The sequence below is a fragment of the Nycticebus coucang genome, chromosome 12, assembly GCF_027406575.1.
Source record: "Nycticebus coucang isolate mNycCou1 chromosome 12, mNycCou1.pri, whole genome shotgun sequence".
Classification (NCBI taxonomy): Eukaryota; Metazoa; Chordata; class Mammalia; order Primates; family Lorisidae; genus Nycticebus; species Nycticebus coucang.
This window is the reverse complement of record NC_069791.1, coordinates 2,672,169-2,733,116: the sequence shown is the minus strand read 5'-3', so window position 1 is coordinate 2,733,116 and position 60,948 is coordinate 2,672,169. Positions and strand designations below refer to the sequence as shown.

At 43.0% G+C, this 60,948-nt stretch overlaps 1 protein-coding gene across 4 annotated transcripts; it reads left to right on the top strand.

The window, feature by feature from the left end:
- Positions 1 to 1,729: 1,729 nt before the first annotated feature.
- Positions 1,730 to 55,249, top strand: TBK1 (TANK binding kinase 1). Of its 4 annotated transcripts, none has more exons than XM_053556460.1 (21): positions 1,730 to 1,850; positions 4,950 to 5,066; positions 9,653 to 9,793; positions 11,358 to 11,487; positions 13,885 to 14,066; positions 20,501 to 20,661; positions 25,069 to 25,179; positions 29,017 to 29,196; positions 34,000 to 34,196; positions 35,385 to 35,443; positions 35,817 to 35,908; positions 39,352 to 39,453; positions 40,528 to 40,606; positions 45,622 to 45,743; positions 45,841 to 45,917; positions 46,770 to 46,809; positions 47,743 to 47,844; positions 47,961 to 48,057; positions 48,962 to 49,068; positions 49,280 to 49,351; positions 52,464 to 55,248. In XM_053556460.1, exons 2-21 carry the CDS (start codon positions 4,980 to 4,982, stop codon positions 52,513 to 52,515), a joined length of 2,190 nt encoding a protein of 729 aa, XP_053412435.1. In that variant the 5' UTR covers positions 1,730 to 1,850; positions 4,950 to 4,979; the 3' UTR covers positions 52,516 to 55,248. The 4 variants fall into 4 exon arrangements, 3 of the variants coding, with proteins under 3 accessions (XP_053412435.1, XP_053412436.1, XP_053412434.1); XM_053556459.1 differs by lacking the exon at positions 1,730 to 1,850 and adding an exon at positions 2,205 to 2,749; XM_053556461.1 differs by lacking the exons at positions 1,730 to 1,850; positions 39,352 to 39,453 and adding an exon at positions 2,204 to 2,749 and having other exon boundaries at positions 52,464 to 55,249.
- Positions 55,250 to 60,948: the final 5,699 nt, after the last annotated feature.

Genomic DNA, 60,948 nt, shown 5'->3' with positions numbered 1-60,948 from the left:
TTTATAAGTACTTAAGTGAAAGCTGGGTGTTTCTTTGATGGGTTCCCCTGCATCTATTGCAGTAGCAGTAACTGCTCATAGGATAGTGAGCAGCGTAACTGTGGTGAGTTTACTGTGGCCGGCTCTCCAGACGTGGATTCACTAGCTCCAAATACCAGTTCTCACAGGAACTGGTTTTGCAACCTTAGGAAAGTTATCATCAAACCTTTCCTGTCTGTAAAATGGGAGAACTAATGGTAGTGACTCATGTGACTAAGAACCTGATGAGTTAAACAGGAAAAGGGTTACAGTGGCTGGCACATAAAGTCTCGGTATTAGCGTGTGTAACTGTCAGTTCCATATATGGAAAGGTGTTTTTCCTAGTTCCTTAAAGCACATCAGAAGATGCACATATGTTTAGAGCAGAGAGAAGTCAGAGCATGGAAATTAAAATAGAAGCTATTAACTCCTTATACAGCATGAATAATAATTCCCACCTTAATTCCTTGAAAGTTGCCCAGAGACCATCAGTCAGGAAACCCTTCTATAATGAATTATCTTACTTGTGAAAACAGGCACCCAAATAATTGTATCCTGTGGCTGGCTAGATGCAGGAAGCTGTGCGACTTGCCAGTGGAGCTGCAGAGTTTTGTGATGCCTAATCTAGTCATTCCTGGGTTTTGAAGTGGCTTGACCTTTTAAGAAAACACTGTGTAGGCCGGCCCAGTGGCTCACGCCTGTAATCCCAACACTCTGGGAGGCTAAGGCCAGTTCAAGACCCGTCCCAGCCAGAGCGAGATCTCATCTCAAAACTAGCCAGGCGTTGTGGGGGCGCCTGTAGTCCCAGCTACTTGGGGAGGCTGAGGCATGAGGATCATTTGAGCCCAGGAATTTGAGGTTGCTGTGAATAAGGTGACGCCACCGCACTGTGACCAGGGCACAGAGTGAGACATTGTATTAAAAAAAAAAAAAATGCCGTGCCGCATTCTAACGGACATTGTGTGGTGGACACTGTGTGGTGAACGTGTGAATCACATTTTCTCCAACAGCAACGGTAGGTTTTACTGTGGGAGGGAACTCTGACAGGTCTTCGCTCTTGTCATTAGATGTCTGAGAAACGAAATTGGTCGGAATTGTAAGCGGTGAATAGATCTGCTAGAATGAGTCCATCACTTAAACATTGTTTAAAATGCCAATAATTTCCTTTGTAAGATCGGCGTGGACTTCCGTTACGTCCGTCGTATGTTCGATAAAACCGAGGCTCAAAGTCCGCAGTGGCTGGGAGGGCAGGGCCCACGTCCAGGCACAGCTGTCCGGCCCGACCCCCGCGTCCCCCGCTCGGAGCTCGGCCCTCGGGGGCACCCGCGCCTCGGCGTCCGGAGGGGCACAGGACCCGCCCTCAGGGTTCAAGTTGCAGCTGTCTCTTCTGTGCTTGCGCTCTCGGCATTGCCATTTTTCAAAAGGCAGGAATGTCGCGCACCAGCGTTACGAGCCGCACGTGTGCCTCCGGAGGGTCGCGCTTCCCGCCTCCCGCGCCCGCCCCCTGCCGCCCCTGCCGCGCGGGGCTGGCGGCTGCGGGGTCTGCACGGTGATGCCCGCAGCTCGGGGCTCCCGGCTTCGCGCATGGAGCGCGGAGGTCGGAGCCGGCGGCGAGGCAGCTCCCAGACGCACCAGCCTCGCGTCACCCCGTCCCCGCCGCGCGGCCGCGACGCGCTGGGCGACCGGACGGGCCGCGGCAGCAGTACGCACGCGCACGCTCACCGCGCGCCGGCCGCCGGTCACGTGGGCCCCGGCCAGGGCTCGCGGAGCAGGAAGTGGCCTGGCGCGAGGAGGCCGCGGGGCCGTGGCAGTGGCGCGTCCGGGACAGGCTGGTGAGTGCGGCGGGACCTGCGGCCGCGGGGTCGGGCGATCGGGCCTCGAGCGCCCCCGGGGCGGCCGGACGCTGGGTCAGGGCGGGGGCGGCTGAGGGGGCCGCGCCACCCGGGGCCGGGCCGTCTCGACCCCGCTGCGCGGACGCCGCTCCCCGGGGGCCGGGACGGGCGGAGTGGGCGCCAGGGCCCCACCCGGCCTCCTCGCCCGGCCCGGCCCGACCCGCAGCCCGGTCGCCCGGGGCCCGCGGGCGCGCAGAGGACCGGCCGCCGACAGGGCGGGAGGGGCGCTGCTCCCGGTCCCGGCCCGGCCCCGCCGGGCGTCTCGGCTCGTCGGCTCGTCGCGTCGGGTTTCCGGAGGCTGAAGGGACGCGTGGTTGGAGCCCGGTGAGGCGCCGCCGGCGGGTCGGCGGTCCGCGCTCGGCTCAGCTTGGCGCGCAGCTCTTGTTCCGTCCGCATCCCGGGGATTCCTAGCGGGTGGCGGCAAAACAACTTCTCCCAAAAGCCGGCAAGTGTATAGCCAAAGACCGCCCCCTTTTCACACCGGAGCCCCTAATGCATCTACTTAATAAATGGTTATAGGCGTGGGAGAGTTCACAAGTCCTGGAACTTTGTCCACGGCCATGTCAACAGCGTGTTTTCATCCCGAACAAAGGGCAACCCTCCTTTTGGATGGTGCGAGGAAGTAGACCTGGGACAGCGTCGGCGGGAACGTACTTGTTGAGTGCTGCTTAGACGCTTGTGAAAAACTGGAATATTATGTAGCAGGCGCCTCTGCTGAGTCATGTTTCTGCGCGCTGCGACTGTGGGGAGACAGTTTCAAAAGACGTTCTCCCTGACCACTGCTGTGATCACGGTTCTGAAGCCACCTTGGTGTCTGCACAGAGAGACTGTAATTGGTAGTATGTGCCACTTACAGTTATCTGAAACAGCAAAGTTACATTAAATAGAGGTTTTTCATTAGACACTTGAGAAGTTCATTACCACCTCTTGGATGGAATGAAATAACGGACAAATGTGTATTCTTATTCGTGCAAAGGGAATCTTATTTTTACTTCTTATTTCCACAAATTTGCTATATATAAAATTCCTCATCTGAGTTAGATGGGTGGTAAAGTTATGTAAAGATACCCTAGTATAGGCTGGGCGCCCATAGCACATTGTGACTCCACTGGCCACATACACTGAGCCTGGCAGGTTCAAACCCCGCCCTGGCCAGCTAAACAACAACTATAACCGCAACAAAAAAATAGCCAGGCGTTGTGGCCGGCGCCTGTAGTCCCAGCTTCTGGGGAGGCTGAGGTAAGAGAATCACTTGAACCCAAGAGTTTGAGGTTGTTGTGAGCTGTGACACCATGGCACTCCACCCAGGCAACACAGTGAGACTCTGTCTCTAAAAAAAGAAAAGGTACCCTAGTATGCCAGAGATTGGTCAAAGTTAAACCCTGTCCATTCTTGTGTGTTCTTGAACCTACTTGGAATACTGACAGTCATTAATTCACAGAATGCTTAGTCCAGCTTACATACTGCTTTTTATGCTAACTTACTGTGAGGGGGTAGTAAAATCTATGCTTTTTTTTTTTTGTAGAGACAGATTTTACTCTGTTGCCCTGGTAGAGTGTCACAGCTCACAGCAACCTCCAACTCCTGGGCTTAGGCGATTCCCTTGCCTCAGCCTCCTGAGTAGCTGGGGAAAATCTATGATTTTTGTTTTGTTTTGTTTGTTGTGAACCTTCCAAGCAATAAAATCTGTGTTTTGATCTGAGGTTACAGCAGATTTAAGGGGACCTGGTGTGATTCGTGTTCATGCTTTGTTAGTATACCTCATTTTTATTCTAATCTGGAGAGCAAATATTCTCAATCTTTATAGATCCATATTTTTCAGTACTAAAGGGCAAGTCTTGTGCTGATGCTTATGTTTTAAGACTTGGTGGTATAGACTGTTTGGTGTGTTTTTATTTTTATATATGTTCTGGGAGATTGGAGAAACTATTTTTTTTTTTTTGAGACAGAATCTTACTTTGTCTCCCTCAGTAGAGTACTGTGGCATTACCACTCACAGCATCTTCAAACTCTGGGCTCAAGCAATGCTCTTGCCTCAGCCTCCCAAACAGCTGGAACTACAGGTCTAAGCCACAATGCCCAGTTATTTTTAGAATAACAGAGTCTCACTCTTGCTCAGGCAGTCCACCTGCCTCGGTTTTCCATCGTGCTGGGATTACAGGCATGAGCCACCGACCCTCGGAGAAACTATTCTACAATCAATTTCAGAAGAATTAGTAACTTTCGGAATGATAATTTTTGCTGTCAGGCTCTATGTAGATGAAATTTTAGATCATAGAAAGGTTATGCATGGGGCGGCGCCTGTGGCTCAGTCGGTAAGGCGCCGGTCCCATATACCGAGGGTGGAGGGTTCAAACCCAGCCCCGGCTAAACTGCAACCAAAAAAAAATAGCCGGGCATTGTGGCAGGCACCTGTCATCCCAGCTACTCGTGAGGCTGAGGCAAGAGAATCGCTTAAGCCCAGGAGTTGGAGGTTGCTGTGAGCTGTACGATGCCATGGTACTCTACCAAGGGCCATAAAGTGAAACTCTGTCTCTACAGGAAAAAAAAAAAAAAAAAAGGTCATGCATGACAACAGTTTTCATTTGTGTTGCTCTGCCCTTGAAGGAGACAAAGCATTTTTTTCTGTATTTCTGTTATATTTTACATTATTACTTTTCTTTGTTTTAAAACATTTTAAAATATGATTTGTCATTAATTAATCTTTGAAAACATTGGAAGTAGGTAAGTAGCCAATATCACTCTCATTGACAGAGACAGAATTAAAAGGGACAGTTGTTTCTTTTCAGCATTTGTGACAAGTGAATGAAATTGAACATGCATGATGTCATTGGTTGATTTTTTTTTTTTTTTTTTTTTCCGAAAACCCACACAGCATTTTAGCCTTTTATATTGCTAGAAACTTAGATTTTTACACTGGACTGTATATATACTTCAAATTTAACAATGAGTAATCCTACTTGAGACTAAAAATAGATAAAATTATTTCTTAACTGTATCATCCCCTAAAAACATATGTGCAAATCTTTTTTCTCTTAGGATAACGAGGGTTGCCCAACCAAGCCAAAGATGCAGAGCACTCCTAATCATCTGTGGCTTCTGTCTGACATTTTAGGCCAAGGAGCGACTGCAAATGTCTTTCGTGGGAGACACAAGGTTAGTGCAGGGGAACCTGGGAAGGCTTTCTGTCAGTGGATACATTCTCTTCTAAGAGGCAGACTTACACGGAAATGTGTGACTTGGTAATTTTGATTCTTTTGTCTAAAGACTTTTTTTTTTATGATTTTTGTGGGGGTTTTTGTGTCTGGCAATGAACATGTCTACCCAGTGGTGGCAGAAGTTATGTGTTAGGGAGCAGAGAAGAACAGAAAGTTAGTGGAAAGAGACTGGGAAAGATTAGGGTTCTTTTTTATTCTTTCCCTAACCAAGCTCACTGGGTGGCGGTGAGTAATCTCACTGACAAGTTCCAATGAGCAGTAATTTGTGGTGGAGCAAGGTACTTTGGACAGTTACAAGGCAGATGTGCGGTGGGGAGAGGAAACCACAGATGATTCTGATGTGCTGTGCTAAGGGTTTGTGCTCCTGCATGGGGGATTGGAGTAAAATGAGATTCTTTTTTTTTTTTTTTTTTGTAGAGACAGAGTCTCACTGTACTACCCTTGGGTAGAGTGCCGTGGCGTCACACAGCTCACAGCAACCTCTAACTCCTGGGCTTACACAATTCTCTTGCCTCAGCCTCCTGAGCAGCTGGGACTACAGGCGCCTGCCACAACGCCCGGCTATTTTTTTGTTGCAGTTTGGCCGGGGCTGGGTTTGAACCCGCCACCCTCGGCATATGGGGCCTGCGCCCTACTCACTGAGCCACAGGCGCCGCCCTAAAATGAGATTCTTGACAAGGAATTCCCATTGAAAGGCTGTATCCTGGTATCAGATGGTCAGAACCTGGTAGCAGAATGAAAGTAGAATAAAAGGACTAACCCAAAGGCACTTCAAGAACCAAAAGGATTCTGTGTCAGATTCAATATCGGACGATGAAATTAAGGATAATGAAAATAATTTAAAACGAAGAAATCAAAGATAATTAAAGTTTCTGTTCTGGGAAAGAAGCTGGAAAAATAATGGAGTAAAAATCCTTTTATAATGCAAATCTTTACTGATTTTTCAGTGTTGTGAATTTGTTGCTTTTTTTTTGTGAATTTGTTGAGTTAAATGATATTTAGAGCCTCCTAATTTCTTATTTTCAGAAACAGAGTCTGAACATTACAGTAAGGAGGAGTCTCTTCCTATTTTCCTGTAGCCTTGAGACTGTTGGTCAGTTCTATTGTTGACAATGAGATAAATTCTGGGGGAGGGGTGGTTTTCTCTGGAGAGAGAGTGTATGGCTATCAACAGCCTCTGGTCAGAGGGAATGAATCAGAAGTGCCGTGCAGACAGCTGTTGGCTTTCCCCCATTCCAGAATTGTCCACAGGCTTGGGATTCTTTTTCTTTCTTTTCTTTCTTTTTTTTTTTAAAGACAGAGTGTCACTTTGACGACCTTGTTAGAGAGCTGTGGCATCACAGCTCACAGCAACTTCAAACTCTTGGGCTCAAGTGATTGTCTTGCCTCATCCTCCTAACTAGCTGGGACTAATGGCTCCTGCAACAGTGCCCGGCTATTTTTAGAGATGGAGTTTCAGAGTCTCGCTCTTGCTCAGGCTGATCTCGAACTCCTGAGCTCAGGTGATCCACCCACCTCAGCCTCCCAGAGTGTTGGGATTATAGGCGTGAGCCACTGCGTCCAGCCTATGGCTCTGGATTCTTGTTCAGGTCCATTTTGATCAATCTTAGATATTCTTGTCCTAGAAATTATTTTTGCTTTATGCTAAGAAGAGGAGGAAATGGGTGGCAATACAGGATTTAGCTCTGAGAACATATCTGACAGCCCGTTTTTCAAGTTAACAAATTCTAATAATCGCTTGGGGTGTGCCAGGCACTGTGGTGGGTCTAGTGCAGCTGATGTCCAGTCCTTGCACATAAATCAAGTTTAGTAGCAAGGTGGTACTAGAAGGGATTAAGTTTACTGCTTGTCACTCAAAGTGTATTACTCATTTAATGTCTCTTTTTCATTAAATTGCTTTTAGCTACTAATGGGGAAGGGTGTGGAGGTGTGTGATAACCATGGTAAAGTTGAAGGAAGCTTGGATGCGTGTATGTGTATGTAATTCTAATGTTACTCGTCCATGTTCTGAGTTAGTAAGGGTAGATGGTAAACAACTGCAGGTTAACAAGGAAAATGGTGTATTCCTACACATAGCCCCATCATCTCACTGGTATGATGTAGACTACAAAAATTTGGAAAATACTGACCTTGATCGTAGGGGGTACATCACCACAACATTGTATTACCTTCTATGCTTCCTTTTCTGTTATGATTCTCCTAAATTTAGACTGAGTTTGAGACAAATATCCTTAATGAAAAATCTCTCTTGGGTGATACATAGATTTGCTAGTGTCCTTACACAGGCTAAACAAATGGAAAAGTAGTGGAATTAAACTATAGTTAAATTGTTCTCTTTTCCTAAATCTGAAAATGTCATTGGCTCTTTTCCTCTTTCATTTTCCCTTGGAAAGAATATGTCTATTTGTGTGTTTGGTATGACTGGGGTGAGGGGAATCATACAATTGGTGCCTCCAATAGTGATCTCGAGTGGTGGGCTTTTCCTCTTTCATTTTCCCTTGGAAAGAATATGTCCATTTGTGTGTTTGGTATGACTGGGGTGAGGGGAATCATACAATTGGTGCCTCCAATAGTGATCTCGAGTGGTGGGACTGTGGAACTGTTAAATGGTCTTAAGAAGAAGATCATTCTGTAATGGGGTAAGAAGAGGATGTCTGGCTCAAAGTGTAGAGAGGGCTCCGAAGCAGGACCAGTACTGAGGTCTCCTGACAGGCAGAGGGCCATGAAGTGTCTTTGAGCAGGGGGGCCTTGAACCCCAGGCTTAAAGAGAAAATGATTTTCCACTAGCTCCAGGATAGTTCAGCTTTGTATGAGTGGGGAAGAAAGTGAGGCTACACTCAAAATCTGGACTGGGCACTGGGGAGAGAGGCATGCCAGTTGGAGTGAACAGAAGGAAGTGGAAGGATCTAGAAGAGTCTAAAGGAAGATTAATGTGAAGAACTTGCAAGTGTGATGTTTGCCTGAAATTTAAGCATGCATCTGTACCTCTTGAGATTCCCTCCCAGCTACAGCCGTGTGTTATGTGAAGTGGGTATATGACCCACACCCACTTCAGTAGACCACGAAAGAGTGAGTAGGGTGCTGGGAGCGTATCAGCAGAGATAAGAGGTGCCTTTGATCCTCCAGCGGTGGCTCACAAAGGAGCACCTGCCTCTGTGTCTGTCTTGTGGAGCTGCAGATGCTCCCAGGCAGCATGGTGTGACCCACCCAGGAGGTCTCCTTTAGGCTCACTGTCCCATTCTACCCCACACATGCGTTGTGGTAGCTGGAAAATATTTCTGAAAAGTTAATTGCATTACTATGACATTCTTTTTTTTTTTTTTAATTAATTTATTTTTATTGTTAAATCGTAGCTGTATACATTAGTGCAATCAAGGGGTACAATGTGCGGGTTTCATATACAATCTGAAATATTCTCATCAAACTGTTCAACGTAGCCTTCATGGCATTTTCTTAGTTACTGTATGTAGGCATTTGTATTCTGCATTTAGTAAGTTTCGCCTGTACCCATTCTAAGATGCACTGTAGATGTGGCCCCACTCCATTACCCTCCCTCCACCAAAATACTTTGACATTCTTAATAAAGATTTCATAGGTGAGGCTTGGTGCCTGTAGCTCAAGCAGCTAAGGCGCCAGCCACATACATCAGAGCTGGCGGGTTTGAATCCAGCCCCAGCCTGCCAAACAACAATGACAACTACAACCAAAAAAATAGCTGGGCATTGTGGCAGGCGCCTGTAGTCCCAGCTACTTGGGAGGCTGAGGCAAGAGAATCGCTTGAACCTAAGACCTTGAGGTTGCTGCAAGCTGTGACGCAACAGCACTCTACCGAGGGCAATAAAGTAAGACTCTGTCTCTAAAAAAATAAAAAGATTTCGGGCGGCGCCTGTGGCTCAGTCCGTAGGGCGCCGGCCCCATATGCCGAGGGTGGCGGGTTCATACCCCGCCCCAGCCGAACTGCAACCAAAAAATAGCCGGGCGTTGTGGCGGGCGCCTGTAGTCCCAGCTACTCGGGAGGCTGAGGCAAGAGAATTGCTTAAGCCCAGGAGTTGGAGGTTGCTGTGAGCTGTGTGAGGCTACGGCACTCTACCGAGGGCTGTAAAGTGAGACTCTGTCTCTACAAAAAAAATAAAAATAAAAAGATTTCATAGGTGAAATACAGATTTCAACCTCTGTTCCTGTTTTATGTAAAAATTACCAGGCCTTGGAGAAACCTTTGTAAGTTTCCCTTGTTTGTCTTCTCCGTGTCAGTCTTTGCGGCTGTGTCCTGATGGTGATAACGTAACAAAAGCTTTATTCATGTATGTGAAAGAAAATGGCTTTTTCTAAATTCTAAAATGTACAGTTTGAAAAACATATGAGCAGTTGATTGATTCATTTTCAATTTTTGAAAAAAGTCAGGAGTCCAATTATAAATTACCTATGCCTAAAAAATGTGTGGTGTTATTGTTATAGCTAGTTCTAATGCTACCTTTTTATCATAAGTAAGTAAAATATGTTTCTCTTTTTTAATTTTTCTTTTAGAAAACTGGTGATTTATTTGCTATCAAAGTATTTAATAATATAAGCTTTCTTCGTCCAGTGGATGTTCAAATGAGAGAATTTGAAGTGTTAAAAAAACTCAATCACAAAAATATTGTCAAATTATTTGCTATTGAAGAGGAGGTAAGTAGTCATGCTTGGTTAATGTCGCCAATGTAAATAACTATTCACTACAGTTACTATGATTGAGAAGATACACTAGTCACTATGGTGACTTCTTTTTCATTTTTATAACTACTGAATAGTAACGAAACTCAAAATACTTTATAAAATGTTTTAGGGATATGTAGGAAAAAATATAAAAAGAAAATTATTAAAAAGTTGAAGATAAATAGTGGATTTTAAGACATTCACTTTTTTTTTTTTTTTTTTGTAGAGACAGAGTCTCACTTTATGTCCCTCGGTAGAGTGCCGTGGCCTCACACAGCTCCCAGCAACCTCCAACTCCCGGGCTTAAGCGATTCTCTTGCCTCAGCCTCCCGAGTAGCTGGGACTACAGGCGCCCGCCACAACGCCCGGCTATTTTTTGGTTGCAGTTTGGCCGGGGCTGGGTTTGAACCCGCCACCCTCGGTATATGGGGCTGGCGCCTTACCAACTGAGCCACAGGCGCCGCCCAGACATTCACATTTTCAATTTCTGAAATTGGTTGTACGTCTTATAATCATTGTGTATATGTAATTTGATAGTTCCCCCCCCCCCAAAGCTGTTAATAAATTGATGGTGTGTCTTATCATCAGTTTGGCTTTAAAATTAAGGTTTAAAACAACCAAGTGCAGTGGTTTACATCTGTAATCCCAGCACTTTGGGAGGCCAAGGCAGGGAAGATCACTTGAGGATAGGAACCCAAGACCAGAGCCTGAGGAATAAAGCAAGACCCCATGTCTACAAAAACTAAAAAGATTAGCTGAGTGTGGTGGGCCCCAGCTACTCTGGAGGCTGAGGCCAGAGAATTGCTTGAACCTGGGATTTGGAGGTTGCGGTGAGCTGTGACACCACCGTGCTCTAGCCTAGGCAACGAGCAAGACTTTATCTCAAAAAAAAGTTTTGAAGTGAAAACAAATGAGCAGGCTGGAATCCTGCTCAAGAGGACCCCTCAACTGTTCTGCACTCATTTATTTTTAAGACTAGAACTCCATTCCCTGAAGTAAAAGTGCTATCTATCATAAGAAAGATTTCAGGTGTTGAAGAGACTTGTTAGAAGAGCCCTGTTCTAGATGCGTTTTTATGCAGAAGAAAATTAAGATAATTTTGACAGAACCACTGACATTGTAGTGATGATTTTTTTTTTTAACAACTTATTTTTTTTATTTATTTATTTTTATTATTATTTTTTTTGTGTGATTTTTGGCCGGGGCTGGGTTTGAACCCGCCACCTCCAGCATATGGGACCGGCGCCCTACTCCTTGAGCCACAGGCGCCACCCGTGATGATTTTATAGTTCAGATTTAGCCGGTTTTTACTGTGGTTTGTCTTTAAAAACAAGTCCAACTTCCTCACTTCCTAGGAATTTAGAAGGTATTAATCCTCATGTGTAGTCAGCAGATGTTTATTGAATCCCAAGTGAAGCATTTAAAGTGCCTCTAGCATTATAGCAAACCCTGCATTTAAATGAAATTGGGTAAGTACTTGTATAGAATCCAAACTTGTTTTTTATGTTGATTCCTAATCAGTGATTTTATTTTTCAGACAACAACAAGACATAAAGTTCTTATTATGGAATTTTGTCCATGTGGGAGTTTATATACTGTTTTAGAAGAGCCATCTAATGCCTATGGACTACCAGAATCTGAATTTTTAATTGTTTTGCGAGATGTGGGTATGTTTGTTTATACACATATAACACTTAATAACAGAATAAGAAAAAGTTCTTGTATTCAAACTAAAGACCTTTATGCAGTGCTTTCTCAGATGCGGAACGCAAAGCACAAAGGCCAAAGAAAACTCGGTCAACATTAAAAATTTCCATACTTTAAAAGACACCAAGTAAGTGAAAAGATAGCCCATAATATGAGAGAAAATGTTTGCAAATCATGTACAGGTAAGGAATTTTTTAGTAGACAACTCCATAATAAAAAGACAAATAACTCAATTTATTGACCAAATAGGCCAAAAGATTTGAATAGACATTTCTCCAGAAAAGATGCACTGAGGACCAAGAAGTGCATAAAAAAGTGGCTGGCCCTGTTGGTCAGCGGGGAAGTGCCACCCAGGACCACAGTGAAATCTACTCTGTGCCCTCTGATGGCTAAAACCAAAAAGACAAACCAAAATAGATGTTGGCAAGGATGCGGAGGAATTGTAACCCTCATGGGTTGCTGGTAGGATTGTAAAATGATACAGCCACTTTAGAAAATAGTCTGGTAGTTCCTCAAAAATTTAAATACAAAATTACCATATGACCCAGCAGTTCACTGCTGGATGTATATCCAGTAAAATAGTCAACACAAGCACTTGTGTTCCAGTGTTCTTAGCAACATTATTGATAGCAACCAAAAATGAAAATAGCCCAAATGTCCCTCCCCTGAGAAGTGGATAAACAAAAATGTGGTGTATCCATATAATGAAATATTATTTATTCATAAAAAGAAATTAAGTAGTGACATGCTACAACACGGATGAACCTTACACAGTGAAAGAAGCCAGGCAGAAGACAATCCTGTGATTCCATCTGTGAAATGTCCAGACCTGTCCGGTCCACAGGGATGGGAACCACATTCGTGGTTGTTGAGGATCGGGAAGATGGAGCTGGGGAGAGTGCCAGGGGGTGTGAATTTTTTTTTGGAATGAAAATGTTCTGAAGTTAGTGGTGATAGTTGTGCAACTCTGTGACTGTACTAACAATTACAGGATTGTACCCTTTTAAAAGCTGAGTGTTGTATGAATTATAGCAATAAACCTATTTTTAAATATGACAAAGGAAATATCTTCTAGGAAAGAAAGAAATCAAATATTTGAGGAATAGAAAAAGGCCGATGAGGGCCATGCCTGTAGCTCAAAGGAGTAGGGCGCTGGCCCCATATACTGGAGGTGGTGGGTTCAAACCCAGCCCCAGTCAAAAAAAAAAAAAAAAAAAAAAGAAAAAGACCAATGATAAGGAAAGGCATAAGATTAATGGGAATTTTTTTTTTTTGACAAAAGACTGGGTAGAGTGCCATGGCCTCACAGCTCACAACAGCCTCAAACTCATGGGCTCCAGTGATCCTCCTACCTCAGCCTCCCAAGTAGCTGGGGCTACAGGCACCTCCCATAATGCCTGGCTAATTTTTCTATTTTTAGTAGGGGTGGGGTCTCACTCTTGCTCAGGCTGGTCTTGAACTCCTCAGCTCAAGTGATTTCCTGTCTCAGGCTCCCAGAGTGCTGGGATTACAGGCATGAGCCATTGTGCAGGCCATTAGTGGGAATTTTTGAACTTGACACTAGAATCAGAATAGAGATAATTTACAAGAGAGAAACAAATAATAGTATGCTGCAGCCTGCTTAATCCAATAAAAATTATAGACAATTACTTCCTAAGTATAGCCTGAGTTTTAATAATCATACATTGATATCTCTAAACTTTTTTCATTTTAATTTGAACATTAATCAGTGAGCTGTCAAATGTTTCACGTTATTAGTCTGAGACACTGCCTGTCAGTTGGTCAGAACAGCTTAATTTCAATAATTTAACCACTGTGCCCTTCAAGAAAACAAAGAAAATGGACTTTTTGGAGTAATTCTAAGCATATGAGAAATACATTACTTTCTTGTCTTTCTGTTACTTTATATTATATAACATATATTGAGTCCAGTTTGCTTTTTGTGGAATTTTTTCCCTGAGGTAATGAAATGTAAAACAGTGATGAAAGATTGCTGTCTTCTCTTAGGGATTTTTATTATTCTTATGTTTAAACAAATTGCCCACATATACATACAAACAAAAGTAGTTCAGGAAACGGTATGCTTATGACCATTTTGTTACATTTTCATGGTAGTATTTAAGAGAGATCGGACTTTTAGATCATATTGATTTTTATCATCCTAAAACTCTTTATAATTGAAACATGAGATATACTATATATCTGTTACCTATTAATTTATTTGAGTAAAATGACTAAACCAAATTATGAAAAAAAATTTAAGTTTGAGTAAATAGGATATATCAGTGAATTTGGACGTACACATGTACACATGGAAACCGACATTATGACTTCTTGTTTCATATTTATTTTTGAAGTGGGTGGAATGAATCACCTCCGAGAGAATGGCATAGTGCACCGTGATATCAAGCCGGGAAACATCATGCGTGTTATAGGGGAAGACGGGCAGTCTGTGTACAAACTCACAGATTTTGGTGCAGCCAGAGAATTGGAAGATGACGAACAGTTTGTTTCTCTGTATGGCACAGAAGAATATTTGGTGAGTCCTGCTTCAGTTACTTCATTTAAAGAAGCCTGACATATTGCAAATATAATTGGATAATTGGTCCTCCAGCTCACTGCAAAATGTCACAATTTTTGTGACGAAAACTAAATTTTCTATTCTAGTGAATATGATCTGTAACAAGGGAATTAGGTATTGATTTCTAAGGGTGCTATGAGTTGTCTGTTAAAAATTCTTGGAAGAGGCTCGGCACCCATAGCACAGTGGTTCTGGCACCAGCCACGTACACTGAGGCTGGTGGGTTGGAACCCAGCCCAGGCCAGCTAAGCAACAATGACAACTGCAACAGAAAAATAGCTGGGCGTTGGCCGAGCGCCTGTAGTCCCAGCTACTTGGGAGGCTGAGGCAAGAGAATCACTTAAGCCCAAGAGTTGGAGGTTGCTGTGAGCTGGGATGCCATGGTACTCTACTGAGGATGACATAGTGAGACTTTGTCTCAACAAAAACCAAAAAATTCTCGGAAGTCTCTCTCCTCTGCTCCTTCATGAGAGGGACCCACTTCCAACGCTTCTTTGGAAGTGCTCTAAACTTTCTCTTTGTTCTTCCTAAGTAAAATTCTGTTAACATTGAAACTTGTGCAGGTTACTTTTGCTCTCTACGCACACTGCCTATGCTAGTCCAATTTTATTTTCTATTTTCATTCATTTTTGCTTTTAATTACTGCCATGCCTCTGTTGAAGGTTCTAGCTCAGTGAATAGTCGAACCAAGTTAGCTGGATTCAGGGAACTGGAACCCCAAACCCCCACTCCTGACATTGAGGAAATACAATGTCTAAAATACTAAAAGAAAAAATCTTGGAAGAGGTTGGGCACAGTGGCTCATGTCTGCAATTCCATATTTGGAGGGTGGAGGTAGGAGGATCACTTGAGGCCAGAAGTTCAAGACCAGCCTCAGCAACATAGTGAAACCTCATCTCTACAAAAAGTAGAGAACTCAACTGGGTGTGGCGACCCATGCCATTAGTCCTACCTACTCGAGGCTGAGGTAGGAAGATTGTTTGATTCTAGTAGTTTGAGGTTCCACTTAGCTGTGATGATGCCATCACACTCTAGCTCAGGCTACAGAGCAAAACTTTATCTCAAATTAATAATAATAATACTTAAAGCACAATATTTTATATTAATTAATAAGTATTTAATACATAAAAGTTTAAGAACAACTCCAGCAAACAAATTAAGTAGCATTTATGCTTACAGCTGTATGTACAAAATATCACCTTATATAAAGTCTGGTGCTGTGTTAGTGAATCACACATCACAAGTGGTGGTATTGTCACTGGTGTCATTTATCCAAAGTAGCAGACAATTCTCCGTAAAATTTATAACTAAACAAAGCAGATTTGAATATATTTACATTTTTGGAAAAACTGTACAAAAATACTTTTTTATATATAAAAGGATTTAGAAACTGATTTCTCAACTGTGCGTGCATCTGGCAGAGTATTCAGAAATCACTCAGGGTGTGGGAAGACTGCTTTTGAGAGCTGTCATTCACACCGCAGGGCATCTATCAGTCTGTGGGCTCTGCCTGCTAAAGACTAGTGGTCTTTCCCACATACTATGAGGACCACCACAAGCCAGCAGTCCTGTACCAGTCTTCCTGAGGCTGCTCCCCCAATACCAACTGTTAATCTTTCCCATAACCTCCTAGGACTACAGTTTAGTTTTTGCCTCTTAACTTTAAATTGGGAAGAGCAAATCATTGAATAAGTGGTCAGGCATAGTGGCTCAGGCCTCCACTTTGGGAGGCCAAGGCAAAAGGATCACTTGAGGCCTAGAGTTCAAGACCAGCCTGAGCAACACAGTGAGACTCCATCTCTATAAAAATAAGAAAAGTTAGCTGACCATGATGGCAGGTGCCTGAGTTCTAGCTACTTGGGAGGCTAAGGTGGGAGGATCACTTGAGCTCAGGAGTTTGAGGCTGCTGTGGGCTACAGTCATGCCATTGGACTCTGGCCTAGGATGACAGAGTGAGACCTTATCTCAAAAAAAAACAAATTAACTGCAGGTCTATAGTGTGCTTTAGGCTAATTTAATTCTTATCCATGTATTTCCTATTTTAGAGTATGCTTGTTGCATGAATTTCTTACGCATGGGTGGTGCCGCAAAGTATGGGTCCTCCTTTTGAAATCGTATATTAATAAAGGGAGCTCTTGGCATGTTACAAACTACTTACTTTTTTTTGCAGTTTTTGGCCAGGGCTGGGTTTGAACCTGCTACCTGTGGCATATGGGGCCGGCGCCCTACCCCTTTGAGCCGCAGGCACCACCCAAACTACTTTATTTCTTCCCAGCTTATATAGCTGGTGCTGCACATACACATTCTAATAATAATACTTAATTGATAGCCAATGGTTAATATGATAAGAGTACAAAGAAGCCATGCAGAGTGACCACAAAAACTTATTCAGCCATCTGTCTGGGAAAACAGGTGCATCACGTAACTGAAATGTGCACTAACTTACCTTGTTTTCCACTTCCAAGGTCCCTTCCAGGACATTCCACAGACAGCCAGACTCTGTTTGCAGAGTTTGCCTCCCATTTGACTAGTTTGCTAATCAGCTCAGAGGGTCTTAAAGGAACATCCCTTCATATGGACTCTAAGAAAGCTTCTTTAAGCATAAGTTAATGGCACTTGAAATTACATTGAGGCTACAGTGCTTAACCCTATTTTTTAAGAATCTTGTGTCCTACTGACTGAGCTAGCCAGATAGAATGCCTGTTTTAAATACAGAGCTCCAGAAATTATAAAATGAGATAAAATAATCCAAAGCTTAGCAATCTAGAAATATTCCATATTTACCTCTCTCATTTTAAGCTCCTAGGAATTCCAAAGCCAGGTGTCAAATCCTCTCTTGTTCTTTGACGTTGGAAGAAAACATTCTTTTCTTCTACCATTTTTTTTTTAATTGTTGGGGATTCATTGAGGGTACATAGAACCAGGTTACATAATGTGTCCTTAAATAAGGACCCTGTTGTAATTGTGTCCTGCCCCCTAAAGGTGTGTCACACTCCTTGTCCCCCCCCTTCCCTTTCCGAGTTCTCCCCACCCCCCACCATGTACTAGGACCTTAATTGTCCTCATACCAGAATTGAGTACACAGGATTCTTGTTTCTCCATTCTTGTGATACTTTATTAAGAATACTGTGTTCCACATTCATCCAGGTTAATACAAAAGATGTAAAATCTCCATCTTTTTTAGTGGCTGAATAGTATTCCTTGGTATATATAGCTTGTTGATCCATTCCGGGTTGGTGGGCATTTAGGCTATTTCCACATTTTGGTGATTGTAAGTTGAACTGTGATAAATAGTCTAGTGCAGATGTCCTTATGATAAAATGATTTTTTTCTTCTGATAGATGCTCACTAATGGGATTGCAGGATCAAATGGGATGTCTAGCTTGAGTTCTTTAGGGTTCTCCACGCTGCCTTCCAAAAAAGGTTGTACTAGTTTGCAGTCCCACCAGCAGTGTAAAAGTGTTCCTTTCTCTCCACATCCATGCCAGCATCTGCAGCTTTGAGACTTTGTGATGTGGGCCATTCTTGCTGGGGTTAGATGAATCTCAGGGTGGTTTTGATTTGCATTTCTCTGATGATTAGGGATGATGAGCATTTTTTCTTATGTTTGTTAGCCATTCGTCCGTCTTTAGAGAAGGTTCTATTCATGTCTCTTGCCCGGTGATCTAAGGGATTTTTGACTCTTTTTATGTTTATTAATTTGAGTTCTCTGTAGATCCTAGTTATCAAGTTTTTGTCTGATTCAAAATATGCAAATATGTGTACCCAATGTATAGGTTGTCTGTTTGCTTTGGTTGTTGTTGCGCTAGCTGTACAGAAGCTTTTCAGTTTTGGGGGGTTCCGGCTGTCACCCTGGGTAGAGTGCTGTGGCATCATAGCTCACAGCAACCTCAAACTCTTGGGCTTAAGCAATTCTCTTCCCTCAGCCTTCCAAGTAGCTGGGACTACAGGTGCCTCCCACAAAGCCCCAATAGTTTTTGTTTGTAGTTGTCATTGTTGTTTGGCAGGCCTGGGCTGGGTTCAAACCCACCAGCTCTGGTGTATGTAGATGGCACCCTAGCTGCTGAGCCACCTTTTCAGTTTCATTAAGTCCCATTTTTTATTTTTTTTGTTGTTGAAATTGCCATGGGAGTCTTCCTCATAAAGTCTTTCCCCAGGCTAATCACTTCCAATGTTTGCCCACACTTTCTTTGAGGATTTAGTTGTTTTGTGCCTTAGATTTAGGTCTTTTATTCATCTTAAATCAATTTTTGTGAGTGGAGAAAGGTGTGGGTCCAGTTTCAGTCTTTTACATGTGGGTATCCAGTTCTCACAGCAACATTTATTGAATAGGGATTCTTTCCCCAGTGTATGTTCTTGTTTGGTTTATCAAAGATTAGGTGGCTGTAAGTCTTCTACCATTTTTAATATGATGGCTGTCATCTCAGTTTGAAACTCCTGCAGTAGCTTTATCCTTCTGCCCCTGTTCCAGATGCAGTAAAACCAAGCAAGCCCTCCGTAAGCCCAAGTAGCACATTTAAAAGAGCCAGTGGGCACAAGTGTGTCAGACCAACAGATGTCAACCGGCCATTGCAGTCAGTCCCTCCCTGGGAGGTAGCTGCCCACTGCACTAGTGAGACCATGTGTCACCACACCGTGTCACGACGCCCCCCTTCATCTCCTTTTAAAAGTGCTGTTTCCCCTCTTCCCAGGTTGGCAGCCTCATTGCAGAAGATAACAGGCATGTCCAGGTCCTCCTGGCCTGTTCCCAGCACCGTTTATACGCTCCATAGGTAAAGGCTGGGTTATTGTGTCTTTGGACAATAGTCACTTTACGTGCTACCCACAGAAGCAGCAAAGCCACCCAGACCCTGTGTGTCTGGCGTGCACATGTTTGGACATCCAAAGTCTAGGTCTTATCATGCTTATCTCCACTTCTAATTTCTCATTAAAATGTATTTCCCAAAAGAGTCTCTTTTACCCTTATCTCCCAACCCCCCCCTTCCCCCCCCCAAAATCTAGCGATTCCAACTGCACCATTTAGAAGCCCTGTCAGCAGTGTCTCCTGTACTGGTTCCCAGTTCTCTGGGCCATAACCAGATCTCTCCATATCACAGCGGTTTGTTCTGATTGGGTGCATTTACGTGGTGACTCTCTTTTGGTTCATAATACACTTGTAAGCTTTTATCTTCCAAGAACCTTTTTGGTTTTTGTTTTAGGGGGTTCTTTTTGAGACAGGGTCTTGCTCTGTCACCCAGGCTAGAGCTATGTGGTGTCATCGTAGTTCACAGGAACCTCAAATTCCTGGACTCAAGTTATCCTCCTTCCTCAGCCTCCTGAGTAGCCAAGACTGGAGGCATGTGCCACTGCACTTGGCTAATTTTTCTATTTGTTGTGTGTGGGTGTAGGGGGGTCTTGCTCTTGCTCAAGCTGGTCTCGAACTCCAAGCAGTCCTCCTGCCTTGGGCTCCCAAACTGTTAGGATTATAGGCTGAGCCTCCATGCCCATCTGTTCCAAGGATCATCCATCATTCCTGTGCATAACTTCCACGAGGGTGGATGTCAAGAGGCTAAGCATGTGTGACCACTGGTTATTCTTGTGGAGGTCAACTTAGGGTTTTTTATTTTTATTTTTTTTTTAATTTTTATTTATTTAATTTATTTATTTATTTGAGACAGTCTCACTATGTTGCCCTCAGTAGAGCGCTGTGGCGTCACAGCTCACAGCAACCCCAAACTCTTGGGCTTAAACGATTCTCTTGCCTCAGCCTCCCTAGTAGCTGGGACTACAGGCACCCACCAAATGCCTAGCTATTTTTTGTTGTACTTGTCATTATTTGGCAGACCTGGGCTGTGTTCAAATCCGCCAGCTCTGGTGTATGTGGCTGGTGCCCTAGCTGCTGAGCTACAGGCACTGAGCCAACTTAGGTTTTTTTAAAAATGGAAGATACTAAAGCATGTTCATAAACAGAAAGGAATGATCAAGTGGAGGGGGAAAATTGATGCATGAAATAAATGGGTAATTGCAAGCACTGATGTCTGGAGTTGGTGAGACGACAGGCTGGGCTCCACGGCGCAGATGTCGACAGCAGCAGTTCCATGGTGGCCGACAGGTAGACACAGGTCAGGCAGGCTGGTATTTGGTAAAGGGTGTAAAGGAGAGTTGATCTGATGGTTTCCATTTCCTAACTGAAGCGTGGAGTGAGGATGTTAAAATTGAGGGTCACAGGAGGTGGTGGTGGGAGGTTCGAGGAGAGTGGGGAAGATGGGAAAGTCTTTTCAAATTGGGAAAGTAAGGTCAGAGTGTGACAGAGCATTGAAGCACTGTTGAGTGTATCACGTGCCCATTCAAGCAGTGTCTCTCCCTGGGTCTCACCTTCCTAGTCTTCTCATCTTTTGTTTTTTTAATCCCAGCATCCTGATATGTATGAGAGAGCAGTGCTGAGAAAAGACCACCAGAAGAAGTACGGGGCGACAGTGGATCTCTGGAGCATCGGGGTGACGTTCTACCACGCAGCCACCGGCTCGCTTCCCTTCAGACCCTTCGAGGGGCCTCGTAGGAATAAAGAAGTGATGTGAGTGGTTTCTCTATCCAAAATTAGAAATAAATTTTAAAATGTGTCTCTCATTTTGTTTCATCATGTTAGTGGTGTATGCTAATGAAAATTACTTTAGCAGTCATTTCTGATATTTTAAGATAATCTGGTTTTTTGGGTGGCGCCTGTGGCTCAGTGAGTAGGGCACCGGCCCCATATGCCGAGTGTGGCGGGTTCAGGCCCAGCCCCGGCCAAACTGCAACAAAAAAATAGCCGGGCGTTGTGTGCGCCTGTAGTCCCAGCTGCTCGGGAGGCTGAGGCAAGAGAATCGCTTAAGCCCAAGAGTTAGAAGTTGCTGTGAGCTGTGTGACGCCACGGCACTCTACCCGAGGGCGGTACAGTGAGACTCTGTCTCTACAAAAAAAAAAAAAAGATAATCTGGTTTTTAATAAGAATGCAGCCTTATAAAAATGGATAGGCATAATTTAAGAAAATAGAAGATTCCTTAATGGAAAATTTAAATATTTAAGGTCTTTAAATACCTTACATACAAAGTTAAATGGTACTGGTCTTTGGTCCATCATTAAAAATACACTGCTTCCTAGATTTTATTCCAGCTCCCTGTCTTTTCCTTTGTGTACTTGTCAGCATCTTTCCTCCACACAACTTAAGTTAATAATATAATTCTATGGTGTACTAGAGCCATTACCAGATCTATAAGAAATATAAGTCTTACCCTGAACTGATCTGAGATTTTTACCATTTTAAAAATAACATTTGTGGGGTGGCGCCTGTGGCTCAGTCGGTAAGGCGCCGGCCCCATAAACTGAGGGTGGCGGGTTCAAACCCGGCCCCGGCTGAACTGAAACCAAAAAATAGCTAGGCGTTGTGGCGGGCACCTGTAGTCCCATCTACTTGGGAGGCTGAGGCAAGAGAATCACTTAAGCCCAGGAGTTAGAGGTTGCTATGAGCTGTGTGAGGCCATGGCACTCTACCGAGGGCCATAAAGTGAGACTCTGTCTCTACAAAAAAAAAATAATAACATTTGTGGGGGCGGCACCTGTGGCTCAGAGGGTAGGGCACTGACCAGCCCCATATACCAACAGTGGCAGGCACCTGTGCTTCCAACTACTTGGGAGGCTGAGGCAAGAGAATCGCCTAAGCCCAGGAGTTGGAGGTTGCTGTGAGCTGTGACGTCACGGCACTTTACCCAGGGCAATAAAGTGAGACTCTGTCTCTAGAAAAAAATTAAATAAATAGCATTTGTGGTTAGGGTGCTGGCCACACGTTCTGGGGCTGGTGGGTTCTAACCCCACCCCGGGCTGTTAAACAATAAAAAAGTAGCATGGTGTTGTGGTGAGTGCCTGTAGTTTCAGCTACTCAGGAGGCTGAGGCAAGAGAATCTCTTGAGCCCAAGAGTTGGAGGTTGCTGTGAGCTATGACACAGCACTCTACCCAGGGTGACAAAGTAAGACTGTGTCTCAAAAAAATAAATAAATAAAAATACCATTTGGTGGTTTTGCACCATTAATTTCTTTTTTCTACTGTTGCAAATTCAGGCCAGAGACTGAGTGTATTTTACTTGAACTACACGCTCATTTATGAACTGTCACAATTGTTAGGAAATAATTACTGTGTATAAAATGGAAAGAGAGATGCATTTCTAGATAGGAAATTTATTATGAAAATTATCCAGATGTTGTCCGTGCTTTTTGTTAGTTTAAGAGGAATTAGAGAGTGACCCTGCTTCCTGAGAGGTAGCCTATCTGTGTATACCCAGAGCCTTGAGGGGTGCGTCTCTAAACTACTGACTGGTGTGGGGAATAGCCCTCTGACAGCCCAACTGTCTAGCCATTCTTTTAGGTGTTAAACTTTTTCATACCTTAACTTTATATTTGACCCTGCCTTTTATAAGCAAAAAGGAGTTAAAATAATAATCACAACTGTAAAAATACAATCATATCTAATCTCATGTCAGAAAATTGAGGGAGAAGCTTAATTTTTTTTTTTTTTTGTCAAAGGAAGTAAAACAAATTCAGATGATGCAGTGACTTTTCTTTGGGTATCAGAGTGTTTCCCAGCAAGGCTCTGGTGCACATGGTGGGGGACACTGCTGACTGCCCTGGTCTGTGTGGAGCCTGCTTTACAGCAGTGCCTTTACTGTAAAATTTCTTCCTTAACAAAAGCTACTTTATCATCGTAGGTATGTTTCAAGGCAAGGTCAGCCTTTCTTGGTGACCCCAGAATGGATTAAATCAACATGGTGATGCTCCTGATGAAAGGAAACACGATTCATGGGCAACCGGGAGCACTGGCACTTTTATATCAGACAGCTAGCTGGTGCAGGCAGATAGGTGGACCACGCGTGGGCACACATTCCAAGAATTTATTACTTTATTTGGACAGAAACTCAGCTTCTTAGGAACAGTGATGCTAAAGAATGTTCAGAGGTGCTTGAAATAATAATGATGACTTTCCCACTTGACTGGGTGACATGCTCCCCTGACGCTGCAGCAGCGCCGTCCCCCAGACCGTGTTTGCACCTCACACATGTGTTTATGTGTGTATCTTACCAAAACTAGTTCAGCATTTTCAAGACTTCCAAGCTTTCCCTTAAGCATTTTGCCGTTTATTCTCTTCAGTTCTCTTTGCAGTACTCCCACGTATCTCCCCTTACTGCTTCCCAGTCAGTCCTCCTCTCATGATTGTCCCTTATTTTTCACATTAATTTTCTATTCTCTGAAAATGGCAAAAATCCCAACTGCTCTCCTGAGGAAACAGCAGTCTAAATCAGTCGCACCAGTTTGTTCTACTTTTTAAAAAAAAGTTGATTTGCTTAGAGCACATTTATTTAGATGTTAAACATGAATTCTGCCAGAAATAATGTCCGTAAGATTCTTTTGTATTATGTTTTACATTTTCATGTGGGTGAAAATATTCTCAAAAGCATGAATCTCACATTTCTCTCCAGCATTTAGGTTTTGTTTAGGAAAGGACATCACCCTGAAGGGCTAGGTGAACCCTGGAGGGCTGGGTGAACGGCGGGCAGGATGAACCCTGCAGGGCTGGGTGAACCTGGAGGGCTGGGTGAGCCTGGAGGGCTGGGTGAACCTACAGGGCTGAGTGAACCTGGAGGGCTGGGTGAGCCTGGAGGGCTGGGTGAACCTGGAGGGTGGGATGAACCCTGCAGGGCTGGGTGAGCCTGGAGGGCTGGGTGAGCCTGGAGGGCTGGGTGAACCTGGAGGGTGGGATGAACCCTGCAGGGCTGGGTGAGCCTGGAGGGCTGGGTGAACCTGGAGGGCAGGATGAACCCTGCAGGGCTGGGTGAACCTGGAGGGTGGGATGAACCCTGCAGGGCTGGGTAAGCCTGCACGGCTGGGTGAACCTAGAGGGCTGGGTGAACCTACAGGGCTGGGTGAGCCTGCAGGTCTGGGTGAGCCTGGAAGGGGCCCTCACTGCCTTGCTGGGTCAGTGCAGTGTCTCCTCCTTCCACAGCCCTCTGTGGCTTCAGTTCTTCGTCAGTAATCAAATGAAATTTGGCTTATAATTTTGCTCTTCCATCTCTTTCTATATGTGTATATATTTTTCAATGTGCAAAGGCTTTCTGATATGGTACTTTGTATAACTGTACCTTTCTTTAAAAAAAAAAAAAAGAACAGGGCGGCGCCTGTAGCTCAAGGAGTAGGGTGCCGGTCCCATATGCTGGACGTGGCGGGTTCAAACCCAGCCCCGGCCAAAAAAAAAAAAAAAAAAAAAGAACAGTACTGGATAATATGGGTGATAGGAATTAGATGGTTTTATTCATGGTCTAGAAACATTCTGTGATATAAATTTTTTTTTGTTTGCTTTATTTTTTTCAGATGGAAAATTAATATTTTTATTGTAAAGATCAAGATGCTGTTATAAGGCACTCTGAGATTCTAATTGAAAATTAATTACATATATATATAAAATAATTGTACAACCAGTATTCTCCTTCAGTCAGTCAGATTCAAGTATTTTGATTTTTTTATGGATCTTTTATGATTGTTTTATGTGAACAGCAGTCACAAAGTTTTGTCTAGTACATAGTTGTAGGTGCAATTAAGGAAAAATTTTTTTTTCCTAGACAGAATCTTAGTTTGTCGCTCTCAGTAGAGAGCTGTGGCATCACAGCTCACAGCAACCTCAAACTCTTGGGCTCAAGCCATTCTCTTGCATCATCCTCCCAAGTAGCTGGGACTACAGGTGCCTGCCACAATGCCTGGCTATTTTTAGAAACGGGGTCTCACCCTGGCTCAGGCTGGTCTGGAACCTGTGAGCTCAGGCAGTCCACCTGCCTCAGTTTCCCAGAGTGCTAGGATTACAGGTGTGAGCCACCGCACCTGACCAAGGAAATTATTTTGCAAAGCCCATTAATAAGCCATGCAAAATAAACTGCTTATTTTACTCTGCTTTTCTTTCCAGGTATAAAATAATTACAGGGAAGCCTTCTGGTGCAATATCTGGAGTACAGAAAGCAGAAAATGGGCCGATTGACTGGAGTGGAGATATGCCTGTCTCCTGCAGTCTTTCTCGGTAGGTGTGTGCACCTAATTCTTGTCTTTTGCACTGCAGTCTTTGAAATCTTTGTTGCCTAAAATCACAAATACTCAAATACTGAAGTGTAATTTGATTTTGATTTAACTGGATGTTGTTAAAGTATATGCTTCGATGTGTGATATTTGCCTTTGATGTGATGAAAAGATTTATTCTGAGCTATATAAATAATTTCCCGGGTGGCGCCTATGGCTCAGTAGGTGGGGTGCCGGCCCCATATAGAGAGGGTGGCAGGTTCAAACCCAGCCCCAGCCAACTGCAACAAAAAAATAGCCGAGTGTCGTGGTTGGCGCCTGTGGTCCCAGCTGCTTGGGAGGCTGAGGCAGGAGAATTGTGTAAGCCCAAGAGTTAGAGGTTGCTGTGAGCCGTGTGACGCCACGGCACTCTATGGAGGGCGGTAGAGTAAGACTCTGTCTCTCCAAAAAAAATACAAATAATTTCCCCAGATGTCTTTTAAGGCACAGGACATTTATTTTGAGATTGCCAATCACTGGTCAATCACTGGGAACTCTTTCCAATGTGGGAATCCCACATTGGAAATAACCAAAAGATGCCAAGATAATATTGACAGACCACAAATAGTAATGTAAATATGAATACTTTTCTCAACTGGAGTTATCAAAAAAAAAAAAAAACACTAAAGTCTAATATTGTCCTCAAAAGATGAGAAATAATGGTTCTCTAGTACTTTTTCCAGCATTTCAAATGTTCATATTAGTCTTGATTAATTTAGTAGCCAGAACTCAAAAAATTATATTATCAGGTAAGAATCCTATTATCATAAAGAAAGAATTAAGATAAATTGAGTAGAAAGTAAATTATTTTAGATTTCACTCTGAAAATAAAGCCAAGACAGTCAATAATAGAATTTAGATAACTGAATTAACTTACGTTTTTCCTAAGTACGGTAGTTATGTGACCCGCAAGTGGGCGTAGGTCATGAGTTACTGGCCCTGTTAGGAGTGTGAGGGCTTCGTGTGATCTTCAGCATATGTAAGTAAACACACGTGTGCAAAACAAGCTAATAAAATACCACATTGTCATTTTATGTACTGGGGTCTGAAAATTCACTTAAACCAAGAGTTCTACTACCACTGGAAAAAAATCACTGTTCTAACGGTTTTTTGTTTTTGTGGTATTTCAAAAAAAAAGGTTTCAAAATAAAATGCATCATGCAACTAGCTTGCTAAGAGAAATTCATTGTATTGGAGAGCAGAAATTCAAGATGATAATAGTGATTTGTGTTAAATTATGATTTAGGAAATAACTCCTTTTGGGGATATCAAGCAAAACTGATAAAATATTGGGTAATCAGGAAATGAACTCTTGGTGAATAATTATATTGCTGAAATTCAGAATCAATAATATCTGATGTTCTGAACAATAGCATATTTCTGAAAGGTAACAGGCCTTATCTATCAATCTTTAGCATACCAAGTTGGAAATTCTTTGATAAAAATTGGTTAGGTACAAGAAAGTGTATTATATGGCTTTGTTTTTTTTAAACAATAAGAACTTTTAGGTAATACAAATGTTATATGAAAACACTGCTAAAATTTTAGAATGGTGCCACACACAGTGGTGCACGCCTGTATTCCCAGCTCTCAGGGGACTGAGGTGGGAAGATCACTTGAGCCCAAGAGTTCAAGGCTGCAGTGTGCCATGATCACATCTGTGCAACATAGCGAGAGCCAAGTCTTAAAATATACGTGTATATGTCATGGGTTACACACTGAACTGTTTTATTGTATGTATTAGTCAGCAAGTGAGGACAGCAAGTGAGGTGAGCCTAACCTACCTGGTTTAAGTGAAAAAGGAGATAATCAGATTGACTGTGATTAAAAGCTCACATGTGTGAGGCAAGAGGATCGCTTGAGCCCAAGAATTTGAGGGTGCTGTGAGCTGCGAAGCCCCGGCACTCTACCCAGAGCAACAAACTAATACTCTGTCTCAAAAAAAGAAAAACAAAAACTCACATGTAGGGCCGGGCGTGGTGGCTCATGCCTATAATCCCAACACTCTGGGAGGCTGAGATGGGTGGATTCCCTGAGCTCAGGAGTTCAAGACCAGCCTGAGCAAGAGTGAGACCTTATCTGTAAAGTAAAAATACATACCTAGCCAGGCGTTGTGGCAGTCATCTGTAGTCCCAGTTGCTTAGGAGGCTCGAATCTCTTGAGCCCAAGAGTTTGAGGTTGCTGTGAGCTGTGACACCACAGCCCTCAACCTGACGGCAACTGAGTGAGACTGTCTCAAAAACAAAGCACACATATGTATATGACCTAAAGCCCAGCTAAATCTTTGCACTTAGACTATATTGTCAAGACCTGTTCTCGTGTCATGGTTCAGATCTGTTTTCCTGTGATTTTTCTTCTCTCTCAGAATTTTTCCTGCCAGCATCTTGTGGCCACTGGCATTCCAAGACTAACATTCTCCCAGCTTTGAAAGGCTCATGGAAGGAAGACTTTGTCTCCCAATTATTTTAGCAAAGATTTCTGGGTTGGTTAAACTTATGTTCCTCCTGGCCATCTCCAAGTACTCATAATAACCATGTGCAGAGGGAGTGGTGGTTAAGAAAGTGAAGAGATTTGAAGACTCTTGAAAAAAAAGGGGGAGAATGAACACCAGTCAGGGAAAAATAGAAAATATCCACTATATGCTTTAAAAAACATTAACAGACAAGGAATTATTCCAGTGCCTTTTGCAGAGCCAAATGTATATTTCAAAACTTTAAAATTCCATAATTAGGGCTCGGCGCCTGTGGCTCAAGCGGCTAAGGTGCCAGCCACATACACCTGAGCTGGCGGGTTCTAATCCAGCCCGGGCCTGCCAAACAGCAATGACGGCTGCAACCAAAAAATAGCCAGGCATTGTGGCGGGTGCCTGTAATCCCAGCTTCTTGGGAGGCAGAGGCAGGAGACTCGCCTGAGCCCAGGAGTTGGAGGTCGCTGTGAGCTGTAATGCCACGACACTCTACCCAAGGCAACAGCTTTAGGCTCTGTCTCAAAAAAAAAAAAAATTCCATAATTAGGAGTCTGTTTGAACATGCTTTATGAAAGCTATAAAGCATGAAGGTCCTTCTACTCATGTTTTTAAAAAGTATATGACCTTTGGTAGCGCCTGTGGCTCAAAGGAGTAGGGCGCCCCAGCCCTGGCCAAAAACTGCAAAAAAAAAAGTATACAACCTTTTCATTGCTAGATTATTATAGTAATTTTACTTCCTGAAGAAGTATACTACTTTGCTTCTTGGCCTTTTGGTTAAGATCAGGTAATACACGCTAAAAAAGGCATATAAATTCAACATATAAAATTACATATTAAGGACTGTATTGAAAGGACATTCAAAGTAGACACAGTGGCACGTGGTTCCAGCTATCCTGGAGGCCAAAGCAGGAGGATCCCTTGTGTCCAGGATTTCAAGGCCACAGCTCTGTGAGGGAGCCTGTGAGTAGCCACTGTCCTCCAGCCCAGGCAGCACGAAGGGCCCATCCTCAGGACCACCTGCCTCTCACCAGCTGATCCTACCCACATAGCCACAGATTAGTGTCACACTGTTTAGAATAGTGAGGAAACTTAGAAAGGAGAGAATCAAAGAAAATAATCCGTGAAGGTTAAATTAACATGAAAATGTCATAGTTCTTGATTTACTGAGGTGATAAAAAATTCAGGTTACCTGGCTTTCTGAAAAGTTGACAGATTTTAATTTTTTAATTAATGTGCAGTAATAGCAGTTCCTTTGATTTGTTGTTAAATATGATTTCTACCTGGACGCAGTATAGCAGACTCAGTGTTCAGCTGACTTCTTCAACACTGTTTTAGGGGTCTTCAGGTGCTGCTTACCCCTGTTCTTGCAAATATCCTTGAAGCAGATCAAGAAAAATGTTGGGGTTTTGACCAGTTTTTTGCTGAAACTAGTGATATACTTCACCGAATGATCATTCATGTTTTTTCACTGCAACAAATGACGGCTCATAAGATTTACATTCATGGCTATAATACGTAAGTATCTCCTTGTATTTTCTTCTTGAATCAACATAGTATGTTGTATGATAAATTTTCCTAAATAAAAGGAAATAGAAAAGATACCTCGGTTTCACTTAGAAAATTACCTTCTTAGGGTTTTGTTTGTTTGTTTGTTTATTTTTTAATATGGCATTTTATTTTATTTATTTTTTTCTTTTTGTTGCAGTTGTCATTGCTGTTTTAGCTGGCCAGGGCTGGGTTTGAACCCGCCACCTTCGGTATATGGGGCCTGCACCCTACCCACTGAGCCATAGGTGCCACCCCCAGAAAATTACCTAATTAAAGAATGGCATTGGGTGGTGCCTGTGGCTCAGTCAGTAAGGCGCCGGCCCCATATACCGAGGGTGGCGGGTTCAAACCCGGCCCCGGCCGAACTACAACCAAAAAATAGCCGGGCGTTGTGGTGGGCGCCTGTAGTCCCAGCTACTCGGGAGGCTGAGGCAAGAGAATCGCTTCAGCCCAGGAGTTGGAGGTTGCTGTGAGCTGTGTGAGGCCACGGCACTCTACCGAGGGCCATAAAGTGAGACTCTGTCTCTACAAAAAAAAAAAGAATGGCATAATATCTTAATAATAATATAAAAGGGCTGAGTGTGATGGCTGACACCTGTAACCCTAGAACTTTGGGAGACTGAGGTGGAAGGATACCTTGAGGCCCAGACTTCAAGATACCCTAAGAAAGAACAAGACCTTATCTCTACAAAAAATAGAAAAATTGTCTGGGTATGGTGCACACACCTGTAGTTCCAGGTACTCTGGAGGCCACAGCATCCTGAGCAAGGAGTTTGAAGCTGCAGAGAGCTACAGCCACTGCACTCTAGTCTGAGCAACAGAGTGAGACCCTGTCTAAAAGAGAAAAGAGAGGCAGGAAGAGAAAGAAAATTGTGTTTAGGTGCTTGGTAAATTCCTTTTTACTTATCTTTGGAATAAAAGATTTTGTACTTGGGCTGTGCCTGTGGCTCAATGGAGTAGGGCGCCAACCCCATATGCTGGAGGTCGTGGGTTCAAACCCGGCTCCAGCCAAAAACTGCAAAAAAAAACAAAAAAAGATTTAGGCGGCGCGTGGTGGCTCAGTGACTGGGGTGCTGGCCCCATATACTGAGGGTAGCAGGTTCAAACCCGGCCCCTGCCAAACTGCACCAAAAAAATAACTAGGTGTTGTGGCAGGCCCCTGTAGTCCCAGCTGCTCGGGAGGCTGAGGCAAGAGAATCACGTAAGCCCAAGAGCTAGAAGTTGCTGTGAGCTGTGTGATGTCATGGCACTCTACTGAGAGCAGTAAAGTGAGACTCTGTCTCTACAAAAAAAAAAAAAGATTTTGTACTTTTCTAAAATTTACAGGTAAATCTTAAAGGATTTTTTTTTTTTTTTTTTTTTGGTTTTTGTTTTTGAGCCAGAGTCTCACTGTGTCGCCCTCGGTAGAGTGTGGTGGCGTCACAGCTCACAGCAACCTCAAACTCTTGGGCTTAAGCAGTTCTCTTGCCTCAGTCTCCTGAGTAGCTGGGACTACAGATGCGCGCCACAATGCCAGCTATTTTTTGGTTGCAGTTGTCATTGTCAGTAGGCCCAGGCCAGGCTCGAACTCACCAGCTTGGGTGCATGTGGCTGGCACCCTACTCACTGAGCTACAGGCACAGAGGCTTAAATCAAAAGTTTTATAAGACTGCTTTTATTTCTGTGCTTTCTAATTACATAGTCACATAGCCACAGATGGTGCCTACTGATAAATGAGCCAGGTTTTATTTAAAATACTGTCCTGTCATTTTATTCATGAATTAATTAATTTATTTATGTGAGATAGAATCTCACTTTGTCACCCTTGGTAGAGTGCCATGTTCTCATAGCTCACAGCAACCTCAAACTCTTTGGCTCAAGCGATCCTCCTGCCTCAGCCTCCCGAGGAGCTAGGACTACAGGCACCCGCCACAACACCCAGCTGTTTTTTTTGTTTGTTTGTTTTGTTTTTTTGTAGAGACAGAGTTTCACTTTATCGCCCTAGGTAGAGTGCTGTGGCGTCACACAGCTCACAGAAACCTCCAACTCCTGGGCTTAGGCAATTCTCCTGCTTCAGCCTCCCGAGTAGCTGGAACTATAGGCGCCCGCCACAACGCCCGGCTATTTTTTTGTTGCAGTTTGGCCGGGACCGGGTTTGAACCCGCCACCCTCGGTATGTGGGGCCGGCGCCCTGCTCACTGAGCCACAGGCGCCGCCCACACCCAGCTGTTTTTTAGAGACAGTATCTCGCTCTTGCTCAGGCTCTTGAATTCCTAAGCTCAGGCAGTCCACCTGCCTCGGCCTCACAGAGTGCTAGGATTACAGGTGTCTGGCTATTCTGTCATTTTAAAAGTATTAAAGCCTAAATTTTAAATATAAGTCATGTAGTTATTTGTGTATATAGCATAAAATACTTGGTGCTGGAGAAAGGATCAATGTTTGTTTCATATAAACAAAACACATACCCACATGATTTTTTTTGTTGTTGTTGTTGTTGTTTTTAGCCGGGGCTGGGTTTGAACCTGCCACCTCCAGCATATGGGGCCAGCGCCCTACCCCTTTGAGCCACAGGCGCTGCCCCCCATGTGATTTTTTTTTTTTTTAATCTACCACTGTGATAAGACTGCATATAACTAAATACAGTTATATATCACGTAATGACATTTTGGTCAACAGCAAGCCATGTATATGTTAAGAGTGGTCCCATAGATGATAATACTATGTTTTCACTGTATTTTTTCTGTGCTTAGATACACAGATACTTAAACATTGTGTCATAATTGCCTGCAGCATTCAGATAATAACAAGTGGTACAAGTTTGTAGGCTGGAGCAATGGGCCGGGTAGCACGTAGCCTTGGTGTGTAGACTGCACTGTCTGGTCTGGGGGGGCACTCTGTCCTGTCCACGCAGAAGGGACATCACCCAGCAGTACCTTTCTCTAATCTATTCCTGACAGCATGTGGCTGTCGTGTACAGGTGCACACGCATGTGTGTATAAAGCTGGGGGACCTGCAGGGTTGGAGAGAGGATAGTAACTCTGTTAATATCCTGCTGGGGATATTTTACAGTGTGTGAGATGTCACCATTGGGGGGAGCTGGACGCAGCATCTGTGTGTGTTATTTCCTACAACTGCTTGTGAATCTATAATGATCTCAACACATTTTTTTAAATGAAGGGGAAACAGTTGAGGCAAGAGGATCACTGGAGGCCAGGAGTTTGAGGTTGCTGTGAGCTATGATGCCAGGGCACTCTAGCCTAGGCAACTGAACAAGACTGTGTCGCAAATAAAAAATATAAATAAATAAATAAAATGAAGGGGAAAAAATACTGCACCCATTCTCTGTACCTTCGTTTATGTTTTGAGAAAATTCAAATAGCAGTTTTGATACTTCATAAAACTCAATAAAGGGACTCTTACTGTAAGGAAAGTATAAAATCAATAAATAAAAATTTTTAGATAATTAGCATCTAAATATATAAACATAAATATAATATGAATATAAATCAATATAACATTAGATTATAATATATTATTTGTTTTATTTTTGCAACTTATTTACGTGAATCAACATGCATGGTGGTGGCCAGGTGCAGTGGCTCATACCTCTAATCCAGCACTCTGGGAGGCCCAGGCAAGTGGATCACCTGAGTTCAGGAGTTCCAGACCCGCCTGAGTTCAGGAATTCCAGACCAGCCTAAGCTAGTGTGAGACCTCATCTCTAAAAATAGACATTGTGGTGGGTGCCTATAGTCCAGCTACTTCAGAGGCTGAGGCAAGAGGATCACTTGAGCCCAAGCGTTTGAGGTTGCTGTGAGCTTTGATGCCACAAGACTCTACCAAGGTTGAGAAAATGAGACCCTGTCTCCAAAAAAGAAAAACATGCATCATAGTTAGGTTTTGTCCGCTATTTTTATTCTAAAAATACACTTAAAAAGTTCACCAAACCCTGGGCGGTCCCTGTGGCTCAGTGAGTAGGGCACCGGCCCTATCTACCTGAGGGTTTGAACCCAGCCCCGGCCAAACTGCAACAAAAAAAATAGCAGGGCGTTGTGGAGGGCGCCTATAGTCCCAGCTACTTGGAAGGCTGAGGCAAGAGAATCACCTAAGCCCAGGAGCTGGAGGTTGCTGTGAGCTGTGACACCATGGCACTCTACTGAAGGGCGATAAAGTGAGACTCTGTCTTTAAAAAAAAAAAAAAATTCACCAAACCCTGAACTAGTTGTTGAAATACAATAGCACTCAAAGCTGAGGCTTGTGGCAAAGCCCGATTACAATATTGCTGCTGAAACGTTTCTTGGACTTCATAGATCTACTCAGGAGGAATCTCCAAAATGTCATTTTGAATATACTTGGTCTTATTATTTAATAAACATATAGTCATGTTCCCAGTCCTGTTACCAGTTCTTTACATACCTGAATTGTTTAATCCTCACAGTAGTTTCCGCAAGGCGGGTCGTGGAATCGAATGCAGGGATCTGGCGTAAGTCCGCGCTCTTAGCCTCTCCACTATGTCGGCTTCCCATTTTTAAACGTTGAGCATTTTGTATACATATTAACGCAGGTATCTGAACACAAAGTTATTTTTTAATTGATGACTATGGACAGATAAGGTAGCATTTTCAGTTTAAAGGGCAGTGGTATCCACAGTAACAACGCAGTGCCGTGTGGGCTGGTCTGGATCTTGGCCATACGGATTAGCAGCGGCTGCCATCGCACTCGGTGTGACAGCCCTGATGTGCCTCTCGCTTTCTCCCCAGTTATGTTGTCCTTCTGCATTTTCTTACACAGTGCTACTGTATTTCATGAACTGGTGTATAAACAAACCAAAATTATTTCTTCAAATCAAGAACTTATCTATGAAGGACGACGCTTAGTCCTCGAGCCTGGAAGACTGGCCCAGCATTTCCCTAAAACTACTGAGGACAATCCCATCTTTGTAGTAAGCCGGGAACCCCTGAGTACCACAGGGTTGATATATGAAAAAAGTAAGTTGGGATTTTTCTTGTTGTTCTTACTAACCATACAAAAAGCAAAACTTGTCATTGTGGAAATGATTGTTATCTTCAAGAAGAGAGTGATGACATTAATGTAGGACTTTCATAAATAGTAAAATGTCATAAATTACTGTAGTTGAAAGTAGTTGTAAGGTAAAAAAGCCTTGTAGACATAATTTGACTTTAAATATTTTGTTTCATGTGATGGTAAAATATAGTAGAGCCTCTGTAAGGTGACCACCAAATGGACTGTCACAGCTGGTCAACATACGGAGGTGGTCACCATCAGGAACTGGGCCTGCTGTCCTGATACTCACATGTGGTGCACGTCCATCCTGTGAAAATCAGGTCAAGTTGAGGTGGTCAGTGTGGGGAGGGTGTCAGCTGTGGAGCGCCTCTGTAGTTTGCCATGTATGTTTTAGTGTAATTCTGCTTGAAGTATTTTGCTAACTTTCAAAGTGATGTTTTGTATTATAACCTTAAGCAATTATCTCTTGCATCCAGTATATGTAGGATATCGTGCCAAGCTTTAGAGTCTGAGAAAAATTAGATCTGTGTTTTTGGAGTCTTAAATTATTCGTTCTACTGATAGGAAAAAATAAATTACCCAGATTTTTACATTACTCTTTGAAACTTTGGGATTTGATTTAGATTTAAAGAGAAGCATTGAGGCTTATTGTGTTAGAATATATATTTGTTTGTTTGTTTTTTGAGACAGTCTCACTCTGTCACCCTGGTTAGAGTGCCGTGTCATAGCTCACAACAACCTCAAACTCCTGGGCTCAAGCATTCTTTCTTGCCTCAGCCTCCCAAGTAGCTGGGACTATAGATACCCACCACAATGCCTGGCTAGTTTTTCTATTTTTAGTAGAGATGGGGTCTTGTTCTTGCTCAGGCTGGTCTTAAACTCCTGAGCTCAAGCAATCCTCCCGCTTAGCCTCCCCGAGTGCTGGGATTATAGGCATGAGCCACCTAGACCGAGTGTGTTAGAAGAAATGAAGCTCCTTAGAAATATGGAGAGGGTAGTTTGTTAGAGAATACGCATTTATGTTTCAATTTATTTTTTTAGACCAGGAAAAGTCCAATAAGAGTTTTGCCATTAATGTTTAGACATTCTCTTTGTTATGTAAAGAATGAAGTAATTTTTTCTCATTTTAAGTATTTCACTCCATGTTTCAGTTTCTCTTCCGAAAGTACATCCACGTTATGACTTAGACGGGGATGCTAGCATGGCCAAGGTTAGTAATGAATTGAATTAGTATTAAATATCTGGATTTAAATTATCCTAACAGTAGTGAAAGCAATAAAATATATTGTGTCTTTATATTTGCTTAAATTGATATGCTTTCCAAGTTATTTTGTGTTCTTATTTACTTTCTGTAACTCGTTATAAGAAAATTCTCTTGTTGAGACAGTTCATGTTTAGAGACTGTTAAGGATAAAATATTTATTATGTTAATATTTATTCTTAGCTTTTAGAAATTAGTGGTTTGTGTGTGTTGTGTTTATTAGCCTCATAGAAATGTATAAGCTTGAAAAATTCTGTGTAAAAGTTGTTCTGACTCTATAGCACAGTTAGCATCAAATACTGGTTTTCCATTTCTTCACCAGGCAGTCACAGGGGTTGTGTGTTACTCCTGCCGAACCGCCAGCACCCTGCTGCTTTACCAGGAGTTGATGCGGAAGGGGGTGCGATGGTTGATGTAAGTGACCGAGTTTTGAAAATTGATCTTCACATAGACCTCACTTTAAAGCTGGGAGCGTCCCCATCCTTGGCGTTTAACCTCTCAGACTAGTTAGGGTCAAGGGCTCGGCTGTCCTCGTACATTTTCACATTTAATGGGAAAACATTCAGCAGCTGTTGGTGGCTCATCCACCTCGGTATATGTGGCTGGCGCCCTACCCACTGAACTACAGACCCCGGCCATGTACACCAAGGCTGGTCCTGCTAAACAACAATGACAACTATGACAACAACAACAAAAAACATTCAGCAGCTGCTTTTCCATTTGAGGCTAGTAGTAATGGTTGCACATTCTGTGAATAAACTAAAGCCCACTACCTATGGGCAGAACTTGTGAGACAGGACAAAACAGTGTCTGAACACCAACCCTGTACCACAGTGTGTGAGGTGACAGCAAATGATTTCCTCTGCAGGGACCTTGACTTGTCCCTGACTCACTGCTTGGAGGGCTTTGCCTGTTCTAATCCAGTACAATTTGTACTTCCTAGGGCTTAAATCCTCAGAACCTCCCTCCATTTACTGTCTTTTTCCAAATGAAGTGCACACTCCCATTTTTTAATATCATTATTGAGATATAATTTGCCTGTTTACAGGCACAATTCAGTGGGTTTTAGTATATTCACAGAGTTGTGCAACTATCGCTACTAATTTTAGAACATTTCATCATTGAAATAAGTAACTCTGTACCAATTAGCATTCACTCCCATTTCCCTCCAAACCTCCCAGCCTCAGGCAACCACCAGCATACTCGATGAATTTGTCTGTTCCATACATCTCACTTTTTTTTTTTTTTTTTTTTTTTTTTGAGACAGAGTCTCACTGTGTCACCCTCGGTAGAGTGCTATGGCATCATAGCTCACAGCAACCTCAAACTCCTGGGCTTAAGCGATTCTCTTTCTTGCCTCACCCTCCCAAGCTGCTGGGACTACCACAGCGCCTGCCTATTTTTAGAGACAAGGTCTCGCTCTGGCTCAGGCTGGTCTCGAACCTGTGAGCTCAGGTGATCCACCGCCTCGGCCTACCAAGTGTTGGGATTACAGGCGTGAGCCACTGTGCCCAGCAGAATCTCACCTTAACTGGTAATTTAAACACTAATTTTATTTTACTAAATCACTTAATATAGTTATTCTAGATCAGAATCTTGGGCCTGGTGAGTTGGTTCCCACCTGTAATCTTAGCATTCTGGTAGGCCAAGGCAGGCCTGAGCAAGAGCGAGACCCCATTTCTGTTTAAAAAATAGAAAAATTAGCCAGGCATTGTGGCACATGGCTATAGTCGCAGCTACTTGGGAGGCTGAGGCAAAAAGATTGCTTGAGCCCAGGAGTTTGTGGTTGCTATGAGCTAGCCTAATGCCACAGCACTTTAGCCTGGGTGATAGAGCAAGACTCTGTCTCAAAAAAACAAAAAATATTGATCATCTAGTTAAGGATTCTCTTCCGGTGACCCTAGCAACGTAAGGATGGATATAATTCTTACTTCTTTTTACTTTTCATGATCTATAGATGTTATCTTTCCATCTGATAAAAGTGGAAAATAAAAGGATCTCTCTTAATCATTATGTTTATAGGTCTACATCCTTCAGAGTTAGTGAGTCATGTACACACAGGGATGTCCTTGTGGCCTGCAGACGCTGAGCACTGTTTTCTGGGCTCACGGCATTGCCCATGGGCTTTAATGCCTTTGCACCACCTCATACCCTCGATTCTTCAAAAATAACAAAGAACCCTTTCATCATTCCCGTCACTTTCGTAGGCTCTTTCTTCTTCTGTTCACTTTCCCTGGAACCCATAAAGCTTGCGCTTCTGATTTTTTTGGTGTGTTCAAACCCAGTCTCTAAGCCTGTGCAGTCTCTAAGGCTCCTTGTTTTTACTATTCTCTTGAAAAATCAAAGTGTGTTATACCTTTCATTTTCTCCTGCTGTTTTTATCTACCCCAGTCACTGACCTGTGATGTTTTAATTACTTTGTAGTTCAGTAAGTCATGGAAAAAGTAGTTTTAAAGTAGACTACTCGGGGTTTTTTGTTTTGTTTTGAGATAGTCTCATTATGTCGCCCAGGCTAGAGTGCTGTGGCGTCTAGCTCTCTGCCCCAGCCTTTCTAGTAGCTGGGACTACAGGGGCCACCCCACGCTGTCTAGTTCTTTCTGTTTTTAATATAGACATGGTCTCGATTTTGCTCAAGGTGGTTTTGAGCTCCTGAGCTCCAGGGATCCTCCCACCTCGGCCTCCCAGAGTGCTGGAATTACAGGCATGAGCCACTGTACCTGGCCAACCACTTTGTTTATACAACCTTTCTTTTTTTTTTTTTAAGAGGTGAGGTCTCACTCTGTTGCTCAGGCTGGGCTGCAGTAGTGCATCGTAACTCACTGTAACTTCAAATTCCTGAGCTTAAGAAATCCTCTTGCCTCAACCTTCTGAGGCACTAGGAGAACAGGTGCATACCACTTCGCCTGATATTTTCAATGGTGTCGAGTAGGGTCTTGCTGGGTTGCCCAGACTGGTTTCAAACTCCCAGGTTGAGGTAGTCCTCCCACCTCGGCCTCCCAGAGTGTTGATTGCTAGGTGTGAGCCAACATGGCTGGCCCATTTTTAGAACTTTTAAAAACTGTATTATATACTAGCTCGTAGGATATATAAAAGCAAGCCTTGTTTGCTGCTTCCTGAGGTGGACTGGCAGCCCTGGGATTGTGTGTTACCGTGTCATCCACATCCCCACTTCAAAGCCTTCCAGAATTGGGAACCTTTTGAGTTCCAACATGATGCTCAAAGATCATGCTCAGAGCAAGTGTGTGCATTGGAACATTTCCTAGTTCACATGCTTCAGATGCTCAAGTCTGTGTATGCTGTGGGAGAGGGAACCTGTGGCCTTCTAAATCCTTAACGGAATCTAAATTTCACAGAACAAATCCTTTTATTAAAAAATGTGCATTAGAGGAAGATTAAGCTTTTCTTTTTTGATACTTAAAAAAGAACAATCTTGGGGCGGTGCCTGTGGCTCAAGAAGTAGGGCACAGGCCCCACATGCTGGAAGTGGTGGGTTCAAACCTAGCCCTAGCCAAAAACTGTAAACAAAAAAACCCAAAAAAAACAAACAAACAAACAAAAAAAAAGAACAATCTTGAAATTAGAAGGTGGTAGGTTCTCACCCTAATATAATTTCGATGGCTTAGTCTTCTAAACTATTTACCTTAGAAAGTCGTAATGCTTTGTGAAAATGTAAGTGCCCTAGATATTTATAAGGGTCTCAAAAATGCTTTTGGTAACAACACCCAAAAAAGTGCAAATTGGCTTTTATAATAAGTTAAGAATGTTGTTATGTGATTGAACGGTAGTACTACAGTGTGGAAGACAAGAACAAATGAGAAATACCTTAGATTAACAGGAATCTTTTTTTTTTTTTTTAGCGAATTAGTTAAAGATGATTACAACGAAACTGTTCACAAAAAGACAGAAGTTGTGATCACATTAGATTTCTGCATCAGAAACATTGAAAAAACTGTGAAAGTGTGAGTAGACGACTTCCCTGTGAATAGCGGTTAAAACGTTCAATGCTCCGTTTCTGTTTGATTCATCATTTATCCTTGGCCTACATGGCAGACTGTGTGTCTGTATTGAAGAGCAGCTTTGGGTCAGAGGTTACTGCATCACAGGCAGAAATAACAGTTTCTTAGGGAGAAATGAAGACCATCTCCTCAGTAGCATTTTCTCCCAACCTGTGTGAAGGGGAAGGGAGTGGAGGGAGCAGCATTCACTCTGCCTGGGGAAATACAAAACCTGAAATCAGCAACGGAGACAGAAAGTGGTATTCTAGAGCAGCCTTCAGGGAGTATGTTTAGAATTTTAGGAACTAACTTTTACGTTACTCTTATTAATCTTATTCCAGAGAATGCCTTTTTTTTTTTTTTTAAGACAGGATCTCACTCTGTTGCCCCAGCTACAGAGCAATGGCATCATGATAGCTCACAGCAACCCCAAACTTTTAGGCTCAAGCGTCCTCAGCCTCCCAAGTATTTGGTTATCTGGGACCACAGGCACATGCCACTGTGCCTGGCTAATATTTTTTTTTCTTTTTTGTAAAGATGAGGTCTTGCTATGTTGCCCAGGCTGGTCTTGAGCTCCTGGGTTTAAATGATCCACTCTCCCTGGCCACACAAAGTGCTCAGATTACAGGTATGAGCCACTGTGCCCAGTTGTGAAATGTCTTTTGAAACAGAATATTTTAAATGGTTTTCTTTCTAGACTATACTATTTGTACTGGAGATGAAATATGAACAATGAAGTCAATGTTTACTATTGATCTCCATTAATCCTGAAATCTAGTCTTTTTACTGTCTTACAGCAGATGACTTGAACTGTATGTGCCCTTTCTTTTTTACCTCTTAATCTGCAAATGTGTAAATAGAAGTCTATAAAATTTCTTCAGGAAAGCATTAAGGTTTTCTTAGAATCTGCTGGCTTATAGACTTTGAATCAATGTTTAATTCTTAAATGGTTATGATAAAAACTAGTAATTTTTAAAACATCTTTAAAAACTATTCATTACACTCATTTAAATTTTTTTTTACTTTCTTTTCATACAGATATGAAAAGTTGATGAAGATCAACCTAGAAGCAACAGAGTTAGGTGAAATTTCAGATATACACACCAAATTGTTGAGGGTAAGTATTTACAAAATTCGGCAGATTATAAGATTATAATCTATTCCTTTGCTGATTAGATTTAAACTTTCTTAGATTATGTTTCTAACTCCAAAGAAAACATAGCCTTTTCTCATCTTTAGGAACTTGTTTACAGGATTTAAATGCCCTCACTGTCATGAAGTTCTTTATGACATTTCCAAATGCATGTGCTTTAAACCCCTCCTCTCTCTAGGTTTTTAAATCTCTGATGCTCTTTGTGCTGCTGCCATAGCAATTGCAGCAAGTTCCCAAATGTAATTTAACATACGGTTGAAGCAGAGTGTGCAAACTTGTTTAGAAGTAGATTCAGATTAGGAAAATATTTTCGGATCTGTAATAAAATAAAAAGTAAGGAGAGAAAGATGTGGACGGCTAGAGGCAGCGAGTCATTTCTATAACTAGAAAAGCAGTTAGGAGCTCTCTCCTCTGCTGAAAAATACGATAGCATTTCAGGAAGTCTTTGGATCTCTTCTTAAAATGTATTAGGGCCAAGTACAGTGACCGCACTCGGGCAGGCAAGAAGTTCGAGACCAGCCTGTACAAGAGCAAGACCCCAGCCCTACGAAAAATAGAAAACTTAGCTGGGCGTGGTGATGTCTGTGGTCTCAGCTACTTGGGAGGCTGAGACAGGAGGATCGCTCAAGCCTAGATATTTGAGGTTGCTATGAGCTGTGATGACACCACTGCATTCTAGCTGGGAGGGCAGAGATAAATCCTCTCAAAAAATGAAGTAAAATAAAATGTACTGTGAATCCAGGCCTGGTGACTCACACCTGTAATCCCAGTGCTTTGGAAGGCCAAGGTGGGAGGATCATTTGAGGCCAATAGTTTGAGACTAGCCTGAGCAAAGAATGAGACTCCATTTCTACAAAAAATAGAAAAATTAGCCAGGTGTGGTGGTGTGCACATGTAGTCCCAGCTACACAGGAGGCTGGGGCAGGCGATTGCTAGAGTCCAGGAGTTTGAGGTTCCATTGAGCTGTTATCAGACCATTGCTCTGAAGCCTGGTTAACAGAGCAAGACTCTAAAAAGAATTTTTTTTATTTAAAAAATATAACCGTAGAAGTGTCCGTGTTAGGCATTGTGAGAACTGATTCCTAATCCCAGATCTGCCTGCAGCTGGCCTACCCGCCTACCTTCAGCTGGCCACTTAAGCAAGGCCTTGAGTTCTTTTCACTCCTGGTTTCTTATGCCCTAAAATAGACAGTTTCTTACCCTGCTCATCTCATCTTTCTAATAATTAAATGAGATAAATAAAATTACTGTACTTCAATACTAAATACTGTATAATTTTTCCAATACAAAATAGTATTTGAAGTATTCTTTTGTAAAATGGATGTTAAACATGAAAGGAACTTGATATATCTTTTTTATCTTTGTAGTTTAGGCTGATTTTTTTTTTTTTTTTTTTTTTTTTTGAGACAGAGTCTCACTATGTTGCCCTTGGTACGAGTGCCGGGGCATCCACAGCTTACAGAAATTCTCTTACCTCAGCCTCCCAAGTAGCTGGGACTACAGGCACCCACCACAACGCCCGGCTATTTTTTGGTCATTGTTGTTCAGCTGGCCCAGGCTGGGTTCGAACCCACCAGCCTGGGTGTACGTGGCCAGCGCCCTACCCATTGAGCTATGAGTGCCACCTAGGCTGACATTTAGTTGTTTCTTTTCCTCAAATTTAGATCTAGAACAGTGATTGTCAAAGTCTCAGTCGTGAATGCCTGGGAGGTTGAGGAGTATGGGGCATTGTAGCCAGTAGGGATGCAGCTGGAACAGAATAGACGTCGGAACGTACCACCTGTAACAAGGAGATCACTGTTCTGTGATGCTTTTGGTTCAGTTATAGACACACTTCACATGTTACTGGGTTAAAACAAAATATTTCTAACTAAGAAACATGGTCCAAAAAGCTTGAAAATATTGCTATAGAAAATGACTGAAAGTCAGAAAACAAGAGTTTTTCCCAGTAGTGTCTGCGTTTAAACACAGACCTGTGTCTCTGTTTTGTGTTCTTTCTCTGCTTTAATCTCTGAACTTGGCTTACCAGGACATGGGCCTAGTGGGCATTTATCTCCAGGGGCCGTGTCGTTTGAGCACTTACAGTCAGAATTAACATGTTTTCCTTTGGGGAACCTAAAGGGTTTCTCATTTTTATGACATTTTGGTGAGACTTAGATTTCTTCTGACAGTCAAAGCACAGGTGATTAGATGGCTAAGGTCACAGAGCCCTATGCCACGCCAGTTGCTTTTCAAGGGATTGTGTTGTTTTTCCTCATAACCTGTTGAGTTGTGGCTTTTTTCCTAATAGAAACCTTAACATTGCTTTCCCACCACAGAAATAAAATTTGTAAGTAGAAAGAATGCCACATAGACTCACCACCTCTCAGACACCTGTGGGAAGTTTGTTCTCGATCCCCGCAGCTCTGCTTCTCTGAGTCTTCTTGCAGGGAAATCTTTTAGAAATGCAGATTTTGGAGGCTTGGCACCCGTAGCACAGTGGTTACAGTGGCAGCCTCATACACCAGAGCTGGTGGGTTCAAATCCAGCCTAGGCCTGCTAAACAACAATGACAACTACAAAAAAAAATAGCCGAGCGTTGTGGCTGGCGCCTGTAGTCCCAGCTACTTCGGAGGCTGAGGCAAGAGAATCACTTAAGCCCAAGAGTTTGAGGTTGCTGTGAGCTGTGACTCCACAGCACTCTACCCAGGGCAACCTAGTGAGACTCTGTCTACAAAAGAGAAAAAGAAAGAAATGCAGATTTTCGGAGCCCTGCCTTGGACCTGCCAAATCAGACACTATGATGGTGGGGTCCAGCCAGGGCCCTTATACCATGGCCTCCAGGTGATTCGGATGTTGCTGAAGTTTTGACGACCACTGTTTTCATAATTATATTGAAGGATTATTACTGTATAAAAATATAAGAGTTATTTTATATTTTGTAAAACATCACAGTATAGGCATTTCCCAGGGCTTTTTTGTTTGTTTTATTTGGTAATACTCCATTTTTAATAGACATCATATTGCAGCCTACGGGTTTGTCTTCTTGGTCTTACTCTTCCTGTAGTGCTGGTCCTCAGGGTAAGGCTGTGAGAAGTGACTTTCTTCATAAACTCTTTCCCATGTACTGGATGTGTAATTTAACACATCCTAAACATTAATTTTAATTTTAAAAAAGACATAAAAGTTTGACTGGCTTAAAAATATATATATAAATAAAAAAGACATAAAAGCATAAAACTAAAATATATATTTGACTATATGAAAATTAAGATCTCTGTTTGTTTAAAAATAATTGTTAGAAAATAAGCTGGGAAAATGTGGTAAAAAGTTTTTAATAAAAATAGGTCCTGGGCCGGCGCCTGTGTCTCAGTGAGTAGGGCGCCGGCCCCATATACCCAGGGTGGCAAGTTCGAACCTGGTCCTGGCCAAACTGCAACAACAGCAAAAAAAATAGCCCGGCGTTGTGAGCTATTTAAAAATAGGTCCTATAGCCTGGGCACGTTGGCTCATGCCTGTGACCCCAGCACTCTGGGAGGTCAAGACGCTGGGTTGCTTGTGCTCAGGAATTCAAGACCAGCTAGACCAAGAATGAGACCCTGTCTCTATTAAAAATAGAAAAACTAGTCGGGTGTGTGGCAAGTGCCTGTAGTCCCAGCTACTCAGGAGACTGAGGTAGTAGGATTGCTTGAGGAGTTTGAGCTTGGTGTCAGGATTCCTCGGCACTCACTGAGGATGACAAGGTGAGACTTTGTCTCAAAAAACAGTTACACAAATTGATAAGGAATTGATATGAAATAAGTAGATGAGCAAAAACCATTTAGACATAATTTACTAATGAAGAAAATACATCTGTTGAAAACATGCTCAAACCCAATAGTAACAGAAAATTGCTATATTGTATCATAAATGTTATATCACAGAAAGATACCATTTTTGTCATTCAAATTATCTTAAAATTCAAATTAGGCTTAAAAAACCCTAAACCCAGCACCCACCGGAGCTGGTGCGAGGCATCCGGTCTGTGTCAGTGGCAGCATCAATGTTCGCCTCGCAGCTCTTACTAAAGAGCGGTTGTGTTTCTTGGGGCCTTTAAAATACATGTGTGTAGACGTATTGACCCTATAAATCTCACCTTTGTCCTTCTACTAAGGTTTACAAGTACTTTACCCAGTTCTGAGGTAGAGATAAGTGATAAATTTACTGAGCTTAAAATGAATGGGATCTTTGGTGAGATTTTTTTTTTTTTCTGATTTTAGAGGAGTTACTTTTGGCCTCTAAACATGGAGAGCATAAATCTTACTTATCTGCACTTTATTCTTGATTCTGTGCTAATGGCTCTCTAATTAATTTGCACAAAAACACTGTGACGTAGACCATTAATCTTTTTTTTTTTTTTTTTTTTAATTGAGACAGAGTCTCACTATGTCGCCCTCAGTAGAGTGCTGTGGCATCATGGCTCACAGCAACCTCAAACTCTTGGGAACAAGCGATTCTCTTGTCTCAGCCTCCCAAGCAGCTGGGACTGCAGGCACCCGCCACAACGCCCAACTATTTTTTGTTGTTGTTGCTGTTGTTTCTTTGTTTGTTTATTTGTTTAGCAGGCCTGGGCTGGGTTTGAACCCACCAGCCCCAGCGCATGTGGCTGGCGCCCTAATCACTGAACTATGGGCGCAGAGTCCATTAATCATTTTTTACAGATAAAGAAACAGAAGATTAAAACTATATTATATATATATTTTTTTAAAAGGTATTTCCTATATGAAATACGTCATAAAATGTATTAATGCTGGTTAGTCTTATGGTTTACTATCATGCTGTACTCTTAGTGGAAATCAACCTAAGAAACTCTCTTGTTTTTAAAGATGAAACTGATTACTCTGCCTTTGAATTAAGTAATTTACAAAATAAATGTGGTGCAGACTTGAGATCCCCCTGGCATTACAGTTGCCATTGCTGACTTTGGGCAATCTGGACCTGAACCTGTTGGTTTTGTGCAGCTTTCAAGTTCTCAGGCCACGATAGACGCCAGTCTCCAGGACATCAACACCAGATTATCCCCAGGTGGGCTGCTGGCAGACTCGTGGGCACACCAGGAAGGAACTCATCCCAGAGATCGGAAGTAGGTCACAGCTTTATGGGAGCTTTCTACTCTTGTCATTAGAAACGTGCTTTTTCACATCAATTCAGTTAATTTATTTGGTTTTTTCTTTAAACAGTGTAGAAAAACTACAAGTCCTGTTAAATTCCATCACAGAGATTTATTATCAGTTCAAAAAAGACAAAGCAGAACGAAGTAAGTGAAATTTGCTATTTATTAACCTAATAAATCACCCTTAGTGGTGAGTTGCGATTCAGTTGAATTAATTTTGTATGTTTATAAGAGTGACTACTTAAGGTATTTGCTTCAGAGATGTGATTCTGTCAGGAAAGAGCTTGAATGTACTAAAAATTATTCTTAAAACTGAACTTTAGGGATGGCACCTGTGGCTCAGTGGGTAGGATGCTGGCCCCATATACTAAGGGTGGCAGGTTCAAACCCAGCCCTGGCCAAATTGCAACAACAACAACAACAACAAAAAAAAAATAGCCAGGTGTTGTGGCAGGTGCCTGTCCCAGCTACTTGGGAGGCTGAGGCAAGAGAATCGCCTAAGCCCAAGAGTTGGAGGTTGCTGTGAGCTGTGACACTACGGCACTCTACCCAGGGTGATAAAGTGAAACTCTTTCTCTATTAAAAAAAAACAAAAAACCCTAAACTTTAGAATGTTCTAAATTAGGGTCATAACCTCCAAAACCTGATGCCAGGCAGGGAACAGAAAGGGGTGAGCCTGGCAGGTGGGGACTGAGGTGAGCTGGAGAGGAAAGGCCATGGCAGGGAGGCCTCCGCTCAGACCCACCTTCTCATTCCTCAGGAAAGGCTAGAAATAAAGATTTTGTTAGACATATCCTTATTTTTAAATGTGGGTGGTTAATTTTTTTTAATGTCAACACTGTACAGACCAAATAAAAGCAACTGTGGGCCATAAGTAGCCCCCAGGCCACAAGTCTGTGACATCCTTCTCAAACTTTTTGAAGCAATAATTTCAAGAAGTTGTGCATCATGTTACGATTCTACATTAACAAAAGTAACATATTTTCTTATTTCTAGGACTAGCTTATAATGAAGAACAAATCCACAAATTTGATAAGTAAGTGTCTAGATGATGTTTAATAATTGGTTATTTTAGTTGCTGTTTTGGTTATCTAAATAGGATTTTTTTGGGGGGCGGGGCAGTCTCACTATGTCACCCTGGGTAGAGTGCCATGGCGTCACAGCTCACAGCAACCTCAAACTCTTGGGCTTAAGTGATTCTCTTGCCTCAGCTTTCCAAGTAGCTGGGACTACAGGTGCCCACCACAAAGTCTGGCTATTTTTTGTTGCAGTTGTCATTGTTGTTTAGCTGCGCGGGCCGGGCTTGAACCTGCCAGCCTTGGTGCATGTGGCTGGTGCCATAGCTGCTGTGCTATGGATGCCGAGCCAGTATGATTCTTCTTTAAAGTTGAAATTAATTACAATGAATAGTACACTTTAATCTTGACTTCATGGGATTGTTACTCTGTGAGCACATTTTTTGAGGTTCACTCATCTGGAAGGTTACAAGATGATAGAAAGGCCCCTGCCCCCACACAGCTGCTGCCTCATGGGCTCCACCTGCAGGTCAGAGACAGAGGAGGCTGGGCCCCCTGCCCCTCACACCTGGGAGGAGGCTGGGCCCCCTGCCCCTCACACCTGGGAGGAGGCTGGGCCCCCTGCCCCTCACAGCTGCTGCTCACGGCTCCACCTGCTGGTCAGAGATGGAGGAGGCTGGGCTTTACCACCTGCCTCTCTGTAACCTTAGTTAGCTGTTTTGTTTTTTTGAACATTCTCCTTTGAACTCTCTTTTCCCCTCTTGCTGCTATAATGTCTACCTTAGGAACTTTAGAAATTTGTGTTTTCTACTGTAAATATTATAACTTGCTAAAGCCACAACAATCATTATAGGAAACAGATGAACTTCATGTCTTTGAAATTTTTTAAACATTGAAAGTACAACCAGTATAGTTGGTTTAAGCCTCTTTGAGTGATTATTTCTTAATTACAGGCAGAAACTGTATTACCAGGCCACAAAAGCTATGGCCCTCTTTACAGACGAATGTATTAAAAAGTACGAGGCATTTCTGAACAGGTCAGAAGAATGGATGAGGTACGTGAACTTGTTTCAGTGGTTCATGGTTAACTGCACGGTGTAACTTGTGTGTTTTAAGTGGGAATATTTCACTAAGCTGCTCTTTATTAATGACCATTCTTTTTGGTTTTCAGAAAGATGCTTCATCTTAGGAAACAGTTATTATCTCTGACTAATCAGTGTTTTGACGTTGAAGAAGAAGTATCAAAGTACCAAGACTACACCAGCGAGGTACAGCTGTCGGAAGGATCTAAACATTGTTCCCTGCTTTTATGTGATAATGATTTAGGAGAAAGACCTAGATCATGCCTGTATTTGGTTCTGCTCACACATTCTTTTTTTTTTTTTTTTTTTGAGACAGACTTTCAAGCTGTTGCCCTGGGTAGAGCGCTGTGGCGTCACAGCTCACAGCAACTTCAAACTCTCAGGCTTAAGCAATTCTCTTGCCTCAGCCTCCCAAGTATCTGGGACTACAGGCGCCCACCACAACACCTGGCTACTTTTTCATTGTAGTTGTCATTGTTGCTTGGCAGGCCTGGGTTGTATTAGAACCTTCCAGCTCTGGTGTATGTGGCTGATGCCCTAGCGGCCGAGCTACAGGTGCTGAGCCTGCTCACTCATTCTTGATATGTATTTTTGAGCTGAATTTTAAGAAGTTGGATATTTTATAACTGAAAACATCTGACAAACCATTCTTATATCATTTGTAAGAAAAGTTTTTAAAATGGTGCTTATTTAAGTGTTGTATCATTTTCAGATAAATAGAAATTTAAAGATATAAAAGACTGGCTTGGCACCCATAGCACAGTGGTTATGGCCTGGCGGGTTCAAAACCATCCCAGGCCCACTAAATAACAACGACGACTGCAACAACAACAAAAAAGTAGGCAAGTGTTGTGGCAGGCGCCTGTAGTCCCAGCTACTTGAGAGAATGAGGCAAGAGAATTGCTTGAACCCAAGAGTTTGAGGTTGCTGTGAGCTGTGATGCTAGGGCACTCCACCGAGGAGCGACAGAGAGAAACTGTCTCAAAAAATAAATAAATAAAAAATAAAAGACCTATTAAAGGCTGTAACACTTGATCTGAGGATTGTAGTACCTTTGTTCTGTGAGTAATGCAGTTTTTTTATGTTTTAGTTACAAGAAACTTTGCCTCAGAAAATGTTTGCAGCCTCCAGTGGACTCAAACATACCATGGCCCCAATTTATCCAAGTTCTAACACATTAGTGGAGATGACTCTGGGGTAAGACCATTATCCTTTGGTAGCTATAATACTTTCATCTGCTTTTATTTCAGTTTGTGATCTTGCTCTTATATTTTGAAATGTTGATGTTTGTTAATACAATGTTTGATAATGTTATTTAATACGTAGTTACATTTAGAAAGTTAAAACATAATTCTAAAACATTTCTATACTTTCTGAGCCTAAGTCATTGTCTGTACTTTGTATACAGCATGAAGAAATTAAAGGAGGAGATGCAAGGGGTGGTTAAAGAACTTGCTGAAAATAATCATATTTTAGAAAGGTGAGTAATATAGAAGTTTTCGTGTACTGTGACTTTTCATGCAGTTGAATACACAGACCTTTGTACTGCCTCTGTTTGCTGTGTCAGTGGACTGAGCAGGATCCACAGGACATCAGAACCTCAGGTTTCCCCTCTCGGTGGGTTGTGAGTTCTTAATGCCTTTGAAAGACTGATTCTGTGTTACAGAAGCACTGGTTAATAGAATCATTTGCTTTTTTGAACCAGTATGTAAAAACCAAAATCTTTTTCATGGTGTTTCTCAAAGCATTTGTTCTTGGGATCACAGTTTTCATTGTGGGGGATCTGAGTTGCTGGTGAGGTAGCAGCACTCTGGTGCCCAGCAGCTCAGACCCTGCAGGTGAGCGCCCTGGGCAAGCGCAGCTCTCCGAGCTCGAGTCTGCTTGTTGTCTACAGAATCCTTAGCTTCTTCTACAGATAAGGCCCCCCAAAAGTTGAAAATGTGCAGAGCCAATAAAGTTGGTTGTGGACAGCTGCTGTCCTCGTCCTGACGCTCAGGGAAGCCAGGCAGTGCGTGGCTCTGTGGTGGAGGCCTGGGTGGCCCTTGCAGGCCCCCTACCTGGGCTCCACTGTGCTCCACAGGTGCTGGGCGTCTACCCCGAGGACGGGAGCAGGGGCTGTCGCCTGGCCTCGATCCAGGCCTTCCCGTCTGTCCAGCATTAAAGTTTCTGATTTTTCACAGTAAACAAACCATTCCTCAGTGAACATGGTTGTGTGTGTATTTTCATGCACCAGTGTAGAATTTGTGAGGGGTCGATTTCTAGGTGTTTCTAGATGTGAAATTTCTGGGTCAAGGGGTAAGCACATTTAAATTTTGGTAGCTATTAAACAGTTTTAAAAGGTTGTGTATTACAGTCCTAAACAGACAACCCCGTACATGCTTTGACAACACTGAATGTTATTAGTCTTTCAAGTGTTTGCCAATGTGTTTAGTGAAAACTGAAGTCTTGTTTTAATTTGTGTCTGTGTGGTTAATAGTGATGTCAGACATCTTTTTAGGTGTTTTTTTCAATTTTTTGTCTGGGAACTGCCTGATGTTTTGTTTGTTTGTTTTGGGACCTGGGAGTGTATTTTTTTTTTTAATTAAATCATAACTGTATACATTGATGCATTCGTGGGGTTCAGTGTACTGATTTGATATACAGTGTGAAATGCTCACATCGAACCGATTAACACATCCTGCCTGTTCATTTTTTGATCTATTTTTGTTTGCTTATTTATAGAACTACATAGTACTTCCCTAACTTTTCATAGTATTCAGTTTACAATTTGTTTACAACTTCAGCTATTTCCTGAATCTACCCTGTTTCCCCGAAAATAAGACAGTGTCTTATTTTAAGGTGTGCTCCTAAAGATGCGCTAGGTCTTATTTTCAGGGGATGTCTTATCTTTCCTATAAGTAGGTCTTATTTTCGGGAAAACGGTATTCTGTAAGGCTGAGATCAGCAAAGAGAAGAAACTATTAGGATGTGCTTTAACAGTCTTCTATATTGAACACTTACACCTGGAATAAAGCCCCACTTCCTAAAGCACATGCCGTCAGTCAGTTCCTCCTGTGTTTTACAGCGTTTGCAGGTTTATCTGACGATACGTGAGTAAGAGAGCATAATCTTAATTTGAGTGATAAGTGACTTGGTAAGGATTTATCACAGAACAGTGAGGATGGAGCCACTGTACCCTGTGTCCTCACAGGGACCCCCTGCAGTCCCTCGATGTTTTGGGGTCTAAAGTCATCGATCCCACCTCAGTCTCCCTTCTAATTTCCTCATCCTGTTGGGTGGGACCACCTTCTCCTACTACCTTAAATGTAGGGTATTTCACACACTTAGTCCTCTTTACTCCCTTTCCACGGGTTCAGTGACCTTCAAAAAGCTCCCATGCTCCCCTTGTTACCCTCACTCAGGTCCGCTTTCCCCTTCATATGTGAGCTATGACAGTAACTTGCTAAGCTCTTTCTCCTAAACCCCAATTGAGGGTTAAGTGGGAAAATCGCTTGAGCTCAGGAGTTCAATACCAGCCTAAGAAGCCTGTAATCCCAGCACTCTGAGAGGTGAGAGGATCCCTTGAGCTCAGGAGATCAAGACCAGCCTGAGCAAGAGTGAAACCTCATCTCTACCAAAAATAGAAAAACTAACAGGGCATTGCGGTTGAGCGCCTGTAGTTCCAGCTACTCGGGAGGCTGAAGCAAGAGGATCACTTGAGCAGGTTTGAGGTTTCTATGAGTTACGATGATGCCCCGGCACTCTACCCAGGGCACAGAGACTCTGTCTAAATAAATACATACATACATCCAATCTCTCCCCATCTGTCATGAGTATTATGACCAAAACCATCTTCCAAAATACTGATAAAATCATGCCCCTCCCTTGGTTCAAAAATTTTCTAAACTCCTTTCCTAAAAACCCAAGTCTAAATTCTTTTTTTGTTTGTTTTGTTTTTTTTTTTGGAGGCAGAGTCTCACTATGTAGCTCTCGGTAGAATGCTGTGGCGTCACAGCTCACAGCAACCTCCGACTCTTGGGCTTACGCGATTCTCTTGCCTCAGCCTCCCAAGTAGCTGGGACTACAGGCGCCCGCTACAACACCCAGCTATTTTTTGGTTGCAGTTGTCATTGTTGTTTAGCAGGCGTGGGCCAGGCTCAATCTCACCAGCTTCAGTGTATGTGGCTGGCATCCTACTCACTGAGCTACAGGAACCGAGCCCAAGTCTAAATTCATACTTCTATTGTAGCCTATTTACCCAACTTTACTTCCCACTGCTCCCCACAATAACATGTTCTAGCAAGGTGCCCTTCTGGCTGTCTGTTGAGCATGTCACACTACTCCCCACCCCACATCCAGCCCACAGATTCCACCCCTGTCCCCGGAAAGACACCACCGTTCCTACTGCCAGCTTCTCAGTGACGGTGCCCCGGCTTTCTGCATATCCTCAGATAATCCCATGCTGTCTCATTAAGAAACAGAACAAATTACAGGTGTTTGAACTCTTTAAAAATACTTGTATGTTTCTGTGAAAGCATTCTGTATTTTTCTTCAAAATGTTGGGAGGCAAATAAATGAACCTTCTAAGAGTACCTTTCTTCTTCCGTGTTCAGGTTCGGCTCCCTGACCATGGACGGTGGCCTTCGCAATGTTGACTGTCTTTAGCTTTTCAAGGTGTTTGAGGAAAGTTTCAGTTTGCACAAAATATGCTGGGGCATTAAATGAATGCCGTAGTAAGTGGCTTTCATTTCTACAATTCAGGATTTGATGTGGTCCTGTAAATATGTACAGTACTGTAAATACATTAAAATATATGAATTTTTGGCTGCTGTGAAGATGTAATTTTACCTTTTAACATTTATAATTATGTGAAGAAATTTGAACTCTGAGCTCAAGAAGAAAGCCATGACCGACCGATATGTTGAAATCCTCCACTCCGAGTGAGGCTAACAAGTCACTCTCTGCCTGCCTGCCTGCTGGGATGTTTTTAAGTGGAACCATAACTGAGATCCTCATGAACTGGAGAGACTGCAATTTGACACATTTATAAGTGGAAGAATGGCGTGGTGGCTGCCGAGAGTGGGGAACCGAACCGAACCACTGTTTTACTAGGATCACGATTTTTTTGAGAAGGATAAAGTGGCATTATTTCATTTTACAGGGGCGCAGATCTCAATTATTCTTGAGTCCATCTAATTTCCAATGAATTATTGAACAAAGTTTCTTCTTTTTTTTTTGAGACAGAATCTCACTTTGTCACCCTGGGTATCACAGCTCACAGCAACCTCAAACTCTTGGGCTCAAACGATCCTCCTGCCTCAGCCTCCCAAATAGCTGGGACTACAGGTGCCTGCCACAACACCCAGCTAGTTTTTTAGAGACAGGGCTTCACTTTTGCTCAGGCTGGTCAGAACTTCTGAGCTCAGGCAGTCCACCCACCTTGGCCTCCCAGAATGCTAAGATTACAGGCGTGAGCCACCCCACCTGGGCTTGAGCAAAGTTTCTAAAGGGAACTCATTATTTAAAAAGACTCGTTTCTCTTTTGGCCATAAATGTGTAATTGTCACAAAAGCTTTAGGGTCATTTCAACTGTTTTAAGCGGTATATTTCTTTAATTCTGCTTACTATTTCATGGAAAAAAATCAATAAATGTCCTGATTTTAATGTAAAGAATTTGTGTGTTTCTGTGTATCCAATTTGAGAAACAGAATTTGTCTTTTGAAAGAAATGGTATGAGTAGTAGTAAATTATTCTCTCCTAAATCCGCTCATTCCATATTTAGAAGTTTTCATTAATTCATGATGTACAAATCAAAAGGCAACATTTTCTTTGAAAAATCCATCCAGAGTCATAGGTTAACAGACTGTGCTCATCAAGAAATTATTTTATCCAACAGAATTTTCATGTGTTTTGGTTTTGGTTTCTGGCTTATCAGGCAGAGGTGGGGGTGATTCACACACACTGTAGATCATAAAGCTGTCCCCCCTAAAGTTGGCTATAGGATGTCAAAAACTAAGTCATTCTAAGAACTGAGAAAGGATTGCTTTTTATTTGAGTTACTGGTTCATTATCATAGTGGGGAATTTTAAGTGTCACTGCATACGTTACAGAAATAAATGCAGGGTGGCGCCTGTGGCTCAGTGAGTGGGGCGCTGGCCCCATGTATCGAGGGTGGCGGGTTCAAACCCAACTGAACTGCAACCAAAAAATAGCCGGGCGTCGTGGCGGGTGCCTGTAGTCCCAGCTGCTCGGGAGGTTGAGGCAGGAGAATCGCCGAAGCCCAAGAGCTGGAGGTTGCTGTGAGTCCTCTGACATCTTGGCACTCTACCTAAGGCAGTAAATGAGACTCTGTCTCTACAAAAAAAAAAAAAATGCAAAGGTGAATGCCCTGATTACTGTAAATAGTTATCCATGGTCAGGCATCTGCTTAGTCTGAGAGTGTGGGGCAAGTGTTTAATCCCTCGATTTAAATTTTCTATTTGACCTTTTAACATTATAGTTTAAATGTTTGTATCATTGAATGTCAGGTAAAAAATTTTACTCAAGTTCTGTCATGATTTTAGCACCTCTAGTAAAGAGCAGCAGGAAGCAGCCATTACTATAGGGGTTGTGTTTGTATTATAGTATTGACAGAAATGTACCTGTTCCTTACTAGTATTTTTTAAGGTTTACTGGGTTTTGGTTTTTGGTTTTTGTGGGGTTTTTTGGAGATAAGTTCTCACCCTGTTGCCCAGGCTACAGTGCAGTGAGTCACAGCTCACAGCAACCTCAAACTCCTGGGCTCAAGTGACCCTCCTGCCTCAGCCTCCTGAGTAGCTGGGACCACAGGTGCACACCCAGCTAATTATTTTTTTTTTTTAATTTTTTGTAGAGATGGGGGTCTCATCATGTTGCCCAGGCTGGTCTTGAACTTTTGGGTTCAAACAGAACTCTACCCTTGGCCTCTCAAGTGCTGGGATTACAGGCGTGAGCCACGTGCCCAGCCAGACTTACTGTTTCATTCCCCCATCATGGTGACGTGGAATAGAGCAGTCTTGCTTCCAATAGTTTACCCTCAAAAATGCACCCTCATTCAAAACATGTTAAGTCAGTAAATGAATCATGATCTGTTTTCAGTCTGCTTTCAGTGACGAGTGAAATTAACTTTAAAATAAGTTACAGCTCCCATTTAGTAGTGTTTTTCAATATTAGAATGTTTCCAAAAGATAAGGACTAATGGCATAAAAGATATATATATATATATATATATATATAAAACAAATACAAATAGAAGAATTAGTAGACTTAGCATGACAGACATTATAAGTTCTAACAAAAATTAAAGAGGAAATTATTGAATATAAAGTGTGTGAAAAGAGGTAGCTTCAAGTAAATAGAATTTTAAGGTTAGGAAAGAAATGAGAAAAATAAACCCATTATGTCTTCTAAAATTCTGGTTGCTATTATTTTGGAAGTTACCAAATACTGTGTGTCTCACGGACCTGGTTATGCTATGTCAAACGGGTGTCTCTTAAATACGAAAGAATCTTCTCAAAACTTTTAAAGTACATCTTTATTGGCAAATCATCGGGGGGGGGGGACAATAATCCTAGATTTTTTTTTTTTTTTTGGTGGTAGTAGTTTTGTTTATTTTTATTTTAGGATGATGTTTACCTGTGGGGTGTTCTGAGTTTAAAGTAAGTGTTTGGAATTAAGGGACTGTCAGCAGAATTAAGAACTCTCAGCTGAAGTTTGGACAGTTTACTTTCTCTTCAAAACCACAACATTAGCCAGAGCTACCCTGGCTCCGATGGCACCACCCACCCCACCCCACCCTGGTGGGGGGGCCGGCATGGGGAGGTGCTGCCCCCTGAGCTTTCAGAGCTGCACAGCTGGGGCAGATGCCGCTGCAGGGAAAGTGTTAGCCTGTTCACTGCGGCTGGACTCCCTACCCTGCAGCCCACTTTCAACAAGACACTTACCTGAAAAACCACCACTTACCTTCTTACACTGTTGTTTTGATCAGACTTGTTCCTACTTGTCCTTTGTAACAAGATTCAAGTCCAAATTCCTAAGAAATACTGAAAATGGAATAGAAAACAAAAACATCTAATCTGGAAATTAAAACTGGCAATATAATATCTCTCATTTCTAATTAGAATATAAATTAACTCCAAACATTTACCATAGTATGTAAAGACAAGCCTAAATATTACATCAGGCTTTTTGAGAGACTAAATAAATCCCCGTATGAGCAAGTTTATTTCTTTTGACAGAGGCTCCAGGACCAACTGTTGGACAGTTTCGGGGGTGATGGTGGGACCCTCAGTGCGAGTCTCATGGCAGGCAGCTAGCTGGATGCTGGTGTCTGCCGAAACAATACTCTGTAATGCTGAAGGGAGGTCTAGAGAGCTCCTCATCACAGAGGCAAAGATCAAAAGAGGAGCTTGGAAAATTTCTTTTTCTTTTATGCATTTCTTGACTCAAAAGAGTCGATGAAGGTTTTTTTTACCCCCTAGGACAAAGCCAAGATTAAAATATAAAATACATATTTTTCCAGTAAAAAATACATAAAAGCAGGATGGGCATGGTGGCTCAGGCCTGTAATCCCAGCATTCTGAGAGGCTGAGGCGGGTGGATTGCCTGAGCTCACAGGTTCCAGACCAGCCTGAGCAAAAGCGAGACCCCATCTCTAAAAATAGCCAGGCGTTGTGGCTGGCCCCTGTAGTCCCAGCTACTTGGGAGGCTGAGGCAAGAGGGTTGCTGGAGCCCCGGAGTCTGAGGTTGCTGTGAGCTGTGATGTAACAGCACTCTACCAGGGGGCAACAAAGTGAGACTTTGTCTCAAAAAATAAAAAAGAATGCACAAAAGCAAATGGGACCAATTTTATCAGATTGCTTGTCAGTCACTACTAAGTCCTGCAGATTACCATGGCAGTTCTTCTGGAGGCTGAGTTAGTGGATACTGTTTTTCTTTTCAATCTTCTATGAAAATAATTGTGTTTTTATAGAAAAGAGATCTATAGTATTTTTGTTTTTCCATTTTTACTTTCCTCAATAATGTGGCTCCATTTTGCTACAGTTTTCCTATAAAAGAGATCAGGAAGTCCATGCTGGAAAAATCACATGTTTCCTTAGGCTAGAGTGTCTTTGTAAAAAGAACTTGAAACTCTTTCTTTAGAAAGAACATCTATAAATACAGTTTCTAGTGATGAGGGCCAAGGTCTACAGGACAAACCAAAGGAATGAGAGGAAGGGGATTTAGGGCAAACAGGTGTTCTGCAGACAGATGGGCTGGAAGGAAGTTCATGGCTAAAGTGTCGAGTGGGTGTTCCTGCTCCGTGTAGACGTTGTTCTGAAACACTCTCAGTTCTAGCCATGGCCATAAAGAGGACTTCTGCAAGACTTTCAGAAGAATAGCCCAGCTCTTCTACTGGTTTCCCAAATCACTGACGTGCTCAAAAACTCGGAAATCCAAGTTGCTCTGGAGCCAAGGTGGAGGTGAGTTGCTTCATCTCAAACAGCTTTTTCTGCTACTAAAACGGAGCCTTCCTCGTGTGGGAGAGAAAATGAGGGTCTCAAAGCCTTTCGAAGGTAGTAATGTGGAAAGTGAAGAGAAATGAAATCAAGCAATTTTATAATTAAATTTTATGCTTTTTAAGGCATATAGAGTCAGAAAAGTTTACTAGAGAGAGATGGAGTATGTTTTATTTTTAAAAACCAAAACAGCTTTTGTTTTCTGTGAACCATAACTTCTGAAATACGTTACAATAAACAGGAATAAATAAATCACAGTAAGTTCCCCTCCTTTCCCTAGAAAGCAAAAGAGGTCCATGGACCTGGGAGTCCGTTTATGAGGCATATTTTGGGTATTTATTGATTGTGGGGAGGGGGGTTGAGGCACAGTCTGTCTCTGTTCCCCCCAGGTAGAATTAGTGGCATCATCCTATCTCACAGCAACCTCACATTTCTGGGCTCAACAAATCCTCCTGCCTCAGCCTCCTGAGTAGCTGGAACTACAGGTGTCGCACATGACCCCTGGCTAATTTTTCTAGTTAGTGGAGATGGGGGTCTCACTGTTGCTCGGGCTGATCTTGAACTCCTGAACTCACAGAACCCTCCTCCCACCTGGGCCTCCAGAGTGCTAGGATTGCAGGCGTGATGATGGGATCTTTAAGCACTTTCAATATGTTACTGCATAAAGCTCTATCTTTCTCTTCATCCTTGCTGGAGGGTCAGAGAGAGGGGCAGGTGACCCCACCAAGTCTGGCATCTGAAGCTCCTGCAGAGTTCAGGTTGCCTCCCTCCCCCCTGCAGAGGGTGGTGTTGGTTGTCCCACTAGACCGATGTAAGCAAATGTCCTCACTTACTGATGTTTCCTTTTGCAACCGAATCATGATTCTAATTACATTTCTTCCACACCTACACAGCGCTGCGGCTTACATACGTGCTTCACAATCACTGTGTCTGACATATTGTCACACATAACCTAACTCATGTCCCATCCTCCAACACCAGATCCTCCCTTAATTAAAACAGAGGTGGCTGTGATCTGTCATCACCAAGGAAGGTGTCTGATTAAGAAGTGAGTGAAATGTGGGGCCCAGCACATTTTAATTGTCTATTTTTTCCTGGGTTAATGTTTTCTTTCATTCTTGTTCCCTGTCAAATATGGAAATTTTAACTTAATAGTTTAAGTCTCTCTACTTACGGGGTACCATCCTCAAATGCAGAATAGCATCGTCTGGGGTGTGAAGAGCCCCAAAGGAACTTAGAAATATCATATTCTCCAACTGACTCATTTTAAAGATGAGTAAACTGTCTCCAAAAAGTTAAATACCTTAACCTTCCTGGAAATATGTGTTAAATATGAATTTAGTGTTTCAGCTCTCTGGATGATGTCTGTTGTTATTCCTGCTAGCTAAACAGTACTGAGGTCATAACTGAAAGGAGGACATTGTAAAAAAGAAAAGAGAAGGACAGAAGAGCCGGGAGGACTGAGTGAAGTTGCAGGCACTGGTGCAGCCTCTGAGGTCTATTAGTGCCCGGAGCAGAGGAACTAAGTGCACGGGGAACCAAAGGCCCTGGAGACGGTGCTTTTTAGCATGGGTGAAAGTGGTGTCAAGTGGCTAAAATATCCCCTGTGTCCCCTTCCTATGAGAGGCCTCCTGCAGGCAGCAGGTGAGCCGGATAAGCCACCTTTGCTGCACTTGGCTGGGAAGGGATTTTGGGGTACTGTGGAAGGTGTGGGGACCATGGCACCTCAACTCATGCCCAAGTCCCTGATTGAAGCCTGAGAGGTGCAGAAACTCACGCGCCCCCCCCAGCCAAGCGTGGCCTGTGATACTTGGGAACAGACCCCATCACCCTTCTCTGTGATGCTGCTCAGCTGTGTCCTGCCCGCGGACTGGTGCTGAGATGGAGAGGGACATGGGCTCCGGGAAGCAGGAGCTGCATGTGCCCTTGCTGGGGAAACCTGTCCCTACTCCACACGGTGGCAGAAGCGGCCCAGAGCTCCTGGGAGGCTGAGGAGAGACCCCAATCAGAACAGGTCACTTCTGCTCTTCCATCACCTCCTTACCAGTTCCTCGGTGCCAGGCGGGTGTACTGCTGAGACGTCGACACTAAATGTGGATTGACCTCTGGGTCGGCCAAAACTTGAGTCAGAGAAGTGTGTTTTAATCATGAGCGTCCTCACCTGATGATCTGATGCTGGGAAGGGGCACAGGAAGGAAGAATTCCATGGTGTCAGGATTGTGGGTGCGCGCCCCCACCCCCACCCCATCCACGTGTCTGCATCACTGTCTCCCAATGTTCCATCAAGGTTACCGTTACCATTTATCAGGTGGCTGCCGAGTGTCTGAGGTCCTACTGCAAGTATCGTTATCCCCTCCCCATTTATTGTGACGGGGTTTCAGAAGCTCAGAGAGAATCAGTAACCTGAAAGCAGCCCCGGGAGAGGAAGTGGATTTTAAAGAACCCTCAGAAGAGCCCTCTGGTGTCTCGCTCTCCAAATGCCCTTCTGCTGGCCTGGTGGGTTCATCTCAGGAGCAGGGAGTATGTGAAACTATGCAGAGCTCAACTTGTGAAGCTTCAAACTTTATTTCCCACTTACCTGTCCTTTCGGGACAGCAAACTTCTTTGGAACGCCAGGAGGCGTGAAACACACATCTTTGGAAATGAACCATGTTTCCATGACATGGTTTTCTAGAAAGATCTGGGAAGCTCCATCAAAGAACAACTTTGAAATGCCAAAAGTCTACTCCAGGCTCAAAACTATTATTTCTTTCTTTCTTTCTTTTTTTTTTTTTGAGGGCATATAAAATAAAAACCAGAAATTGCAACAGAACTTCTGTTCTCCAGATGTCAAATCTATTATTTGCATCTCAGCTCCCGCTGGGTGATGTGAGGAGAACTCCGCAGGAACCCATCTACAATGTCCTTTAGCCACAAGGCACTGGCCCCTTGGTGAGCCCAGGGCAGGACACATTCGGCACTGCTGCTAATGAAATATGTGATGTAAGATGTTTAACCCACTCTCCTGCGGCCCTCCTCCCCCCACCCAGCCAAGCAGATACACACCCAAGCACCAACATTACCCACACACATACCTGCCAAGTCTCTGGGCCAGAGCCATTTCAGCTGGCCACTATCAGACGGTTCGGAAGATGTACCTTCTTAGATTTTTTTCTGACTATGCAAGTCGCATATCAGGAGTGCCAACCCAAGGAATTCAGAGACTGGACGTCTTCCCCACCTGCACGCTCAGACCTATCCTCTTGGCTGTGATTTCCATAGCCACCCACCTGCCTGGTTTCAGCTGAAAGAGGGCTGAAGGATAGAGGCTTCTCTGTCCCAGCAGACGTTTTATTTTATTATTATTATTTTTGAGACAGGCTCATTACATTGCCCTCAGTAGAGTGCTGTGGTGTCACAGCTCACAGCAACCTCAAACTCTTGCCTCAGCCTCCCAAGTAGCTGGGACTACAGGTGCCCACCATAACGCCTGGCTATTTTTTTCTTGCAGTTGTCACTGTGGTTTAGCAGGCCCTGGCCGGTCTGGAACCGCCAGCCCCATGTATGTGGCTGGCACCCTAGCCTCTGAGCTACAGGCCCCGAC

Excerpts from the sequence above, each read along its gene's own strand:
- TBK1 (XM_053556460.1), top strand. The coding sequence starts at position 4,980 with ATGCAGAGCACTCCTAATCATCTGTGGCTTCTGTCTGACATTTTAGGC. Across the intron at positions 14,067-20,500 it reads ATGGCACAGAAGAATATTTG|CATCCTGATATGTATGAGAG; the intron begins GTGAGTCCTGCT and ends TTTTAATCCCAG. Across the intron at positions 48,058-48,961 it reads ACCAAGACTACACCAGCGAG|TTACAAGAAACTTTGCCTCA; the intron begins GTACAGCTGTCG and ends TTTATGTTTTAG.